The following is a 71,339-nucleotide window of genomic DNA, read 5'->3' on the forward strand; positions in this document are numbered from 1 at the left end:
GTGATAGCATGGGCAGCTCGGAGCTGGGCCTTGCGTCTGTCTTCTTCCTTCTTCAGCAGCTCGGCCTTGGTCTCCACCTCGACCTTCAAAATTTCCACCTCAGAGTGAGCCTTCAGCAGCTCATCCTTCATGGCGGAGGAAGCAGCCTCTAAGGCAGCAGAGAACTCCTCTTTCTCCCTCGCTGCCAGAACTTCCCTCCCATCCAGCTCGGCCTTCACGGCCAGAGCCGATTGAATGGAAGCAACGAACGCCTGAGAAAAGGTACAAATAAGAAGTTAGACCGAGCTACCTGTTAGGTAAATTGAGCAAAAACACCAATCTTACCTCAGCGGCGTAGTCGATGGTCCTCTGCAGAACGGACCCTGGGTCACTTACAAATTTGGACGCCCTCCTTAGGCAGCGCTCCAAACTTGCGGCCGAGATGCGGCACACCTGGTCCCTCACCCCAGAACTTGACGGCTCAACTCTGAACCGTGCCGTCACATAGGACGTCCCGCCCATCCTGGCCTCAGGATCGTCCACCCGATCTGCGAAGCTCACAGGCAAGACCCCACGAGCTCCGACCTCCAAGGGGGAGGTGGTTTTCTTCTTCTTCCTCCTTCGCTTCAGAGGGACTTCCTCCCTCACCTCCTCGCCCAAGGGCGAGACGTCCACCGCCTCGATCTGATCCCTGGGGCGCTTCTCCCTCGAAGGACCCCCAGAAGACTCCAGCTCGATCACTGGGGCTGGATCTTCCGAGGATGGCCCTACCACAGCAGGGGTGGCAGGTTTCAAACTCTGGGCGGCCTCAAGAGCATGGGCTCGGCCCTTGGACTTGCGCTTCACGTTGCTTGCAAATCCGCAAACCATGGCTGTAAAATAAAAACAGGAGTCAACACAAGGTTAGAGGAAAAAGGAGGGAAGCAAGCTCGGTATACCAAGTTCAGAGTTCGGCCTTGAGAATTCAATGGGACGAACTGCGGGGTTGTAATCTAGCAGCCCGGACTCAAGCAGCAGCTTGTCGGTCACCAAGGTTCCGACCTTCCTACCCCTCGGAAAACGCTCCTTGTAATATTTCAGCGTGTCGAAGGAGGCTTGCGTAAGCTCGGGGACTGGTCGGATTGAAACTGCACAAAGATAAAATTTGAGTCAGCCCTGAATAACAAGAAAGAAAGTTATCACAAGAAGTAAGAACTACTTCGTACCTAGGTTCCCAAACCTAGTGGGAACGTCAAAGAAGGAACGACCTGACTCGTCCTTTGCAAGCCATTCCCCATAAGCGTAGAACCACTTCCTCACCCATCCCTTGATGGAGGTCGGCCCCTTAACTATACTGCATGCGCCTTTCCTTGCGCACATATAGAACCGACCAGGCTTCTTAGCTATCCTTTTCACTTCGAAGCACGCGAGAAGCTGGTCTACGTCTAACAGCTCGGCCTCTTCACTATCCCGAGCTCGTAGCCAAAAAAGGATGGCCAAAGCGAAAATGACACCCCACCCATTGGAGGCCACTTGAGCCGGAGCCAGCCCAGTTCGGAAAAGAAACTCTTGGACGAAACGGTGAAGGGGAAGTCTGAGGCCGTACTCAAACATTTTGAAGTAGAGAGTGACCCATCCCTCTGGAGGATTGTCAGCTCTCTCCCCCTCCTCCGGAATCCTAAGGAGGATGTTCTCAGGGATAGCGAACCCCCTACGAAGGGATCCGAGGTAGTGCTCAGGTATCCTAGAAGGGTATTCCAAACCCTGACCCGAGGTGGAGGCATCACTATCCTCCCCGTCATCGGAGAACCTAAAGTTTTCTATCTCCTCGAGCTCGGACTCTAACCTACGAGCTAAATCCTCATCGGATCCTAAGTTGCTGCTAAAAGAGGACGACATGGCAACTACGTTCGAAAGAGAAAGTGAGGGAAGAGACCGACCTACCAAGGGTTCGAGCTACCTTCAGATCGAACTCCAAGAATTCAGGGAACGTGAGGTATGACCTGAAGGATTGGGGGTATTTATAGCTCGTCGGAAAAATTTTCCCACCGTACACGTGTAATCAACGAGCGGCTAGGATCCTTCCTAAGATCCGAAGCGTCGGAATATTTGAATATTCCGACGATAAATCTACCGCGACGGTTATATTTTCCCACGAATAGGAAGTCACCACGCGTCCAAAGCAAGTTGAATGAACTTCTCTGCCAGGTCGAGATCGGGCCAGACAGAGAGGGGGCCAATGTTTGGGGAAGAGAATACCCTAGACACGTGGAGGACCCCTATTGGTGCTCCAAGATGACTCATGAGTCATGCCCAGCTCGGACCGCCGAGATCACCACCACTAGCGTTGACAGATGCTAAGTATGAGGGCCGAGGTGAACCTGGCCGACGTCCGACCTACCGGGAAGCTCGGTAGAGGCCGATGTGAGCTACTGTCAGCGGCGTGATTATCGGGTGTAACCGTCGGTCCCGAGATTACCGGGTGTAACCGACGGTTCCGAGATTACCGGGTGTAACCGTCGCGAGATTAGCGGGACTACCACCCATAAGTAGAGGACCTCACCCCACGATCAGGTACGATGATTTCTGACCTCGAACTAAACTGGGAATCCGACCTATACTGACTTGATCGTCGGAGTGCTCACCTTTTTGTGCAGGTCCGCCCAAGTATTCAGATCGGTCCGGAGGCCGAGTTCGAGCTGCAATCTGAAATACACTGTTGTGCATATCCTTGCATAAACACATATGTTGGTAATATTGAAAAATGGTTGCAAGATCACCAATGCTGACCAATATGACAACTATGTCCACGCAGAAATTCCAGATAGCCAAGCAAATCCTGCTCTCCACAATGTTGTTGTGAAGCACATGCTCCATGGACCTTGCGGGGAAGATAATAAAAAATGTCCTTGCATGATCAAAGAAAAATGTAAGTTTCATTACCCAAGACAGTTTTCTGAAAAAACACTTCAAGGAAATGATGTATACCCAATATATAGGAGGAGAGACAATGGAAACCAGGTATTTATAATTATAGCATTTATTTATAATTTTAAGTTTAATTGTTGATAATATATTGCTTAGGGAAGTAATTAAGTTAGTAAAATTAATATTCAAATAATATATTTCGATTAATATTAAATTTCGAAAAATGTAACGCCCCGCATTACTCAGTTAAGGTTAACCTCTAGCCACGAGTTTTTTTTCTTTTGTTCGTCAATAATTTATTCCGAAGTATTTAAATTGAATTACCTTATTTAATTGGTATGGCGGTGGTGGTGGGTTTTATCCCTTAGTTAAAGAAGTAATTGTTTGTTTTTTTTTTCTTTGTTTTTTTTTAGAAAAAAAATAGAAATTTCAATTCTTTTACCCATGGGCTATTTTCAAAGGATGGGTAAATGGGCTTTTTCTTTGTTTGTTAGAGATAAAACAAAAAGAAAAGACAAAGGAAAGAAAAACAAAAGAAAAAAAAATAAGGGAGCCCTAGCAACCCAATTCTTCCCAAATCGTGAGCCACCGCCCATACTTCTTCTTCCTCTCGTCGCCAGTCACGAGCTCTCCTACCCGATGACCGGCGCGACCCCCTTATCCGGCGGCAATAGCAGACCGTATGACATGGTTCGTGGCAGCGGCGGCGACTTTCGCAACGATAGCAGAGACGCGGGGTGTTTTCCGGCGACGCAACATCACTGTTCGGCTTTCGTGGAGGTCGGCGACCTCGATTGCAACTTCTACACGCCTCACAGCCGCGTAAATATCAGTAGTTAGGTTCTCTTCGTTGCGAAAACGTGTGCAGCAACTTATCTTGCAGCATTAGCACCTACCCTTGATCGTTTGAAATCCGATTGAGGCAAATCCACATTCAGTCGAACTTAACACAAGTTACCCACATCTAACCGAGGTCGATTTCGCGGTAACAGATTTCCTATTTCCCCTTTTAACCAATTTTGATGGCTGGAGAATTCGTTTTGATGGCTGGTTTTTGGTCTTTTGTTGCATAGGTATTGAGTCGACGTGAGGTTAGGAATGTAGCAGTGGGTAAGTAGTACCAGGGGCGTGTGCGTGCGTTGATGTGTGCTGATGGATGTTGTTCCCTCTGTTTTCTTTGTTATAAATGCGTTTCTCTTGCTATTTAATTGTTGAACGCAGTTGTGAGGACGATGCTGCCATGGAATCGTGCCGTTCTTATTTTTTTGTGTTTATTTGGGATATGTACATAGCATGTATCCATGACTGCTGTTTGTAACTATGGAAACTTGCTAATTGTGGTCGGAAGTATTTAAGTTGAGTTAAATACGGTTTATTTGGAACCTTCGATGCATGTACTGGCCTGCGCTGATAATTGTTGAGTTAGGAGACTTGTACGATTTAGTTGAGAATTGTGAGTTACTTTCCTTTTGTATACTGTAAAATATATTGGAAGACAATTTGGGATATGAACGAAAGTGAACCGCTCGTTCGATGAGTTGAAGGGGTTGGTTGTGAATTGTCTGAAGTGGGGAAACATGTTAATAGTTCTATTTTTGTGAACCATCTAAAGTGGTAGAATAGGCTGGCGGTTTTGTTTGTGTAACTTGTTGAAGTGATGGACTTGTGGGTTGTTTCATTTTTTTTTATGTGAATCGCCTGAAGCGATACGACAGGTTGGTGGTTCTATTTGTAGTGTTTAGCGTATTGGACTGTTATGAGATTATTGATGCAGGAGGCATGGCTTGGTAGCAAGCAGGACTCTTGTGAGAGTGTCGAGATTCAATGAGGGAGCGGATAAGTAAGTGGGTCAGAGGGCTGGCACGCCACTAGTTGGGTATCGAGGCTCCAGGTACAAAGGTCGGGGATCGATACCCCAACTTTGGTAGAGATGAGTGTCGAGGCTCTGGGTACCAAGGTCGGGGGTCGGCACGGTGATTTTATTTATGAGTAGTGTTGGGTCTTAATGTGGTGGCGGTCAAGAACCAACATGCCTAGTAGACGTCAAGGTCTTGGGGATAAATGCCAAGGATCGATGCACAGTTCGAGGCCTCAGAACTAAAGGTCAAAGTTGAACGCCAAGCTTCTATGGAGGAGTGTCAGGCCCCTAGGTACAAAAGGGCAAGGGCCGACACGATTCGAAGAGTTGGACTTGAAGGACTAACCAGGTATACACGAGTAGAAATATGTTGGAAGGCTAGAGTCTAGAGGGCTTTGTGGTCGATGTTTCGTGTATTGCTTGCTATTTGGGATCCACGTGAGGATGTTTTCTTCTGATGTTGTTGTGGTTTTGAGCATGCTGTTTGTATATAGTTAGTGAGGGCTACTTATAGGGTATTTTATATACTCACCCCCCTACCTTTATTTGTTCCAGGTGCAAACCGAGTCCTTGGCCATGGTGATGACGAGGGGAGGCTTGACCGTGGGAGGACCACCTAGGCTGTGTCACTCAAGTCTAGGATAGTTGAGAGCGATTCGATTGTCGGGATGTATGGGAATGGGTTGTTGGTCGTAGACTAGTCTTTGTCACTTTTGTCCGTTATTTATTATTACTATTGTTGTTACAAAAAGGGATTACTTTGTTTTCGTTCCAGGTAGACTATAGATGTACTTATTGAGATTATTCATTGTTTTGGTTGTTGGACGAACAACAGGTTTTTTTTTTCTTAACGTATGATACGTTAGCCCACTGAGGGCAGACCTTTTGTTTTGAAAATGGGTTAGTAGTAAGAGCCGTTCCCTTAAATTGTGGTATTTGTTGCGTTATGTTACGCTATTAGGGAGAAGGCTGCACTGGGAGTTTAACGACGTTACCCCATGAGTGTTGTGAAATTTGGGAGCGTTACAGAAAATTTGAAGGTAACGCTAAGGAATAAGACTTTTGATAATCCTGCTCTCTCACTAATATGCATCTAACTCTAAAGCCGCTCGTCCAAACTCTCGACGGAACCCCGACTTCTAGGGTCATGGCCCGAGGCCCCAACTGGTCCCCATTGAGCTTGTCACTGACACCACTGACATCGCCTTCGCCTTGCATTCTGCGTACGCCTTCTCTAGGCATTCTTGTATACATCCTTGGGGTGTGATAAGTGATGCACCATCGTCCCTTATAATCCGTACCTACTTTTGAGATACAACTGTCACATTAATGTAGAAATATGTTCAGGGTTGAAAGTTGTTAAATATTTGTACAAATATATTACAAAGTTACAAAGGACATGATAGGGCTGCAGTTTATATATCGCATGATAGTGATCATAAAAGTATTGATGAAATAAGGGATTACCAAGATGCAAGATGGGTATCTGCACAATAGGCCTTATAGAGAATTTATGATTTTAGATTGAATAAAATATCTCATCCAATGATAAACTTACAACTTCACCTTCCAAATATGCAGTGTGTTTCTTATTGGGAAAATCAGAATTTGAAGAAACTAATTCATTGGGATCATGTCTCTAAGACTATGTTAACAGAGTTCTTTAATACGTGTCACAAATATGAGACTGCCCGTAATTTTTTATACAAAGAATTTCCTAAACATTATGTATGGGATAAGCAACTACGAATGTGGAAGGAAGGGAAAAAATGAGTGGTTATATCACGCATCGTAGGAGCAAATCCAAGAGAATGAGAAAGATATTACTTGCATTTACTACTAAACCATGTTAGGGGGCCGACATCATTTGAGTACTTATTGATTGTAAATGGAAAAAGAATGTCGACGTTTAAAGGGGCTGCACAAGAAAAAGGACTTTTAGAGTCCGACCAAAGTGTGCTAGACTATTTGAATGAAGCAGTATCATTTGAGATGTCGTATTCTTTCCGAAGGCTTTTTGCAACATTATTAGTATACTGTGAACCTGTGGATGTGAGGAAATTATGGGAGGATTATTTTCAAGTATTATCAGAAGATTATAAAAAAGAAAACCTAGAAAATTTGGATTATCAAATGCAGCATACTTTACGAGATATAAAATTATTTTTGGAGTCCATGGGCAAAGAAATTACCATGTATAATTTACCAGAAATCAAAGATAAGTCATATGATGGTAATAGAAAGTATATGAAAGACGTATTGGATGAGCAATCAGTTGAGGTCCCAGATGAAGACATTGAAGTATCATCAAAGATGAATGAATAACAAAAAATTGCATTTGATATACTAATGGATAGAATCAATAATAATAAAAGTGGCGTATTTTTCGTCGATGGGCCAGGAGGAACAGAGAAAACTTTTTTATATCATTCATTGCTAGCAAATGTAAGATCAAGAAACATGATAGCAATTGCAACAGCAACATCAAGTGTTGCTGCTCCGATAATGCCAGGAGAACGAACCGCTCATTCTAGATTTAATATACCACTACAATCAAATGAATAATCTATATGCAATATTTCTAAGCAGAGTAATAGAGCAGAGTTGGTAAGACAAGCAAAACTCATTATTTGGGATGAAGCACCTATGGCAAAAAAGGTAACAATAGAAGCTATTGATAGAACATTTCGAAATATAATGGAAAATTCAAAACCATTTGGTGGAAAGGTTGTTGTCTTTGGAGGGGATTTCCGACAAGTACTTCCTATTATCCCACGGGCAACACGACAACAAACCGTTCATGAAAGTTTAGTAAAGTCATACCTTTGGAAGCAAATGGAAAAATTACCGTTGAAAAAAAATATGCGAGCTCAAAATGACTACCAATTTGCAAAGTATTTATTAAAGATTGGGAATGAAACTGAACCATCAATAGTTGAAGACTATGTTCGCCTACCAAAGGATATTGTCATTATAGATGAAGGTCATGAAGATTCCGTATTAAAATTACTGAATATTATTTATCCTGATCTCCCACAAATTGCAATGTCAGCTGAATATATAACAAATAAAGCGATTCTTTTAACCACAAATGAGTATGTTGATGAGATCAACAATAAAATGATTCGTCTGTTTCTTAGAAACATAGAAGAGTTCATGAGTTTTGATGAGGCAATTGATGACACACATAATTACTATCAAGAAGACTTTCTCAATTCATTATTGCCCAATGGTGTTCCTCCTCACAAATTGATGATAAAAATAAATTGTCCGTTCATACTTTTAAGAAACTTAGACCCATCTAATGGTCTATGTAATGGAACTATAATAGTTTGTTGGAAATTTCAGAAGAACGTCATTTATGCAGAAATCACATCTGGCCAACATGGAGGAAAACAAGTCTTCCTCCCACGTATACCAATGAGCGCGGCAAATGATGAAGGATATCCATTCAATTTCAAAAGAAAACAATTTCCAATTCGACTATGCTTTGCCATGACTATTAATAAGGCTCAAGGACAAATGATTCCCAATGTGGGAATTTATCTTCCTCAACATGTTTTTTCCCATGGACAATTGTATGTCGCACTTTCAAGAGGTATTTCTACAGCAACAACAAAGGTATTGGTGAAATCAGATGATCAATTGACAAAAAATATTGTATATAAAGAAGTTTTGACTTTGTAAGAAAATTTAATAAACTTTCTTTCCCTTTTTTTTCTAATTATTTTTATTTTGTCATTTTTAAATATACAATTATTTGATATAATTAAAGGACAAGATTTTATACCATATGTCACATCTTCATTTCTATCCATAGTTTATCCTCTAATGAAAACTCGAGTTTCAAAAATTAATAATAGTATTGTTCATGCAGGAATTTGCACAACGGTTCTGCACGAATCGAGCTCGAACCCGGTCTCCGGTTCCGACCTGAACACTAGAGTGGACCTGCACAAGGGGGTAAGCACTCTGACGCTCAAGTTAGTATAGATCGGACTCCGTATTTAGTTCGAGGTGAAATTTGATACCTGAGCGTGAAATGAAGCCCTCTACTTATAGGTGATGGATCCGATAGTACACACGACCGGTGGTTATATGTCTTTTCTCATATCGGACATGTCGGGTTCCGAGCAGGTCGGACCCCAGTCAGGTCGAACCTTGGTGCCCATACTTAGCCTTTTATAACGGGCGAATCTGATCTCCTCGGTAGGGCCGAGGTGGACCTAGGCAATCCCTTTTATTCAGTTCCCCCAAAACACTAATGAGGGTCCTCCACGTGTCTTGGGTATGTTTACCCCCAAACATTGGCCCCCTCTCTGTCAGGTTCGATCTCGACCTGACAGAGAAGTTCGTTCGAATCCATTCCGGACACGTGGCGACTTTTCATTTGTAGAGGGAATGTGACCGTTGCGGAAGACGTTTCGATCTGCCAGGTTGTCGGAGCACTCAAGTATTCCGCCGTTGCGTATCTCAAGAAGATCCTAGCCGCTCATTGATTACACGTGTACGGCGCAGAGGTTTTCCCGATTAGCTATAAATAGTCCCGAAACTTCAGGTCAAACCTTACAGTTCCTGAATTTCTAGAGTTCGATCTGAAATCAGCTCGAACCCTTTCTGTAGGTCAGTCACTTTTCCTTGCTCTTATTCTTCTTTCAAACATGGTGGTTTTCTTGTCTTCCCCTTCAAATAGTGATAACTTAGGTAGCGCAGGTCGGACTATAAGTAGTTCTCCCCCCAAACCAAGTGATTCTGGAGAGGTCTTAGCTCATAGGTTAGAGTCCGAGCTAGAAGAAATTGAGAACTTTAGGTTCTCAGATGATGGAGAGGATAGTGATACCTCCACCTCGGGCCAGGGTCTGGAGTACCCTTCTAGGATGCCCGAGCACTATCTTGGACCCCTCCGTAGGAGGTTTAAAATTCCGAATGACATCCTCCTTAGGATTCCGGAGGAATGGAAAAGAGCCGACAATCCTCCAGAGGGATGGGTCACTCTTTACTTAAAAATGTTTGAGTACGGTCTCAGACTTCCTCTCCACCCTTTTGCTCAAGAGTTCCTCAACCGAACTGGTTTGGCGCCGGCACAAGTGGCCCCCAATGGGTGGGGTGTCATTTTTGCCTTAGCCATCCTTTTTTGGTTGCGAGCTCGGGACGAGGATGAGGCCGAGCTGCTAAGCGTTGACCAACTTCTTGGGTGTTTTGAGGCCAAGAGGATAGCTAAAAAACCAGGTCGGTATAGTCAAGGGGCCGACCTCCATCAAAGGATGGGTAGGTAAGTGGTTCTTTGCCTCTGGAGAGTGGCTGGCAAAGGACGAGTCTGGTCGTGCCTTTTTTGATGTTCCCACTAGGTTTGGGAACTTAGGTATGGAGTCTTTCTTGTTTTCTTTCCTTTTAATTTCTTAATTTTCACATCTAACTCAAAACTTTTGTTTGCTTTGTGCAGTGTCGATTAAGCCGATTCCCGAGCTCGCTCAAGCCACCTTCGACACCCTCAAATACTACAAGGATAACTTCCCCAAGGGCAGGAAGATCGGAACCTTGGTCATCGACAAGCTACTCTTGGAGTCGGGGTTACTTGACTACAACCCTCTGGTTCGACCAATTGAAGCTTCCAGGCCGAACTCCGAGCTCGGTAAGCCGTGTTCGATTTCAACTCCAATTTTGTCTTTCCTTCGATCTCTAACTTTATGCTTGTTTATTTTGCAGCAATGGTGTGCGGATTCACTGGAAGTGTGAAGCGCAAGTCCAAGGGTCGTGCTCATGCCCTCAAGACCGTAGTGGGCACCGAACCGGTGACGCCTACGGTGCCGCGGACTGAGGCTCAGGGTAACTCTGGGCCATCCTCTGCAGTCCCCACCCCCGTGATCGAACTAGACTTTTCTGGGGGTCGATCTGAAGAGAAGCGTCCAAGGGAGGAGTCCGAGGCGCTTGATGTATCTCCCCTGAACGAGGTGAGGGGAGAGTCTCCTTTGAGGAGAAGAAGAAAGAAGAAGAAGACTTCCTCCTCCTCGGAGGCTAGGGCTCGTGGGACTCTGCCTACGAGCCATGTTGATCTGGTGGATGACCCCGCAGCTCGGATGGGGGGAACATCCGATGTGAGAATGCGGTTCAGGATGGAGCCAACAAGTTCCGGGGTGAAGGACCAGGTGTCCCGCATCTCGGCCACGTGCTTGGACCGCTACCTAAGGAGAGCATCCAAGTTCGTGAGCGATCTTGGGTCCGTACTGCAGAGGACCATCGACAACGCTGCCGAGGTAAGATCTGCTTTGCATCCACCTTTGTTATTATTTTTCCTCAATTTACAGCTTGATCTAATCATTGTGTTCCTTAACTTTCGCAGGCGTTTGTCACTTCCATCCATTCAGCTATTATAGTCAAGGCCGAACTGGATGGGAGGGAGGCTTTGGCTGCAAAGGAGAGGGAGAACTCCTCTGCTGCCTTATAGGCTGCCACCACGCTGAAGGGCGAGCTGCTAAAGGCCCAAGGCGAGGTGGATGTTTTAAGGGCCGAGGTGGATGCTGACTGGGTGTTTATGCTGAACGCACGCACTAAGCGTGGTAACAATTATATAGATGCAAGCGCACACCTGTCAGAGTAATATAAAATGGATGGAGTATCCAAGTATCGATCCTCAAGGACTTCTAAATAATTTCCAAACTCTGAAGTTTTAAAGAATAGTGAATGTTGAAATGAGTGATTCTTGTAAAATGGGAAGTGGTCACAAATAATGGTTTTGGATTTGGGATTTGAACTTATAATAATAAAACCTAGCCCGATTTACTTCAAGTTAGCCAACAAAGAATCAAGGACATGCTAAGGATAATATGCATTTTACTTTAGAAACTAACGACTACGCTTCTCACTTTACTTATGTCTAAGCAAGTTCAAAGTCCTAAGACATTCCCTAATATGTCTATTATGAGATATATCTTAGTTTAAGGATGGAAATAGTCGCAACCTCGGGTTAAGGTCCTATGTCTAGGCTACTTAAGCGGAACCCTTATGTCTAAGGCGCTCCTCTCCTCGGTTTAACCACTCAACAATGCAAATAAGCAACCTTTTCAGTATTGACTTGTTAAGACTTACAGTGGCCTTCTCTAAATCCTAACTTTTTGGGAAAACATGTTGAGCAATGAATGGAAAGTAAAAACACTACTTCTTAGCAACCCTTTTTAGACATAAAAGGCTAACTATCCATAACCGGGCTAGAGACGGGAATTTAGAAAGACATATTGAAGAAAATACAGCAAGTAAAATGGTTGAATGTGGAATGCATGTGTGAAAAACAAAAGTTAACTAACGGAGAGTTCTTATCGGGATTGAGAGCTTCGCCCTTCTCTTTCAAGCAAGGGAGAGTGTCACGTGCTCTTTCCTCCAAAAACACAACTCTCTTAACTAAAAATAAAGTAAAGGCAAAGAGAGAATAAGCAAAGTGCTAGATTTTTATATATTTGAATAAGTAGAAAATAACTAAGTACAAATGGAAACAAAACAAAGCTCAATAAAAGAATGTAAAGTACTCGGGATTTAAAAACCAAAAGCAACTAATGAAAGCAATTCAAAAGTACTTAGAAAGCAACAAAGAAACACTAAAAAATGATCAAGAGAAGGAAGCAAGGCTTGATGAATTTGGTGGAGAAGTTGCTGGAATTTATAGCTGTGCAGAATTGGTTAGGTAGGTCCTAAAACGATGGTGAATCACCCATTTCCAACTCTTTTGACTGACCAAATCGTGCTCAAACTGATAGTGGAACACTTCTTCTACACGTATGCATCGGTTGGAACCACCAAAACGCATTGGAAGACGCGTTTCATTAAGGGCAAAGTTGGAAGAAAACCTGTTTTTCTGCAGGCTTCCCAGGCGCCTGGCGCCTCTCATGTAGGTTTTTCCGTCTTTTTGCTTCTTTTGATTAATTTGCACTCCCAAATGGTCCTAAAATGTCATAAATACAATATAAGCCAACCACAAACCATAATATATGAATTTTGCATGAATTGGAACTCAAACGATCGAGAAAAATCCGAAACAAAGCTGAAACATTGTAAAAACAGCATCTAAAACCTTCTTTTTACGCATGTAAACAAGCGTAATCAGATGCCAAGGCCGAGCTTTTGAAGAAAGAGGGTGAGAAGCACAAGGTTCACCTCCGAGCAGCCCATGCGATCACCAAGGGGCTGGAGAAGGAGAAATTCCAACTTCTGAAGGAGAAGGACGATCTCGCTCAAGTCCTTGAGGAGAAGGATGCCTCAATTGGGCGCCTCACAACCGAGCTTAAGGACCTGAAGGAGCGCCTTACCAATGGATCTCTGCTGGAGGAGTCGTTCAGGCAACACCCAGACTTCGATGGGTTTGCCAAGGACTTCAGTGACGCCGGCTTCAAGTTCCTGATGAAGGGCATTGCTGCCGACATGCCTCACCTTCAGATCGATCTCAGCGATCTCAAGAAGAAATACTCTGAGAAGTGGGCTTCTGGGCCTAATGGGACTCCTGGCCCCCAATCACTGGTGGACAAGTACGTCAGGGAGCTGGACTCTGACTACTCCGACATGGAGGAAGAGGATGCTCCTAGCCAAGAGCCTAATGAGATCGGCACGACGCAAGAGGAGGTTCCTTCACAACAAGATGGATCTCAGGAAGTTGACCTTCTGGGGTCCTAGGGCGAGCTGTCCTCCCACCTCGGAAGTAGCTGAGGCTCTATTTTCTTCTCCCTTTTGTTATTACTTTTTGTAACTCTTAGGCCAGAGCTGCAAGGTACATAAGTCTTGGCTCTGTCTTTTTAATCAATGAAATTTACATTTCTCCACTTTCACGCATCTAGCTCTAACTTTTCCTTCATTACTTTCCCCTTAAAACTTATAATTTCCATCTCGCACCTTTTAACTTGTAAATTTAAAGGTTTGAGCGTAAGATAGCTCTTTCCACATCGCACCCTTTTACTTAAGGTTTGAATTTGAGAGTTTCTTTAAGTGGTTTTTAATATGTCTCCTCGAACTCGGAAGTCCGAAGATAATATCAATCAATTTGAACTTTGAGTCCATAATTAATATTCACATCGCACCTCGAACCCGTAGGTTTAGAGGATTGAATTTCTTGAACCTTCAACATCGCACCTTTAACTTAAGCGTTCAAAGGATTGAATTTTGGCTCGTAATTGATTTTGACATCGCACCTCGAACCCGTGGGTTCTGAGGATCAAATTTGATCAATTTTTGCCCTTACCTTGCCGATTTTAAGTCTTATGGGAGTCCGTGGCCCCCATTTAATTTTTAATCAAACTCGGAGTTATGAAATTAAATCACTCCATTTATTAAAAGTTCCGCCCCTTGAAAATTTTTACAAGCCCATTTTGGGACTATTTTGACATTTCAAGGGTAATATCGCTTCAAGTGCTCCGCGTTCCATGGATGCGCAAGAACTTTTCCCTCCAGATTGGCCAGCATATAAGTTCCAGGTCAGACTATGCCTTTGACTTCGAACGGTCCCTCCCAACTTGAGTCGAGGGTGCCAACATGGCTCTGAACTTTTCTTAAGACCAAATGTCCAACTTGGAAGCTTCGAGGTCGAACTCGAGCATTGTAATGTCTGGTCATTCTGTTCTGATATTCTGCTAAGCGTAGCTGGGCCATTTCCCTTTTCCCTTCCAATAAGTCCAGGTTAGGGAGTAGCTCTTCCTCGTTCCTTGTTGGCTCGTACTGCTCTACCCTGTCTGTTGGTATCCCGATCTCGACTGGTACAACAGCTTCGGAGCCAAAAGCTAGCGAGAACGGAGTTTTGCCAGTTGACTCTCTTGGGGTGGTTCGATATGACCACAAAACTTCAGGTAGCTCCTCGGCCCACCTTCCCTTTCTGGCATCTAGTCTTAGCTTGAGGCCTCGTTTTATGATTTTGTTAATCGCTTCAACCTGCCCATTTGCTTTTGGATGCGCAGGGGACGAACTGAGGTGGCTTATGCCCAGTTTTCTTCAAAAGTCCTTGAACTTTGCATTGTCAAACTGCTTTTCGTTGTCCGTCACAATAGCATTGGGTATTCCGAAGCAGCATACAATGTTTGCCCATATGAAAGTTGGGACCCTAGACTCTGTGATGTGGGATAGTGGCTCGGCTTCGGCCCACTTGGTGAAGTAGTCCACAGCGACAACGGCGAACTTTGTTTGTCCTTTGCCCAGGGGAAAAGGACCTATGATGTCTACTCCCCATTGCGCAAATGGCCATGGGGCCGAGATGGGGGTGAGCAGTTCGGGAGGTTGATGGATAATGTTTGCGAAACGCTGGCAGTTGTCACAAGCTTTCACAAACTGCTTTGCATCCTGCTCGACAGTGGGCCAATAGTACCCTTGTCGAACCACCTTGGCCAACAGCGACCTGGCGCCAGAGTGGTTTCCACACACCCCTTCATGGATTTCCCTGAGAATGTAAAGGCCTTCTTCAGGAGTCACACATTTAAGCAGAGGCAGGGAGAAGCCACGTCGGTACAACGCTCCTTCCTGAAGTGTGAACCGAGCTGCCCTCCGAGCCATCTTCTTTTGCTCCTTCGGATCTTGCGGTGGACTTCCTTTGATGAACTCCACGATTGGGTCCATCCAAGAGGGTGATGGAGTATCAACCTCTATCACATCTGGCTCCAAGATTGAAGGAGTGTCCAAGATCTCGACCGGGACCGATCTAGCCAGGTCGGTCTCATATGCTGATGCCAATTTGGCTAAGGCATCTGCATTAGAGTTCTCAGATCTTGGAACTTGACTCACCTCGTAAGTCCCGAAATGGGCGAGGTGCGATCTGACCTTGCTTAGATATTTTTCCATCCGGGGGTCCTTCGTTTGGTACTCCTCCTTAATCTGATTTACAACTAGCTGGGAGTCACTAAAGACCTTAATGTGGTTGGCCCCAATCCTTTGGCAACGCGCAGGCCTGCCAGGAGTGCTTCATACTCGGCCTCGTTATTCGACGTCCGAAAGTTGAATCGTAAAGCATACTCGAATCGCTCACCTTCTGGTGCGAGCAAGAGGATTCCTGCCCCGCACCCCCTCTCGTTGGAAGATCCATCAACGTAGATCGTCCACGGGAGGTCGGACTTGGCCAACTGAGGTGGTGGAGTGAGCTCTGCGATAAAATCGGCCACTGCTTGCCCTTTTAACGCAGTTCTGGGCTCGAACTGGATGTCGTACTCGCTCAATTCCAATGCCCACTTCATCAGACGCCCTGATGTTTCAGGCTTACTGAAGATATTGTTCAGGGGCAAGTTTGTAAGTACTATGACAGTGTGTGCTTAGAAGTACGGCCTAAGTCTTCGAGCCGAGGTGACTAATGCGAGGGCTAACTTCTCCATTTGGGGGTATCTGGTCTCGGCTTCAGTCATGGCCTTACTGGTGTAATAAACGGGGCTTTGGCTCGCACCCTCCTGCTTGATCAGTGCCGAGCTGACGGCGCTATCAGATACTGCCAGGTACAAGTGGAGTTTTTCTCCTGGCAATGGTTTTGCGAGTAGAGGTGCCGAGCAGAGATAGTCTTTTAACTGCTCTAGTGCTTGCTCACATTCTACTGTCCATTCGAACGGTCCCTTCTTCCTAAGAACCTTGAAGAAAGGAAGGCACTTGTCCGTTGATCTTGACACAAACCTATTCAGGGCTGCAATCCTGCCATTTAGGCACTAAAGCTGCTTTAGAGTCTTGGGTGCCTCCATCTCGAGCACGGCCTTTATCTTCTCTGGATTGGCCTCGATCCCACGGTTGTTTACCATAAAACCAAGGAATTTCCCCGAAGAGACTCCAAAAGCACACTTGGTCGGATTGAGCTTCATTTGGTACTTGCGCAGTACTCTAAAGGCTTCGGTCAGATCGGAAAGATGCGACTTTGACTGCTTGCTCTTGACAAGCATGTCGTCCACATACACTTCCATATTCCGACCGATCTGCTTGGCGAACATTTTGTTCACCATCCTTTGGTAGGTCGCACCCGCATTCTTTAGGCCAAAAGGCATCACCTTGTAGCAGTACAGACCTTGGTCTGTAATAAACGCGGTATGATCTTGGTCTGGTAAGTGCATTTTAATTTGATTGTATCCGGAGTAGGCATCCATGAAAGTGAGTAGCTCGTGCCCGGCCGTGGCATCCACGAGCTGGTCGATCCTCGGAAGGGGGAAGCAATCTTTTGGGCATGCCTTATTTAGATTTGTAAAGTCCACGCACATCCTCCACTTCCAGTTGGATTTTTTAACTAATACAACGTTAGAGAGCCACTCAGGATACAGAATTTCTCGTATATATTCAGCTTTTAAGAGTTTGTTTACTTCCTCAACAATTACATCACTCCTCTCCCTATTTACAGGTTTTCTTTTTTGCTTTACAGGTCGAAATGATGGGTCTATGTTGAGGCGATGCACCATGATCTTTGGGTCGATGCCAGGCATGTCCTCGTGAGACCATGCGAAGACGTCTGAGTTAGATCTGAGGAAGTTGACCAGTTCTTCCCTGTCAGTGGCCCCCAGCTTGGTTCCTATGCTTACTTGTTTTTCAGGGCTAAGTAAAGGAACAAGCTCGAGCTCTTCTGTTGGCGGGGAGAACTGCCTTTTGCCTTCCTTTGGCAGGTCTGCCTCGGATTCTTGCAGCTTGCCATGACTGGTTTGTTCTTCCAGGGCACATACCGCCGACCCTTTAAGCGCGGATGCATAACATTCTCGTGAGGTCTTTTGCTCACCTCGGACCGTGCTCACTCCATTCGGGGTTGAGTACTTCAAGACTTGATGCAATGTGGAGGGGACGGCTCGAAATGAGTGGATAATGGGTCTCCCGAAAATGGCGTTGTAAGCCAATCTGCCGTCGATCACCACGAACTCGGCCATCTGTGTTACCTGGGTAGCATCTTGTCCGATAGTGACCGGCAGGTCAATGCACCCTTCTGGGGAGACCGATTCTCCAGAGAATCCAACCAAGGGTGTTGGACTTTTCTTCAATTGTGACCCGGTTCATCCCAATGCTAGATATGTTGGGAGGGACAAGATGTTGGCAGATGCGCCTCCATCAATCAGTACTCTTCGGACCAGGACGTGATCAATGAGAGGGGCGATCACGAGCGCATCATTATGGGGCAAATGGACCCCCTCCCCCAAATCGGCATCGCCGAAAGTGATAGAGCAAGTAGGTTTCTGCTCCCTGATGACGCATACCTCGCGCCTAGCCTCGCGAGCTAGCTCCTTCCTCTTGTTTCCGGACTGGCCCCCGCTCGGACCTCCGAAAATAGTGTTGATGACCGCAGGTTGGTCATCCCGGCGAGGCGGCGTTCTTGAACGCTTCCTCTCTTCTTTCTTGAAGTAGCCGTCTTGAATGAGGTCTTCAATCTGGCGCTTCAACTCCCAGCAACTTGACGTATTGTGGCCGTGATCGCGATGAAAATGGCAGTACTTATCTTTGTTGCGCTTTTCTGGGTCTCCTTGGAGCTTCTCAGGTCGCTTGAGGAGCTTTTCCATCCCGCTCTCTTCAATGTTAGTGAATATCTCGGAGATGGGGATGGTGGTTGGAGTATACCGTTCATAAGGTCGGTTCCGGCTGGGGCCGCTCTCCGACCTACGGTACTTTATTCTGCTGGCAGAAGAGGACGATCCCTTATCTCTAGACTTGGAATCAGCCTTCCTCTTCTCTTGGCTCAACTTCTTCTGGTCGATCTGCTTCTCAGGTCGGCCAGTTTTGGTTCGGATGAGCTCTTGCCCATCAATGACCTTCTTCGCCTTTTGCAGGACTTCGGCGAAGGTGGCTGGAGCCTCCTCTCCAAGTTTTATTGTTAAGGTCTCATCGGCCAGGCCGGTGAGGAAGTAGCACATGGCCGAATCATCGGAGCAGTGCGCGACCTTCAGCTGCTCCTCCTGGAACCTTCATATTCTCTCAGCGTCTCACCTTCCTTCTGTCTGATGGTGGCTAGGTGAGTCGCTGTTTTTCTATCGTAATGCCGAGAAGAAAATTGACTAATGAACTCTTTTCTCAGCTGAGAGTAGGTCGAGATCGACCTAGCCGGCAGTCTCCGATACCACAGGCGCGCGCTGCCGGTAAGCGCGATCTGGAAGGCGCGGCATTTAATTGCATCTGTTGCCGCTTGAAAGTCCATGAGGCCTTCGAAGACCTCAACATAATCCTTTGGATCCTTAGACCCATCATAAGGCTTCATCGTGGGAGTTTTGAACTTCGGAGGGATTGGAGCCTCCAAGATGTCCGAGGTGAATGGCGATTCTCCCAAGTCGCCATCGTCGAACGAGCACTCTTTCTTCTCGCACCTGGCCTTAAGCGCCTCGACCTGCTCATCGAACTTGTGCTTCATCAGGTCGAACTCTTCTCTAGTTATCACAGCTTCTGGCGTCAGAGGCTTGTATTTTGACTGAGCCTTTAGGTTCGAGTTCGAGAACTCTCGGGAGTAGGAAGGAGAGTCCTCCGGCTCCCGAGATGCTCTCTTCTTCTTTTCAGTGAGATGCTTTCTCAGATCGTTATCCTGCAAGCTGTAATCCACTCCTTCAACGTTGGGAATGGGCTCGCGGTCGCCAGGTTGGATGGATGGAGCTCCCTTTTCACCAGGTGCGCCCAGGACCCTAGAGGGAGACGCAGTTCTGTTAGCACGCGTTGCCTCGGCGTACATTTCTTCCATTGTACGCAACCGATGGCGCATATCATCCAGCTCGTGCTGGAGAGTAGACAAAGCTTCAGGGTCTGCTGCCTGGCTGACCCTTTGGGAGGTTTTTCTCGTGGTCCCACCTCAGCCTCGGTTGGCCTTTGAGGGTTTCGGGTGAGTAGGGGGTAACTCTTGGTTCGCATGGCGGGCAGATCTGCGCGGCAGATCTCCCTCTTGCCCTGCTCGGACCTGGTCCTCGGCTATTCTTACGTCGAGGTCTCACTGAGTGCCATTATCAGCGTTCACACCCCGCTGTTCTGTCGTATTAGCAGAGTTTGCTGGTTGCACCATCTTTGCGTATGTTTCTTAGATCGGGATGACTTAAATCTTCCCCACATACGGCGCCAAATGTTTATGCAGGAATTTGCACAACGGTTCTGCACGAATCGAGCTCGAACCCGGTCTCCGGTTCCGACCTGAACACTAGAGTGGACCTGCACAAGGGGGTAAGCACTCCGACGCTCAAGTCAGTATAGATCGGACTCCGTATTTAGTTCGAGGTGAGATTTGATACCTGAGCGTGAAATGAAGCCCTCTATTTATAGGTGATGGATCCGACAGTACACACGACCGGCGGTTATATGTCTTTTCTCATATCAGACCTGTCGGGTTCCGAGCAGGTCGGACCCCAATCAGGTCGAACCTTGGTGCCCATACTTAGCCTTTTAAAACGGGCGAATCTGGTCTCCTCGGTAGGGTCGAGGTGGACCTAGGCAATCCATTTTATTCAATTCCCCAAAACACTAATGAGGGTCCTCCACGTGTCTTGGGTATGTTTACCCCCAAACAAGTATGTTGAAAATATAACATAAAAAACAGATATGCACTACGAAATAAATGAAATTAAAAAATAAATTTATTATCACAAAAGATATTTTATGTAAACACACCTACAAATTATTAATATATAACTCTTTTTAGGAAAGAAAAATGTACAACCTTTTATAAAGGTTAAATTGCAGTTGTTACATATACTTTTAACATTCCATCATAATGAATTATTATTTTTAAATAAAAATAATGTGCAACGCACCTGGTGAGTACTAGTATTGTAAAACCCACGAATAGCAACCCTAAAAATTGAATAGTCTAATACCCACTGCCAAAAATCAAAAGACCTGCACCCAGAAGCCTTCGTCCTTCATTACTGCAACCGCCACCGCCTTCTTCATTCGCCACCACCACCGTTGGCATCTTCCTCTATCGCTAGTGGGTTTTGAGTTTCCTCAAGGTTTTATTTTCTTCATCATATATTTGTTTCTTCTTTTCATTTATGTATACAAGTGGTTAGCGATGAAGACACTAACGAAAAAGAATTGAAAATGGAAGATTGTGAGGACTGAGGAGAATGTCCAAGATGGAGATGAGGCTTTAGATTTAGAGGAGGAGGATGATCTTTGACGTTTTTCATTTACTTTTGTTCTTATTTCTTAATGCTGTTTGTTGGGAACTAATAGAATTTGGTTAATTTATGTTTCTTTTTAACATTTTGATGTATTCACTATTTCAGTATTGATCTTTTATAGTTTTGATGCTTTTAAACTATGTTTACTATATAAATTTATGCTCTATATATATAGTTTTTATTTATTTATCAAGGAGTGTCTCGGTTCACTCAGGCCTCGCTTTTGTATCACCTCTCGCCTTAAGGCGATCAATGGACTTGTTGCCTTGAAGTGCATCTTGCGCCTTGTACTTGAAAACATTGAGTGACTCCTCTTTACTTGTTTTAGTTCTTTGGTTGATATTACGTGGTGGATTTATTTTGATTGGTTGATATTGTTTAATGGATTTATTTTGATGTTTGGTTAATTTGTGTTTGGAGAAAGAAGCATTGGGTTTATAGGTGTTTTTTGCACAACACTTATGAATTTCAATATGGTAATGGTTCGTTTGAGCATGATGCTTTTTTTATTTACTGTGAATCTGATATAGCAGTGAGCTACATAATGATGATAATTGTTGCAGCATTGATTCTTGGTGTTTGTTTGGGAGCTCTAGTTTTAGTCCCACGTGACAGTAAGTTTGGTGAATGTATTTCTTTTGTTTCATTAGTCCTCTTATGAATCCAATTCCATACAATCGAATGGATTTGAGCTAACGGTTGTGTTATATTCTGGATGCAGGAAATGTACAAAAGGTCCAATTAAAAGCAAATAAGGTACTTTGGATACATAATTTTTTTCTCTTTGTACTGAAGATTTGAAGACTAGTTGTCTTTAGTTTCAATTTTATAAACGAGCTTCCCTTTAGCTGCCGAGAAGGTGAGACTTCAATGTAATTCAGCTTCTATGGTATAAGAAATTATCATGGCTTGTGCAAGTTTCTTTTTCCAGGCTCTAACTATGGAGAATGTATTCCTTTGCTATTGGATCCTATTGACAATAGGATCTGAGTCTTCAAAAGTACTATTCGACCTTCTCTCAAAGGCAGATGAGTGGGAAAAAAGTCGTAGTCTGGATTGGTTGATTTGCTAGTCTAAGTGTTTTCAATTTTCAATGATGGTTTTCTTTTATTGTCGAATTTCTTGTTACTTGGAGTGATGATGTTTGTGGTTTCAAGTGCTGTGCTGATATTGGTTAGGACTATCAAAAATAGCCATGCACGAGATATTTTTCAGCACTGCTTTCATCACTTCCCCAATTATAAGAGATTTGTTGAAACTACTTTAATTTATGTCCTCATTCATCATACAAATAGAATCATACTCCCACATTTAATACTTAAATGCGTGAAGCACAAGCACCTACAAAATTATCAACTATGTTATGGATTACTGAGATTCTTGGTTTAGCTGATCTGTTAATGCTGTCCAGTTTTGTGATAGGCCTTATTTTTCATTAAATCAAAGATTCAGTGTTAATCTTTCATATTGGCAGGAATATTCTTTTCATTGTATATTATATCCTAAATGTTATTTCTTGCTTTTAGCCATCAAAAGTCTACAGTAAAGCTGAGGTCTCGGTTCATAACAAGAGAACAGATTGTTGGATTATTATCAAGAACAAGGTTTAATCTTCTCTCTTTCTAGTTTGATCTCCAGGCTCTTAACAAAAGTTGGGATTTGCTTGTATATTCTTGCAATTTATAATCTATTTTCAATTTTCTTCGAGCATAGGTGTACGATGTTTCCTCCTATGTAGATGAACATCCGGGGGGAGATGCCATCCTAACACATGCTGGGGACGATGCTACCGAAGGGTTTTACGGGTAAAGTCCTCTCTCATACATTTTTAGGATGCTATAAGCTGTATTGTATCATATATAATTTGTTCTGTCCAAATAATCTTGATTGGATACTCTAGCATTGTTGTCTCTCCGACAAGGACTTGGGCGGGCGAAGTCTCCTTCCTCATAAGGGGAGGGTGTTTGGCCTCTTTAAGCACACTAGAAAACGATTGATCTCTGTTTTGGTTTTGATATTGTGAATGAAACATTGAGATAAGTCATTTAAGACCTATCAACAATCTTTTGAACATGTTAATTTCAACCTCTATATTTTTTGTGCAGACCACAACACGGAACCAGAGTCTTCGACGTGGTTGAAGACTTCTGCATTGGAGATCTGAGGCTGTAGCATCCAAATAACATTTGGCTTTGCACAATAACTTAGAGGATGTGTTTATATTCGAGATCTCGAATTCGAAGTGTCATTTCATGGAGGATATACGCGTATTTGTAACATCTATATACTGTACACACTAGTTTAGATCACATCTCTTTTGAATTTGAACTCTTAGACTTTTCATTTTAGTGTTTGATGTACTGATTGAAAGTGAGAGACTTTACGTAGTAGCCTTGTTTGATGCACTTTTGAACTAAACTCTTGAAGTTTCATTTGCATTGTTTTGGGTAGGGTGTGTTTGGTTAGAAAATAAAATATTCGTTGTATTCTTCAAACAAATTTAAAAATTAAATCTCAATTTGAAATTGAAATTGATTAATGATATTAAGCAATATATTTGCAGACTAAGAATAGTTTAAGAATAGTTATCAGTTAAATATTTAGTTTAAGCTAAAAATAGTATTAACTAATTTATTAACATTTTTGTTATAAATTTTATATAGTTATTATTTTACAATGTTAATAATTCATAGTATATTATATTTTACATGTTTTCATATTAACAAAAACAAAATGGATTTACAACATCAAAGTTTTTATATTTTTTCAATGTATTTTCACGTTAAAAAATTTTAAATTCAAAATTTAAAAATAAAGAAAACATGCAAATATTGTTAGCAGAATTTTCATTATTTAAATCAAAGAATTCAAAAACAACTTCAAATGCTATGTATTCTCTAATTCAGTGAATCTGAAAATAATTAGAAAATAAGAAACATAATATGGATTGCTAACCAAACAAGCTCTAAGTTTGTTTTGTCTGTCTAATTTTGACTTGCATATTGACCTATAAACTTTTTATTAAGATAATGTTTTGATCTCTCTAAGTGTTTTCCATAATTTTGGTTACTTGAGAATGTTAAAAGAGATATGAGACATAAGGATCTCACTCTTGGACAAAGATTGAATCAAACATCTTTTATGGATAGATAAAGTATTGTAGATAGAGACCCAATTATATCAAAAATCTTTCCCATTGATATCCAAGTATACATTTACGCAAGCATTTTAATAATGCCATGGTCGTATTTCAAGAGATGCATTTCAATAAAGACAATAAAAAAAAGGACCCCATTTTGCTATGAAAGATACCCCTTTTGTCTAATTTTTGTTTAAAAAACTACCTTATATTTTCAAAAAGTCTACTTTGCCCATCTAAATTGGGCCCCTCCTCACACCACATTACATCAGCTGTCTTCTCCGTTCCCTCTTTCTAAATTCACAAAGTTAATCTTGTCTCGATGATTTTCGTCTTGGTTTAGAAGCACTGTCCATATCAATCTTTTTTTTTCTTTTTTTGGGTAATAACGAATATAGCCAGGTAATTTCAAAATATGCTAAGGTCAACTAAAATTAGAAAGATTTCTACTCAATTTTTTAGATGCGAAATTACCTTTTTTAAAAATAGTTTTAAAATAAAATATTATTTTTTCTTTTATAGAGAATCCTACCTATATTTTCCACTTCAAATATTTTCCCAAGAAAATATACTAACAAATCTAAGGAGAAAATATTCATTAAATTAAAACGAAAACAAAATTTAAACAAGAAAATCATTATTGATACTAAAAAGACCAAATTTAAACGATAAAATCACTATTGAAAATGATACTAGAAAATCTTAAAGAATATATAATGAACATTAATAAACAAAATGTAATTAGTAATAGAAATGCTAAGACCCTGGAACTAATACAATGAGCAAATACAATTGAATAAATAGGGTGAATAAATTAACAAATGGAGTGAACAGAAGAACAAATACAGTAAACAGAAAAACAAAAACAGTAAATAGAAGAACAAATCATGTGAACAAATATGATAAACAAATAATGTGAAAAATATCATTTGACCATATTTCAAAACTAAATGACAAAACACCTGCTAAATGACAAAACACCTACGATAAATTCTCATCTTTTTTTTTAATTATTTGGGAGCCCAAGGAGTTGGGATTTGTGGCTTGGTAGAGCATGCCCTTTTCATCTCTTTGCCTAATTTTAGGCAATTTGTTGTTTAACTAAACATGGTTCAATCCTTGTGATTAGATGCAGTTGGACAATCAAAGAGGAGAATCTAACTAACTGTCTCAAACATAGAGAATAAATGATTAAGGATTAGTTGAAAGAGTACACCTGAAATAAAAGGTAATTGCTTACTTCGAATGGCAGTTAATCCACTTCTTTCTCATGACAACAAAACTCAACAGACAAATTTGACAAAAAAAAGAAGTAAAAAATTGTCTTATACTCCTTTTTACTCTATAAAACTCTACCATATGCAGAAACTATTCAAAAGTTGCAAATTTGTTCTAATGATTTTTACAAATTTTTCTATAGTTCAATTAAATGCGATCCTTAATTTCCTCCAGAAGTAACAAGAGGGAAATGGATATGTATACAATTTTGTAAATCTAAAAAACCAAACCTGAGAGTGAGACGTAATGGAAGACAAAATTCCAACCTCACATCAGCATCATCTGCCAGTTTCAAGATACCAACGAGGAAAAGCTTGTGTTATCTGTTGTCTGGAACGGTTTTGCCATATTAATACTATTTCCTCAAAATTGTAAACATAAAAATATAACAATAATAATAAATAAATAAATAATGAGTGAATAAAAAATGTGAAAGTGACTGAAAAAGAGTGGCTCATAGACAAATTCAATCGTTAATTTAGAGGCAACTAAACATTAGAGAGAAACATACAAATATTAGCACCCAATCAAGAACTACAAGGAGGGCATATAAAATTATACAGATGAATGAAGAAGGATTTCTCAAGCAAATATTACTGTGCATGGATGTCTGGACTGCTTAAACTATAAAGTCAGCCTATGGTATCGTCAATCATTACGTTAAATTTGTAGAATCTAGAGTTTAAAAAACCCAATATTTCTAAAATTCATACATAGCACAATTCAAATACATACAATACAAACTCAAACTCTCCAATCCTAGGCTACACAGAACTTAAGCTAATTAAACCCTAAGCCAAACAGTCCTTAACTTCCATACTACTAATTTTATGGAATTTCCTAATAAAGTCTGTGATGTTGATATTATTTATTTTTATTTTTTCCCGGGGGGTCTTGAAGACTATATAAAAAGCTAACAGAACTCACATGAATTGACGGTGGAAAGTTCCTTTTTTCTGTGTCTCTCTGTGTACTATAATGGCACAAGTGGAAGAGAGAGGTTGCGCAGATGGAAGAGATGATTACACACAAGATGGAACTGTGAGTCTCAAAGGTGGACCTATTTTAAGATCAAATACTGGGAGATGGAGAGCCTGTTCCTTCATTGTTGGTAATCTTTAACAAAACTTTCCTATTTTGATTCCTATTTTTCTAGCAGCCCTGCACACCTGAAACCTCTTCTTTTAAACACAAGCAAAGAGTTCAGTTTTCAATACAAGTCCTTAGTTCCATATCACAATAACTTCACGAAAAGCATTAACATCTAGAAACTACCTTATTCAGAAACTCATTTCAGGTCTTGTTCTTTAAGTTGTTGGGTGGAGAGAGAAATGGTTAATGTTGTTTTCCCATGTAGCATACGAGGTGTTTGAGAGGATGGCATATTATGGGATTGCAACAAACTTGGTGGTGTATTTGACCGACAAACTTCAGCAAGGCATTGTGACAGCATCCAATAACGTCACCAACTGGATTGGCACCGTGTGGATAACACCCATTATTGGTGCCTACATTGCCGACGCTTATCTAGGCCGCTACTGGACCTTTGTCACTGCTTCTGCAATTTATCTCAGTGTAAGATTCCTTCTATAAATGAATTATAGATTCATGGTATAAATTGGTGTTCTTCGGCACTTAGACTAGACTTACTTGTTAACTTGTGTGATACAGGGAATGGTCCTCCTGACCTTGGCGGTTTCGCTGCCAGCCCTGAAACCACCATCATGCGACAATGAGGGAAATGAAGCTCGCTGTGACAAACAAGCCTCGCCTCTCCAAGTTGGCATTTTCTACTGTGCATTGTACATAATCGCACTTGGAACTGGTGGCACAAAACCCAACATCTCCACAATGGGTGCAGACCAATTTGATGATTTCGAGCCAAAGGAAAGAACTCAAAAGCTCTCTTTTTTCAACTGGTGGATGTTTAGCATTTTCTTTGGCACCCTCTTCTCCACCACCTTTTTGGTCTACATTCAAGACAATGTAGGTTGGAGCCTTGGCTATGGGATTCCAACCATCGGCCTTTCAATTTCTGTGCTGGTCTTTTTGATAGGCACTCCATTCTACAGACACAAACTGCCTTCAGGAAGCCCTTTCAACAGGATAGCTAAGGTGGTTGTTGCTGCTGTCAGGAATCGGAAACTGCCAATTCCTAATGATCCAAAAGAGCTCCATGAGATTAGTTTGGAAGATTATACTAATTCAAAAAAATGTAGGATTGATCACACTCATTCATTAAGGTAATGTCACGCATCTTGCACAAATTACTATCAACCTTTCAAATCATAATTAGAACTCTATTACCTGCAGATTCCTAGACAAAGCAGCTGTTCAGAGTGGGACGAGCCCAGCTTGGACGCTGTGCACTGTTACTCAAGTTGAAGAAACGAAGCAAATGATTAAAATGATCCCCATTCTGGTAGTGACATTCATACCAAATGCAATTGTGTCACAAGTAGGTACGTTATTTGTCAAACAAGGCACCACCCTTGACAGGAGCATGGGCCCCCATTTTGAAATACCTGCAGCAAGTCTCTCAGCCTTTGTGACAATCTTTATGCTGATCAGCATCGTCATCTACGATCGTTTCTTTGTTTCATTTGCTCGGCAATACACCAGGAACCCTAGAGGGATCACATTGCTGCAAAGAATGGGTATTGGACTCGTGTTGCAGATTACTGTGATGGTCGCAGCATGCATTGCTGAAAGAATGAGACTGAAAACCGTCCAAGAAAATCACATTTTTCGCAAAGAAGACCAGGTTCCACTCACGATTTTCGTTCTCCTTCCTCAATTTGCTCTGACAGGAATCGCAGATGCCTTTGCAGAAGTTGCAAAGCTTGAGTTTTTCTATGACCAAGCGCCAGAAGGCATGAAAAGCCTTGGCACCTCGTATTTCACCAGCAGCTTGGGAATTGGACATTTCCTGAGTAGTTTTTTACTGAAAACCGTAGCTGATATAACCCAAAAAACTCATAGCAATTGGGTTTTGGACAATCTAAATGTCTCTCATCTACACTACTATTACGCATTGTTGGCCATCCTGGGCTTCATCAACTTTCTCTTCTTTCTGGTAGCCGCAAAGTTCTATGTTTATAACGCTGATGCTACAGAATCCAAACAGGAACTAACCATGTCATTGCTGACTACAGAAGCTTCATCCTATCAGGTCTCAAAAACCCAACCAACCTGATAATATTCTAGGCATAGGTCAAGTTTAGCATATCATGGTATGCTCCATGGAAATGACAAGAAAGAGCCACCATGAGCTTCACCAAAGCTTATTATCAATGTAACTTTTTGCTATACGACCAAAGAAAACCTAAACGATTGTTATTCACTTGCATTACAAATAAATCACATACAGTCTACTGCTCAAGCAAAGACTTGCCAGGTTTCTATTTGCAGGAAAAGCATATTTTTCTTGTGATACTCATTGAAGTTGGGAAACTACCACAGAGCCTAGGAAACATAGGGTCAACAACTGTTCAGATTAGCTTCAGTTTGTACATGGGCCTACTACACGTATACGATTATATTAGTTATTTAAATACATCACTATGCCTTGAATCAGCACACAAAACAGATTATAATCATTCATGGTTAGCAGCTCACAAAAGGTTGCAAGTTCCCTGCTGCAATGGATTCCACAAGCCATGTATGACCAATGACTTGGGCTCCAACTTTAGCAGCTATTCCCTCTGCCTCATTTAATCTTTGCCAGAGAATTGAAACCTCCTCCCCCACTTTGCATCCTCCAGGAGAATCCAGATTATAAACAACCAGCACCTTTGGCACAGCCTGGTCGTCACAATTTGGTGCTGCTAGTTCTTCATCCTCTAATACGGTACCACCTGCAGCTATGACCAAATCTTCTAGATCCTCCTTGTAAGACAGTGGAAAATCACCAGTAAAATAGAAATTCAAGCCAGTGAAGAGCTTGGGTGCCTGTAGAGATGAAAAATAATCATGTCTTACATCAGCAATTGAAATCATGAGAATAAAATATTTAACCACTAAGCATAAACGTACTGTATCTAGACACGTAATGAAATCATAATGAAACTTCTATTCCATCCCCAAATAAATAAAAAGAAAGTTCAATAACGAAGTCAAATAACACCGTGTTTCCTAGTAGCTGGAATTTATTTATTATAAATATAAAATATGTTCAATTAATTTAGCAACCGATAAAACTGTACTCAACTAATGTAACAGTGGCAATAAGGATTTTCAAAATCATTACTCTCCCTGCATCCAATAAGTTAACTCACTTTGTTTAGAACCCTCAGCCTGCCAGATCTGGGACCATCAATGCACCCATAGTTGTCAAGAGTAATTTCATATGCTTCCTCATTCAAAGGACGCCTTTCTTTCATGCAAGCTTTTACCCCTAAGCCCTCCAAATTTAAAGTTGTCAGAAAATTGAAAAAAAAGAATTATTACTTACTAAGAATAGTTTGGCAATAACAGTACCTTTTGACAAGACTATCAGTTGCTAAGTTCAGAAATTTATGGTCAAAACTAAGGATTAACACGATGTGCTGGAATAATAGCAATGAATTCTTAAGACCAAGAAAAATGAATCCTCCATGTAATAAGCCTCACTCTCATCCAAATAAAACTGAACTTATCGAAACAAAAACCTTGTAAAGGATGTAACAGCACATTCTGATAGGCCTCAGGTGAAGAACATATACTCTAAGTCTAGGAAGAAGGGACATACTAGCATGATATAGGAAAGGAAAAAACCGTTAAAATAGGAGGGACAATTGCATGGGTAAAAAGGGCAGTGTGGGTATTTTGTTTTGGATTACATACACCCTAGGTAGTGAGGTAAGGGAGTATCTTTTTGACTGTTTGGAAGAGATCCAGGAGCTCTCTAGTTCTCTCTTAGCCCCTTGTAATGCCTTCTAAATATCAAGAATAGGGTGTTTCTATCACATTCCTACTCAAAGTCACAAAACAGAATACAGAAAGAAAAAAATTAATAATAATAAAAAAAATCTTATACAAGTGCTGCTCAATAACGAAACACGACTGAAAAGATACTAGAATTGTGACTTACAATCCATCTTCAGAATCCATATTCCATTCAGTATGCCCATGAGAACTTTATAAGTCCGAGTACATGCACCATTATCATCTGTGGACGCAATAACATGAGTCACATCTGGCTTCCAAAATTTGGACACTGTGGCACCAGTCATTTTTGCAAACTTGACCAGAATATTCTGAAAAAGAGAAGATTCCTTTTACTATTGAGATTAAATGAAGATACATTCCTCCTAATAATACATCGTTCTTGCAAATGTTTTTATCTATACTAGTAATTGGTAACTGATAACATAGAACTCTAAAGGGAAATTAATTTTTTTACAATGCATGTCAATAAGGTAAGCAATCAACATGAGTGCAACCTAATCAAACTTACCCTTTCTTCAGCAGACAAAGCTGATCCACAAAATCTCCATTTCTTTACCTCATCTGATGAAGACACCCAACTGCTTGAATCTTGCTGGTTTCTGGAAGAAAACATAATACGTCAAATCCATGGTAACGGGAAGAGAAAATCACTATTTAATGCAACACTTCCAAGAAAATTTTTCATTATGAAACACAAAACGAGGCAAGTATGTTTCCATAACATTACCCCATTTCATAATCCTTTTGTGAGATGCGGGGAAAAGGTCTATTGTTTGGCTTTATATTCCTATTTTCACCCCATGCATTGAAAAGGTGAATGGTCTACTATGCCAAGTCATAAAAAAATAATAATAAAACAAGTTGAGAATTATAAAGCAACCAAAATATAAAAAATAATACTCTACATTTGAAATGGAGAAGCTTGATTTCTGGGCATCTTCCTAGGCTTAGACCTTTCATCTGGAAATCTTACTGACGTATGTGAGGGGCATAGAAGAAGGAAATTATCCTGTAAAATGTAAATGGAAAATGAGAAATAAGCTACTGCTTAAATCTGAAGAACACTGAGGATGAAAACTATGATAATTCTATAAATTCTCAAGTGCAGTGCATTTACCATGTCCCAACGGCACTCCTCTATTTCAAGGGCACAAGGAACATGATAGCTTTTCTGGCAAGATTTCAAATAACAACCCAGGGCTGCTCCTTTTAGCCCACATTTACTACACTTAAGCTTTGAACCCCTTGCTACTTCAGCCTTCAGATTATGAACATTATCACCTTCATAGTATGCTTGTGGTGCCCTGAATTTCACATCAATATCTTATACAACCCGCACAACTTCCAACATATAAGCCATGGCACTATAGCATTGTGCTAAACTGAACAAAAAGACCATCAACAAAAAATTTGCCAAGCGCATGAACAAGTTTCAATCACTAAAATGCAATTCCATTAAAAATAAATAAATTAATTAATTAAAAAAAACTAATGACATCATCAACCATGCAAACTGGCAAATTTGTTGTAAACTGGTTTGTCATTACACCTAAGGCATGTGAGATAGTGCTGGCATACCAATCAACACAAAGTTTGTGAACGTGTATGACATTCGGATGTGTTGCTTCAATCCCAACTACCAAAACGCCATTCATATAATTCAGGATAGATCCAGTATCCTGAAATTATTAGAAAATATATAAGTATAAACACAAAAGTTACAAATAAGACATTATAAACCCATTGTCAATTTTCCACAGCATAATATATAGGGATCAGAAATGACAACAATTACATGAAGTTCTATAATACCTCTGTAACTTTAGAGGTCTGGCAAAATGCACATTTGACATTTCTCACAATGGCACTATCTGCATCAGCAAGAGGCATGTTGCTAGCAATAGTAACTTGAGATTTGTGATTCATTTCAGAATTTGAAGTCTCTGAATTTCCGAACTCGGAAACTGGAGGCTGGTTTCCATTGGTACCACTAAAGCCCAATTGTGACTGATCATAATCCAATTTCTTTTGTCTCTTGAGGTCCCTCAAGTGACCTTCCTCTTCAGAAGCAGAACTTGTACACTTCAACAATTGCAGCTTATTACCATCAACACTTTTTATAGTAGATCTGCTGTCTGAAGCATTTTTAGAGCCCTAAAGAATAGAGCACATGTAAAGCCCAGGATAATACTTATTACAAAGATGAGGGTAATGGCACAATAACCCAAAAACAATAGCCAGTAATTTTAATCACATATACCAATAACAACCAGAGCTATATATATATGTGCATAAAGATTAGTTCGTTCTTAATCCACAGGAACATTTGACCAGAATGACGCTGGTTTACTTTGCAAATCACAGAGTTTCCATCACACTAACCAGTAAGTGCTACAAGTTAGTTACCAGTATCAATGGAAGAAGCTATAGTGAGGGATCACTAACAGTTCAAACAATATAAAGGCATTTCAATGCCATGGTGTATCTACATGATGAAAATGCAACTAGCACTACATGTAAAAAAAAAAAAAAACACCTCACTTCAGATCTAAATATAGTTCACAGCTTATAATGATAATAGATGCTTGTATGGAGTTCTTTTATTTGTAGCAATGGCAATTGAAAATTGACAAATAGAGAAAAAAAGAGGGGGAGGCAGAAATGGGGAGAGTATTAATCTCACATGACCACGGTACTCATCACTACTGTCATCTGACACCTTGCCATCACCAAATGGAGGTGGGCTTCCTGCTGATAACTGGTCTAGCATTCTACAATCTTCATGCCTCACATAACTACCTTTTCTGCCCTCAATGTCAATATTTTCACCTTTGCAATCAGCAGGCATGCTGCACCCCTCGAACTCCTTGCACTTGCTTGCATTATATGGGAGAGACTGATCAAAACGTGATTGCTCCACAGCCACCCCAGCACCTAGGGTAGTTAATTAGACTCTTAGAACAGTTTAAAAGATGCATGATCTTCAAACCCAAGCATCAGATGAAGAGTGAAACAATAACGAAATAAAAAAAAGAATATAAGCCTGTTAAAATTTTACTTCCAAGTTGCAACTGATCTTGCTTTATTCTAAGTCAATAAATCGTTCCTATTTTTCCTGAAATTGTTAGTCCATTTCGAATATGTGAACTGTGATGTTAATAAAAAGTGAGACTAAAAAAAAAAAAAAAAAGTTTCTTTGCCATTTATTGTACCTTCCTTGTCTTCAGAATTGTTATTTATTTATTTCAGTTTTGATTCTCTTCCTTTTTTTCAACAAAAAGGAGAAATTTCAGTAATTTGTACCAGATGAGATTAGTTTAGAGATGTTTGCAGAGAATGTAGCATCCAGACTCCTGTAGATTGCTACCATCTTGTCCATGAAAGGTGCAGGCCTCATGTCTGCAGAGTGGATAATAAGACAAATGCATCACGAATATCAGTTGTCATATTTCACAGGGTACATCAGCAAAATAAGTAAATAAATAAACAGGCAGCCTCTAAATAAAACAAAATCCAACAACTGTCCCATATTCTTATCATTCAAGAAATGAAATATTTAAATAAAGAGACGTGCCTAAATTAGTCATTTTGTTTACAAATATCAGTTATTGAGAAAAGTCGAGATGAAATGGTTGTCTTCGCGGATAGGAAACCACGAATAATTCATGACCTAGCTGCTTTAGAACGCCATTAGATCGGACGGAAATCAAAGTACAATTCAACACGCATCAAGAAACGAATACCAAAGGAATTGCGAATATAAAAAGAAATTCCATCCAAAAAGACCATAAGAAGCCTACGATTAGATGAAACACTACCTAGGTCGACAAATCCTTCTTTGCAGAGAGGGCATACTGATCCAATCTGCGCTGCGAACGGCATGCAAGCCCTGCAACAGGAGTCAAAAATATGTCGATCTTCACAATCAAGCAAACAAGAAAGAAATGGAAATGAGCGAATATGATACGCACTTGCAGAAAAGGTGATTGCAAGGAAGCAGCACTGGTTCGTCGAGGAAGTTTAAGCTGTTATTACATGCAATAGACGACATGAAATCAAATCTTAGCCTGATAAGAAGCAGACAATAGCAGTTAGAAGGAAAAATGAGAGAAACGAAAACAAACCACAGAGGACACTTGAGCTCGAGACCCATTTTCTGGAAATGGAGAACCCAGGGGTTCAAGAATCTGGTAGTGTTAGAGTTAGCACGGCCATTGCTCGAAGATTCCTCCATCCTTGCTTTGCTTCGAGCTATCAAGAGAGAGGAAATGGAAGCAGAGACGGTGGAGAAATGGAAGAAGTTCTAACAAAAACTGCAGAACAGAGCGAAATTTATGAGAACTGGGATTTCTGCAACACTGTTTTGAAGGAGATTAAAGGGCGGCTACACGTGGACGGCATAGATTCATTTTCAGCGGAAATGGAAGCGCGGGTAATCATTTTAGGTGGCGGAACGGTGACGTTTGAAATGCGCGCTCTTTTTTCTTTAGTTGGTCTTTACATTTCAAATTCCCGCCCTCGGCGTATCCCGTTCCCCTCGTCTCGTGATACGATAAAATGGCGCTAGGCGATAATTAGCTACTATGATTTGTAACCGCATATATCGCTAAACTTGTGTTAATTAATAAAATATCAATTACATTTTTCGATGTCAAGTATTGAGATTCAATTGGTTTTTTAGTACAAAATTGGCTGGAAATGAAATAATCCTAATTACTTTTATATTTAATAAAATTTATTGTAGATGTATCTACTTATAATAAGGCATTTGACAATTTTTTAATTTTCTCTTCTAACAAAATCAACATTGACTCTGTTTATGCAAGGATATGCACAACAGTATATTTCCGACTGCAGCTCGAACTCGGAACCCGGACCGATCTGAATACCTGTGGCGGACCTGCACAAAAAGGTGAGCACTCCGACGATCAAGTCAGTACAGGTCGGATTCTTAGTTTAGTTCGAGGTCAGAAATCATCGTACCTGATCGTGGAGTGAGGTCCTCTACTTATGGGTGGTAGTCCCGCCAATCTCGCGACGGTTACACCCAGTAATCTCGGGACCATCGGTTACACCCGGTAATCTCGGGACCCTCGGTTACACCCGATAATCACGTCGCTGACAGCAGCTCACATCGGCCCCTACCGAGCTTCCCGGTAGGTCGGATCTTGGCCAGGTTCACCTCGGCCCTCACACTTAGCGTCCATCAACGCTAACGGCGGTGATCTCGGCAGTCCGAGCTGGGCATGACTCATAAGTCGTCTTGGAGAACCAATAGGAGTCCTCCACGTGTCCAGGGTATTCTTCCCCCAAACATTGGCCCCCTCTCTGTCTGGTCCGATCTCGACCTGGCAGAGAAGTTCATTCGACTTGCTTTGGACGCGTGGCGATTTCCTATTCGTGGAAAATATGACCGTTGCGGTAGATTTATCGTCGGAATATTCAGATATTCCGACGTTTCGGATCTTAGGGAGGATCCTAGCCGCTCGTTGATGACACGTGTACGGTGGGGAAATTTTTCCGACAAGCTATAAATACGCCCAATCCTTCAGGTCATACCTTACGTTCCCTGAATTCTTGGAGTTCGATCTGAAGGTAGCTCGAACCCTTGGTAGGTCGGTCTCTTCCCTCACTTTCTCTTTCCAACGTAGTTGCCATGTCGTCCTCTTTTAGCAGCAACTTAGGATCCGATGAGGATTTGGCTCGTAGGTTAGAGTCCGAGCTCGAGGAGATAGAAAACTTTAGGTTCTCCGATGACGGGGAGGATAGTGATGCCTCCACCTCGGGTCAGGGTTTGGAGTACCCTTCTAGGCTACCCGAGTACTACCTCGGATCCCTTCGTAGGGGATTCGCTATTCCTGAGAACGTCCTCCTTAGGATGCCGGAGGAGGGGGAGAGAGCTGACAATCCTCCGGAGGGATGGGTCACTCTCTACTTCAAAATGTTTGAGTACGGCCTCAGACTTCCCCTTCACCCTTTCGTCCAAGAATTTCTTTTCCGAACAGGGCTGGCTCCGGCTCAAGTGGCCCCCAACGGGTGGGGCGTCATTTTCGCTTTGGCCATCCTTTTTTGGCTACGAGCCCGGGATAGTGAAGAGGCCGAGCTGTTGGACGTAGACCAGCTCCTCGCGTGCTTCGAAGCGAAAAGGATAGCTAAGAAGCCTGGTCGGTTCTATATGTGCGCAAGGAAAGGCGCAGGCGGTATAGTTAAGGGACCGACCTCCATCAAGGGATGGGTGAGGAAGTGGTTCTACGCTTCTGGGGAATGGCTGGCAAAGGACGAGTCAGGTCGTTCCTTCTTTGACGTTCCCACTAGGTTCGGGAACCTAGGTACGGAGTAGTTCTTACTTTTTTGATAACTTCTTTCTTGTTATTCAGGTCTGACTCAAATTTTGTCTTTGTGCAGTTTCGATCCGACCAGTCCCCGAGCTTACGCAAGCCTCCTTCGACACGCTGAAATACTACAAGGAGCGTTTTCCGAGGGGTAGGAAGGTCGGAACCTTGGTGACGGACAAGCTGCTGCTTGAGTCCGGGCTACTAGACTACAACCCCACAGTTCGTCCCATTGAATCCACAAGGCCGAACTCCGAACTTGGTATGCCGAGCTTGCTTCCCTCCTTTTTCCTCTGACCTCGTGCTGACCCCTGTTCTTTATTTTGCAGCCATGGTTTGCGGATTTGCAAGCAACGTGAAGCGCAAGTCCAAGGGCAGAGCCCATGCTCTTGAGGCCGCCCAGAGTTTGAAACCTGCCACTCCCGTTGTAGCAGGACCAGCCTCGGAAGATCCAACCCCAGTGATCGAGCTGGAGTCTTCTGGGGGTCCCTCGAGGGAGAAGCGCCCCAGGGATCAGACCGAGGCGGTGGACGCCTTGCCTTCGGGCGAGGAGGTGAGGGAGGAAGTCCCTCTGAAGCGAAGGAAGAAGAAGAAGAAGACAACCTCCCCCTTGGAGGTCGGAGCTCATGGGGTCTTGCCCGTGAGCTACGCAGATCGGGTGGACGATCCCGAGGCCAGGATGGACGGGACGTCCGACGTGACGACACGGTTCAGAGTGGAGCCGTCAAGTTCTGGGGTGAGAGACCAGGTGTCCCGCATCTCGGCCGCAAGTTTGGACCGCTGTCTAAGGAGGGCGTCCAAATTTGTGAGCGACCCAGGGTCCGTTCTGCAGAGGACCATCGACTACGCTGCTGAGGTAAGACTAGTGTCTCCATTCTTGCTTAATTTACCTAACAGGTAGCTCGGTCTAATTCTCTTCTTTGTACCTTTTCTCAGGCGTTCGTTGCTTCCATTCAATCGGCTCTGGCTGTAAAGGTCGAGCTGGATGGGAGGGAAGTTCTGGCGGCGAGGGAGAAAGAGGAGTTCTCCGCTGCCTTGGAGGCAGCTTCCTCCACCATGAAGGATGAGCTACTGAAAGCTCACTCTGAGGTGGAAACTTTGAAGGCCGAGGTGGAGACCAAGGCCGAGCTGCTGAAGAAGGAAGAGGACAGACGCAAGGCCCAGCTCCGAGCTGCTCATGCCATCACCAGGGGCTTGGAGAAGGAGAAGTTTCAACTCCTCAAGGAGAAGGACGAGATGCTCCAGGCGCTTGAAGCGAAGGAGGAGGAGCTGAAGCGCGCGACTGCCGAGCTGGAGACGGTGAAAGAGCGTCTCAGCAATGGAGTCCTACTGGAGGAATCATTTAGGCAACATCCTGACTTCGACGGATTTGCCAAAGACTTCTCTGACGCGGGCTTCAAGTTTCTCATGAAGGGCATTGCCTCCGACATGCCTGACCTTCAGATCGATCTCAGTGGTCTGAAGAAGAAGTATGCCGAGCAGTGGGCGTCTGGGCCTGGCTGCACCCCTGGCCCCCAAGCGTTGGTGGATAAGTATGTCAGAGATCTTGACTCTGACTACTCCGATCTTGAAGAGGACCAGGTCGGCACCACTCAGGAGGGCGCTCCTCAGGCAGGCTCTTAGGCGATCATCCCTCATGAGGCCTTTCTCTATCATTCTTCTCTTCTCCCTTTTTTTTGTTTGTAAGTGTTAGGGCAGAGCTGCAAGGTCTATAAGCCTTGGCTCTGCTTTTCATTCAATAAAGAGGCTTCTCATTTGTTTTTACTTTGTGGCCTTCATTCCTCGGTTTTTTTTTGTTTTCAAGTTGAAGCCAATGTCACCTCGCGCCTCGTACCTTTGAACTCGGATCACTGTCTAGTATTCAATGCATTGCACCAACTCTGGACTTTTTAACATCACACTTTTAACTTAAAAACGTTAAAAGGCTAAAATCCTAAGTCCATAACTGTTCTTCATATCGCACCTCGTACCCTCAGGTTCAAAGGCTTGATCATTCTGAACTTTCACATCGCCCCCTTGCCTTGAAGGTAGGGTTTGAATTTTAAGTTCACCAACGGTTTTGGCATCGCACCTCGTACCCTTAGGTTTTGGAGGATTGAATTTTAACCGATTGCAGGAATGTGATCGTGTGGGAGTCTGTGGCCCCCATTGAATTTCTGGTCGAACTCGGAATCATGAAATTAAATCATCACGTTTATTCCGATCATAATTCTTTTAAAATAGTCTTTACAGATCCATTGAATACCCTTTTGGCATTTCAAGGATAATAACGCTTCAGGTGCTCCGCGTTCCACGGGTGCGTGAGGACGTCTCCTTTCAGATTGGCCAATACGTACGTCCCAGGTCGGATTATGCCCCTGACCTCAAACGGGCCCTCCCAGGTCGGATCAAGGGCACCCACATGGGTTTGGACCCTCCTTAAGACCAGATGTCCGACCTGAAAGGTCCGAGGTCGAACGCGGGCGTTGTAATGTCTGGCCATTCTGCCCTGATATTCCGCCAGGCGTAGCTGGGTCATTGCTCTTCTTTCTTCCAACAAGTCGAGGTTGAGGAGCAGTTCTTCCGCGTTTGCCGTAGGCTCGTAACGCTCGACTCTGTCAGATGGCATGCCGATCTCAACCGGGACTACAGCTTCGGAGCCGAAGGCCAGGGAGAACGGGGTTTCACCTGTCGACTCCCTTTGGGTGGTCCGGTACGACCATAGAACCTCTGGTAGCTCCTCGGCCCACCTGCCTTTCTTGGAGTCCAGTCTAAGTTTGATACCTCGCTTGATGATCTTGTTGACTGCCTCCACCTGCCCATTTGCTTGCGGATGTGCGGGGGACGAGCTAAGGTGACTTATGCCAAGCTTGCTGCAAAAGTCTTTGAACTTGGCGTTGTCAAACTGCCTCCCATTGTCCGTCACAATAGCCTGCGGTATACCAAAGCGACATATGATATTTGCCCATACGAAGGACGTGACTCTGGATTCCGTTATGTGGGAGAGCGCCTCGGCCTCGGCCCACTTTGTGAAGTAATCCACAGCAACCACAGCAAACTTGGTCTGGCCTTTGCCCAAAGGGAAAGGACCAATGATATCTACCCCCCACTGCGCAAACGGCCACGGGGCCGAGATGGGGGTGAGCAGCTCGGGAGGTTGGTGGATTATGGTTCCGTAGCGTTGGCAATTGTCGCAAGTTCTAACGAATTTCTTGGCGTCCTGGCTGAGGGTCGGTCAATAGTATCCTTGTCGGATCACTTTGGCTGACAGCGACCGGGCGCCTGAGTGATTGCCGTACACTCCTTCGTGGATTTCTCTGAGGACGTACAAGCCCTCTTCAGGGGTTAGGCATCTCAATAAAGGTAGGGAAAAGTCGCGTCGGTACAACACTCCATCTCGGACCACGAACCGAGCTGCTCGCCTTGCCAACTTTCTGCGCTCCTTGGGGTCTTGTGGTGAGTTGCCCCTAATGAAGTCCGCAATCGGGTTCATCCATGAGGACTCTGAATACCTGTGGCAGACCTGCACAAAAAGGTGAGCACTCCGACGATCAAGTCAGTACAGGTCGGATTCTTAGTTTAGTTCGAGGTCAGAAATCATCGTACTTGATCGTGGAGTGAGGTCCTCTACTTATGGGTGGTAGTCCCGCCAATCTCGCGACGGTTACACCCGGTAATCTCGGGACCATCGGTTACACCCGGTAATCTCGGGACCATCGGTTACACCCGGTAATCTCGGGACCCTCGGTTACACCCGATAATCACGCCGCTGACAGCAGCTCACATCGGCCCCTACCGAGCTTCCCGGTAGGTCGGACCTTGGCCAGGTTCACCTCGGCTCTCACACTTAGCGTCCATCAACGCTAACGGCGGTGATCTCGACAGTCCGAGCTGGGCATGACTCATAAGTCGTCTTGGAGAACCAATAGGAGTCCTCCACGTGTCCAGGGTATTCTTCCCCCAAACAGACTCCATATCTAAATTATGTATTATGTTTTTTAATTAATTGGTTTAACATGGCATTTTTTTTAATTATATCATACTTTTTTCATAGAATTTTAAATAACTGTCTTAAAAACATTTATAAGTTTTATATAATAAATAAAATTTATGACATTTAATTATACAGTTATTACATTCAAAAAAAATATTTAACAGTTATTATAACATGATTTTTAATGTTAAAAATTTCCAAAATACTTTTAATTTAAAAAATATAAAAACACAAAATAAATAGTATTAAACTACTCGTGATAATAGAACAAAGACCTAGATATTTGTTAAAGTTTACAAATGCACATGCCAACGAGGTTGAGGATTTATTTAGAAATGTATCAAATTTATTTGGATGGATTATCAAATATGACTATTTTTCAAATAAATAAGAAATAAAAACGATAAATATGAAACAAAAAACAAACCCAAACGTTATGAAATTAGCCCTAATGCAAATTAAAATTTTCAAGCATGTGTAATTAAAATCCACAACATTCCTTAAGTACCTAAAATCACAACAAATCCAAACTAAACCTCAATCTCGTTTCATGCTTCAAGAACTCAATATACTTGTGCGCGATTGAGTTTGTGGAGTCCAAAGAATCGTGAGATTTTATTTATTTATTTTTGTTGTTTTCTAGTTAAAAATTAAAATTCATTTAAATAAGAGAGAAAATTTTAGGTAGTATAGATATGACAATGGTATGGGTGCGAGTGAGGATATTCTCCTCCATTCTCCTGTGAAAATTTTTAATCCCAGTCTCTATAAAAAAACGTAATAAATATATATTAATTATTTAAGAACGGAATCGGAGATGGGATTGAGACATGTCTTTCCTATTTTTGGGTCTTGACTCTACAGAAAATAAGAAAAATTATGGTGGAAAAACTTTAGAGATAAAAACAGATTTCAAAATATAATTTTTAGAGAAAATAAATAGATACAAACATAAATAAAAGTTATTAAAAGTTAGACGAAAAAATAAAAATACATAGAGAGAGATAAATAATAATAAATATTTAAAGTACGAAAAATTTTAAAAAAATAAAATTTGTAGAGAGAAATTTATTTAACTGAATAAAAAATAAAAATACAAAGTGACTAAAAAATTGGAGAAAGAGAAATTTAGAAATAAAAAAATTTTAGAATGATAAATAAATTTTTTAGAGATAAATATGACAAATAAAACAAAAGTTAAAAATTAAAAAAAAAAATCAGATTTGGAAAAACAGAAATCTATTTTTGAAAATTACTTTTTTTTTAATTTACATAACATTGTAAATTGGTTTTTGAAAAAAAAAACCAACACATTGAATTGGTTAGTAAACAAAAACCAAAAACCAAATACCAAATGATTATCAACAGGTCCTGAACGATAATTGAAAAAAATCACACCCAAACTTCTTATTTTAAAAATTAAATCTTACAAAAAAAAATTAGATTTTAACCGTCTCTCCCTTTTTCCTCTCTCATGGTCTAACTGTCTCTCTATGGTTCTCCACTGCCAATTTCAATTTCAATTTTTGAAGGTGTTGTTGGTTTAGGAAGATGAAAGGGCATTGTTTACGACTTTACAGTTTGATTCCGAATTTCAACTTTCAACATCATTACTTCTTCTTCAGCTAGCTGTTCGGATGCCCAGAAAACTGGGAACAAGAATTTAAGATTAAACACAATTTTTTGGTATTAAATTAATTGGGTTCTCAATAATTTATAGAAAGAAATAAAAATTATGCATGGGTTGGCTATCATGAATCTGGATTTTAATTTTATACACAGCCTTGAAACCCACGAAAGGAATTGCTTCTAAAACTTTTTGATAGAAGAGGGACAAGGGAGAACCGTTTAGGATTTTAGTTTTTATAATTAAAAGTTTACTGAAACGTTTATACAAGTTCAAGGGTGAAGTTGCAACAATTAAAAGCGATAATTCCACCTCTACATTTTGACCGTATAATTCTCTCAAACTTGTACTTGTTTTTATTTTTCAAAATCACCCTCCATATGCATGGCACTCCCAATATTTTCTTAATATTATTTAATTAAAACAAAATTCAAACTAAATTTAACTTGAAAAAAATATAACAGAATCTTAAAACAAACCAAAGATATATTAAAAAAAAGACCAACTTTAAATTAAATTTAACTATAAAAAATCTAACAAAATCTTAAAAAAAACATATTATAAAAAATATCGATCTAAAAAAACTTAAAAAAATCTAACAAAATCTTAAACATCATAACAAAATCGACTAAAAACAAAGAAAACCAATTTAACTAATTGTTATTAAACATTTAAATTTTAAACTAAATAAATTTCTTAAAATATTATATCAAATGGTGGTACCTTAGATTATGGTCAAAGGTCTTCAATGTCGTTCCCTGCAATCCAATAGTGTTGAGTCATTGATCTTCAACTCCCAATCACTCACAACTTATTTTTCCTTCACCAACCTGTCGCCACTTTGATCGGTGAAAATTCGTTTTATGCTTATGATATTTAGACTTGTTCTAAGTCTCCACGTAACAATTTCTGAATCATTGTTGTCTGATTTTTCATTAATATTTATGGGGAAGAAACAATAGATTTAATTTAAAAATTTAATGCTTAATTAGTTAAATTAATTTATTTTAAGATTTTGTTTCTAAATAGGTTGTTAGATTTTATTTAAAAATAAAATCTTAAAATAAATTAATTTAACTAATTAAGTTTAAGTTATGTTTAGTTTTAAGTTTTTTTTCTTCCTAAGAAAATATTCGAAGAACGTGGGACGTGGAAGATATATATATTTTAAATGTGAGAGGTGGTTGCCTGCATTTCAGCCGCCTAACATGGTCTAGGTTACAATTTCGTGGCCGATCTAGAAATTATTTTGAGAGGGAACTTCAAGTAAGTAATTACAACATTCTTTTGTAAATATGATCTACAAATTTAGTCTTACAATTTTATAAATTTATATAATATCTATCAGAATTATTGTTTCTTTTTACAACTTTATCGATTTTCTTTTATAATATATCTCCATTTTATATTTTGATCAAATCTTAAAAAATATTAATAAAAATAAAATAAAAAGTTCAAACATAAAATAAAATAATAATGATAATAGTTATACGTACAAAAACGGTTAAAACCTACCAATTTTATATTATAGTCCAAACTTTTAATAAGAGTTGAAACATTACAATTTTCTATTATAGTTCATACTTTTACTAATTATTAGATTTATAATAATGTGAAACAGTCAAATTATAGTATATAAGAGGCAAAGTTCATAAAAATGTATCTTAAACAATAAATCTCCAAATTTTCGACTTCTTTAAATAGTGCAAAATTGAAATATAAAATTATATAAAATAAGAACCACTGAATGTTGAAAATAATGAGTTAGAGAGCGAAAAATACATCAGTACAAGAATTTATACATAAAAAAATATATTACCTATATATAACGGTAATATATAAATTGAAAATAAAAATAAAATTTAAAATTTCATGCAACAATTGAACCATAAATGTCCCACAACTTATATAATATATATATATATATATATATATATATATATTATAAATCTACATCTTTGATTGTAAAAAAAAGACATTTGTATAGAAAATTTGCATTTTTTTAATTTTAAAAATTGATGTAATCTATGATTTATCTCCATTACTATAATTTGTTCTTTTTATAAAACTCACGAAAATCACTTAATTGAAAGAAAAAAATTGAAAAATATCACTAATTGTGAAAAAAGAAATATAAATACAAACTACGGAAAGATCACGAATTTAATAAAAAATAAAAGAAAAAAATTAATCAGATGTGACGCTGCGTTTGAAAACAAAGTATTATTCTTATAAATAGTTTGGTTTAAAGCATATTTTTTTAAATGTTGAAGAAAAAATAATATTGAAAAAAAAATCCTTTTGAATTAACACACGTACATTATACCTAGGCTTCAGCCTAATACTCCATTTACTTTTTAGATAACAAAAAAATTGGCTAAATATGTGTTTTACATATAATATAAGCGAGGGACAGAAATTGAAAAATATCATATAAGCGATGATAATTCATAAATTCCACAAAATTTCAAAGAAACTGGTAAAATGTTTGTTTTTTTTTCTTAATTTGATGATATTTGCTCTCGCATAAATCTTCACTCATTCACGATGTTTATGCAAAGGTCTGCATAAACGATACTTTACGAACCTAGCTCGAACCCGGTCTCCGACTCGACCTGATCACAAGAGTGGACCTGCACAAGAGGGTAAACACTTCGACGCTCAAGTCAGTACAGGTCAGACTCCGTATTTAGCTCAAGGTGAGATTCGATACCTGAGCGTGAAATGAGACCCTCTATTTATAGGTGGGGGATCCGACAGTACTCAGGCGGTTACATGTTTTTTCTCATGTCGGACCTGTCGGGTTCCGAGCAGATCGAACCCCCAATCAGATCGAACTTCGGCATGTATACTTAGTCTTTTCCCAATGGACGAACCCGACCTCTTCGACAGGTTCGAGGCGGAGCTGAGATACTTTTAATTCTTGAACACCAATAATATTATGCAACGTAATTGTAACATTTATTGATGACAATCCAAGAGGCTAACTTAAAAAATATAAACTTAATCAAAAATTTGTAAACAATAGAGAAATTTTTTATCAAACAATTATTTAGCAACAAATTTGTACATTAACTATATATAGACTCGAGCATATATATATATATTTTGTAGCAACTCAAGGACTATTCTATTTATATTTGGAAAATACTTATTGTTTGACAATTAAGAAATAAATGAAAAAAAATAGACTTTTTATAAAAACTAACGGGTTGTCTTTCAACGGCGGTAAGGAAAGATATTCGTCTTGCTTATGCTTGTTTATTGGATTGAATGCACAGTAAATGCTTCTGACTGAACCGCTCTTTGCTTCACCAAAGATGTTGTAATTTTATTCTATGGATTATAGAAGTTAACATTCTTCAGGAAATCAATATTTCGTTAGTGTTTTGGGAAAAGGGAAATGAGGAGTTAAAGAGAACAAAAGCAAAGCGTTCCTCTCCACCAACCTGAAACTTGTTACCAGTCTCGATTGAATGCCAGAACAATAATATATTTTGCGAAATTATTGAATGTTGCCGCCACAATGAATGGGTTCTAAAATTCTACTGGTACATCGTGCGAAGGTGGTGGGCGATCTGTGGTTGGAACAATTTCTCCTTGTGCAGCCGTTTGTGCGTAATCAGATGCGTGTGCCAATCGTAGCTTGATCTTGGCCCTCTTGTCAGAAACCACACAATCATACAGCGTTACTATGTCAAATGGGTAATCTTCTTCTTCAGCCTTCACTCTCTGCAAGTTGTCATCCTCAACCTTGATAATTTCCAAAGCTTCGTCTATTCTGTCTTCACAAATGAGAGCGTCCAAGGCTTTTGCGACGCTGTAAATGTGGGCCTCCGAATCAATCAACCAAGAAATCCTGCTGAATTGCGAGGGTTGAAGAGTCGTTGAGTCCACCACCGTCGGATCCGTCTCACCCGCCTCAACCGCAAGATCTATGCCGTCCACGAGGTGTTTGACAAGATTTGTTTGAGTGGAGATTTCGCCTTTTAGCTGTATCAAATCCTGTTGCATGACTTTTACTTGCTCAAATGTTCTGTACAACAAATACCAAAATTTGTCGATCATTTTGGAATTTCAATGGAGTCAACTATTATAATTCGGATCATATACCTGGAGAAGGAAAGACAGGTAGAAATTATAATTCGGTGAAAATCTCCATTGGATTCAGCCTTAAGTTCCAGGAGTTCGGAACACAGATGATTAATGCCCTGTAATTCAATTCGACCACACAATAACAATAACTTGAGCAGCAGCAAAAAAGGCTGTTCTTCCCTACGAAAAGCAAATTACCTTGGCGGTCATGGATCGAACCTCGGATTCATCGTCCGAGTCATGAAAATGAGCCGGAGAAGACGTGGACGGTGGTTGCATCGGAAAGGGTTTTTCCTGGAAGGAAGCGAGTGAGACAATCCAAACTTCACTCCAATAAAAACATGCCTCCATTGCAAAGCTTTGGTTTCTTCGATTACCTGTGGCGGTTGCTTTCGCCAATTCTTGTTTCGAAGGCGGAGATATCATGTGTACTGTAACCTGTTTTTCTTTTTCTTTTTTGGTCGGCCCTGGAGTTAAACCAATCAACATCGTATTCTCCGACCTCGGAAGCCTCACCGCTGCTTCCTCCATCGGCAATTCCCTTTCTCAATATTTCATATCGAAAGGAAAGTCTTTATCCAATTTATTTTACATTCCAGTCCTTATAGAATATGCTTTTTCATAATCTACCCACTTCATTTATGTAAATTTTGTCTTCATTTTTTTCGGGTTAAAAAACAAGATTTAATTCATGAAATTTAGTCTATGATAATTGATTTTTTTTTCTTTTACTTTTAAATCTGTAACAATTTAGTACGTTTGTAATGATTTAGTCTCTATGGTAAAAAATATTATATTGATAAACTAATGAAAAACCAAATATAAATATTTTTAATTTTGATGAGGTTTTTACAATATGGACTAAATTATTACAAATGTTAAACTATAAAGGTTAAAATATTATATATTAAAGTACATGGACTAAATTCTACTCCCAATTTAAAATGTTACATGACTTAAATGGTTATAACCTAAAGTTTATATGAACTAAATCGTTATTTTAATAAAGTATCGGGATCAAAAATATTTTTTAAATTTTGCATCCCAAGAGAAGCTAGAAGAAACTATGATCATTTTAGATTATTACTAAAAAACACGTGTGGCAGCACGTGAAATTTTATAGTTTTTATTTAATGTTTAAGATATAAAAATTAATTAAATAGCTAAAATTTTTAATATGATTTGACTTTTTTTATCTCACAATGCCTCACCAAGTTTTTTTTTTTTTTTGTATTTTCCATGTTCATCTCGTAAAATTGACGTCTTAATAATTCTCATCACCCACTAATACTGTGACTAAAAATATTATTATTCAATTACTTAAATATTTTTCCTAAAAAAAACACATATTCATAGATTTTTCATTTTTTTCCTCCTAAACATAACAATGCATAAAAGAAAATAAAGCTTTATTTTGATTTATTATTTGAGTAATTGAAAAGGAAAATGACCAAAAAAAAAGGTAAATATGTCATCTCTTAAACTTTTTGAATAAATTACTTATATATTATAGGTAATCAATCGAGTATTCTTTAAAATAACAATTATTGACATTGCACTGGAAAAAAAACTAAAAGCCGAATGTTCGATCAAAAAATTTAACTAAATATAAGAAAACACAAAACATTGATTAAAGGAGAAAAACATGCCGAAAGAGAAAAAAAAGCTCAAGTTTTGATGAAGAAAAAGTTTGGAGAAAGAGTAAGAAAAAAAACTTTTTATGTAGTCGTGGAAAATAAAAAGTTACGAAACTTTTCAAATTCTTGATTGATTATAATTAAAATAAATTATAACTTTTTAATCAACTCATAAAAACAAAGAGACAGAACTATATATATTCTAACTCTTTATATTCTAACATTTGAGAGGGAGAGTTTTTTAGAGAGAAATTTAATTCGAGAAAAGTGGAATTTATAAGGATGAAGATGAGATATTTTGAAAGAAATGAAAAAAAAGGGGGATATAGGAGAGAAAGTCAAAGAAAGAAGAGAGAGAAACTTTTACGTTGAAGGACAAAATTATCCCCAAAATAAATATGAAAATGTTTAAATTAAAAAGACAAAATAGAGAGAAAAATTTTTGGGAAATTGAAGTGGATGGCTAAATTTTGCCACCCGTTTTTAAAAATGTATATTAGTTTTAAATTTTGCACAAATGATTAAAGGGTATTTTAGGAGTTTTAAAAAAGAACGTAATTTTCCAACAATACCCTTTTCTATGTCTTTTGGCTGTTTGTTATATTCAACTACGTAACAAACTTTGTTTTGAATTTGAATTCAAAATTATTTTCCTACATTCAAGGGATTTCAAGTTAATTATTTTAATTACTTTGTTTTGTATTTTAGTTAATTTAAACGATTTGTGTACACGATTCATCTCCCATCTCATCATTCTACAATTGTTCTACTGTATCTTCTTAATGTATATATACATATTTGCATCAATTGGTATATATACCTAACCATTAACGAGTGTATGCTGTCACAAGTTTGTTTTCCTATTTCTTTATCATTTAATAAATCATCTACAACAAAAATAAATTAAAAAATTGAAGACTAACAACCCATAAATCAAAATGATTAGGAAAATAGGTGATGCCTCCTAAATTTGTAGCCTTTAGGCGTGTATCGTCATCAGATTCAGTTTCTTAAACTTCTTTTGACGACGAGCTATTTTTCTTATGTTCATCGGTGGATTCATTATTCACTATTTCATTCTCTTCATTAGACTTTGTATTGTCCTTTAAAACATTAGAAAATTTATCAAAATTAAAAGGTCAATAAATGTATATACCAATTAAAGAAAAATCAAAATTAGAATTCAATACACGTATATATCACCGTGAAACTCAATTATGTCATGTATATACCAATTCAAGAATTAACAAAATACGAAAGTCAATACATGTATATACAACTATACAACTCAAATATCATAAGTAGAATGTCAATACATATATATACCAATATTTACCTCGCTAACACGTTCTTCCTCAACTGTCTTGAGACCCCTTCATTTTCCTGAAATATACGAGTTCAGTTGACTCATTGAATCTAATTTGTAAATATTACTGTAAAAATTAACAAACAAGAAATATATAAACTACTGCATCTATACATCTTTTTCACTTTCTAAGTTGATTTGACACGATTCCTTTGAACGTTATGTTATACTAGTAGCTTTTAATCATTGTTGAGATGTTCTTCCTCTACCTTTTATCATATCTATAGATTCTACTTAGAATTTAAGCTATATAAACATTGTAAGTCTGTTGCAGTTGTAGATATATACTTCTCAGATCTAGTTATAAACAAAAGACACATGTCGGTCCCACACTTGTATTTTTTTAAATACCCTAAAATATATGAAAACCAAAAATATCATTTTAAATACCCCTAAAATACGCAAAATCTGAACACAGCACGCTATCATCGAATAAAAACATGTACACACTACAAATTCTACAATGTTCCGCATACTTAACAAATCACATTGTAACGCCCCGAGTTTTCAGGTTATGTTTATTTTAAGATTTAAATTGAGAATTTGGATTCTTCCTCTAAGTTGATAATTTAGGACCCGTTTGATAACCATTTCATTTTTTATTTTTAGTTTTTTAAAAACAGGGTTATTTGATAACCAATTCAATTTTCTATTTTTTGTTTCTCAACAACCATTTTGAAATTCTATATAAATTTCAAAAAAGAAAAACTAGTTTTCAAAAATTATATTTTGAATCTTGTTTTTATCTCTAAATTTGTTTGCACTATCGTTTTTCTCTTTCTTTCTAATTTCTTTTTTTTTCTTTAATATATCTTTTCCTTTTGACTTTACTTTTTTTTTTTTCAAAAATTTTTCTCTTTTTGCCTTTTAACTTTTATTTCACTAATTTTTTTTACTAAATTTTTTTTATTATCTCTCTAAAATTTCTTCCAAAAGTTTATTTACATCTCTCTAAACTTGTATTTTCACGTCTCTACATTTGAGATGACAAAAATTTCCGCAGGGTCGGACCCCAAAAATAGGAGATGCATGTCTTGACCCTGTCATCGATGTCATTTTTTAAATAATTTATCTATATTTATTAAACTTTTTTTATACTGAAATTCTAAAAATAATTAAAAACAATTATAAAACCGATAATTTTTCTAGAGAACATCTCTCAAACCGAAGAACGAGGTGGAGACGGGGATTAAAATTTTCACGAGCACGAGAATGTGGGAGAGCATCTTCACTCGTACCCACACCATTGTCATCTCTACTCTACATAGAATTTTTTCTTTTTAATATGTATTTTCAATTTTCTAACTTTTTAAAAATAGAAAACTAAAAATGGTTACCAAACATGTTTGGTTTTCTATTTTTTAAATACAAAAATGGTTATCAAACATATGATTTTTGTTTTTAAAAACAAAAAACCAAAAATAAAAAAGTAAGAACAAGACAAAACAAAAACCAAAAACATAAATTGTTATCAAATAGACCCTTAAATTTTTGGATTTTCTAATTTGGAGTTCTAATTTTAGGTAAATTAGAATTTAAGTATAATTCCGTTAGTTAAGATAAATTAAGTTTTCAAATTCTGGAAATAGATTTTTAATTAAATTTTAATCCAAAGTTTTGGAGATTTAATTATCTCTTTTAGATTTTATTATTGGGGTTTAAATTTAAGTTAATCTATCTTTTAGTACTTTCCCAAACTTTTTTTAAAGTGGGTTTCCTTTAACAAAAAGATTAGGAAAATTCCTCTTAATTATACAGATATTAGTCTCTTTTTGGGTTTATTCACTTTTATTCTTTTTGGTAAAAGGAAAATAAATGAAAACAAAAAGGGGGAAAGAAAAGGAAAAAAAACCCCTAGGTTATCATCTCTTTCCCTTCCTCCACCCTCTTAACCCCCCCCCCCCCCCCCCCCCCCAACGTCTTCTTGGCTTCAAGCAGACCCACGCACGACGATTTGCTATTGCACTCACAACAAACCTTTGCAATGTCCGTGCCCTTCAATGAACCACGGTAGTGCAGCTTCTTTCCGACGTCAATAAGTAGCAGCAGTGGCAGCGATTGGCGTGCGACTGCAGCGGCGGTTTGTGGCAATTTCCAACGGTCCAGCTGTGTTTCGCAGTGGTTCATGGTGAGGTTCCGACGGTCCTACAACCTTTCGCGGCGGCTCTGGCATCCTACAGTAGATCTCGTTGCGAATTTGTAGCAGTAATGCATTTCCCAACAGTTGCTTCAGGTTTATGCACTAGATCCGACGACTCCGAGCTAGATCTTTAGCGTCTCCTCCCTCCCGGTGACATTTGATGTTGACCCACTCTTGTTCGAAGCCATCCGTGGTTGTTTGTGGATCCATTTGGCATCCATTCGGTAAGGGCTGCTTATTGGGTACCGTGGTTGTACTCCATGCATGTTGTTTGTGCGTGACGCTTTAGGTAAGGCCTGCTTATTGGGTACCGTGGTTGTACTCATCCCGTTGTACTCATCCCTTCTTTTTCACTCTAGATTTTGTAGGTAACACACAGAAATGGTGGTGGCGAGGAGGAGACTTGATCGAAAAAGACCATTAGCTTCGTGGCTTAGTTTTTTAATATGATAGTTGTAGTTGTTTCTTTTTAGTTTGGATTTATTTTTGGTTAATAGGTTGGTTTGTTTGGACTCGTCATTATAGGATTGTTTAAGTGGATAATTTGTTATTCTTTTGAAAACTCAAGTTACGTTTACTTATTTGAGTTGTGGTATTGAAGCCTTTAAAGTTAATAAAGTTTACTTTTATTAAATTGTTGGGCAAAATTGTTTAAAAAAAAAATTTGTTGGGCAAAATGTAGATATTTTTCTTTGTTGGTGTTGAGCTGAATAAGAGGTTTTAGTAACTTGCCTTACTTGGACTGTTTGAAATTTTGGGGCATTACACACGTGGCCACCCAGAAGGTCCTCAGTGTTGTGGGCATGCTTGTCCAGGGTGTGTTACCCATGGCCGCATGTCCAAACCATCGTCACCACTCGCTTTCCTTTCATGTCTTTGAAGCTTTCTAGTGTAATTTTCTTGTATCGGGTTTTTGAGGTTGTAGGTGGAATTTGGCCGAGCGGCTTTGGAACTAGGTGTGTATTAGTAAGATATGTAAGCACGCCAAATTTCAAGCCAATCGGAGTTCACACGGGCCCTGTAGGCCACCGAGTGACTCCTCGCCACTTAGGATGTCTACAATGCTTGTTTTAAAGATGTTTTCAACTGCCACCTGCCACACCAAAAATGCCTTATAATGTACCTTAGGGGGGACCAAGTAGTCATCAAACCTCCCCCCGACCAAGTGTTGTATACTTTCTTACAATCAAAGCTTTCTTGCATCCAATGTCTACAATGCTTGTTTTAAAGATGTTTTCAACTGTTTTTCTCTCTCACGTTTTCTAAAACCAATTTTCTCCTAAAACGTGAGCGGAGGCTAGACCCACGACCGAGATTGTCCGCAACTTACAGTTTTTCCTGGCTGACTTGCTCGTTTGAACTAGAGCAAGTGCCGCACAATCACTCGAGCTGCTTTGAAAAGGTGCGATTGTGACACTCAGCATGCTTTTCATATAAGAAAAGTAGAAAAAAAAGGCGGCACCCTCACAATAAGACTACATATTTTTTTTTAGCAAGAAATAACACACCACAGTTAGTTCTCAACAATCAAATCAGCAAATACCCAATTACATAAATTCATTCACCCAGATTCACCAAAAACATCACTTCATAGCTAGAGCAACAACTAAATTATTACAAGCAACATCGAACGACACTCCACAACTAATTTCAACATTTATACATATGAAATAACATATTGAAGTAAGGAAAAATCAAGATAAAGCTTCAATTTGCATCAACAATGAATACACCCGCCCCTGGTACTACTTAAAAACTTCCAACGCTCTTAATTCTTGCGTTAATTCAACACCTAGGCATTCAAATTAAAAAAAAAAAAACGGCATGTTAAAAACCCTTTTTCAGTCATAAAAGTCGATTCTAAGGGGGTTTGAAGTGTTCGTTACCATGAAACTGACTTCGTATGGGTGTGGGAAACTTATATTTAACTCGAACAAGTGTGGGTAACGTAGATCAGGCTCCAAACGGGTGTGGGTAAGCGCTAAACGCCACAGAAATTCTGCTATCTGCGTTTTGCAGTAGGGGAGACATGTCGAATCTACTATTGACGTTGCAATTAAGACACAAGCCACAAAATCTGGGCTGCCACGGGTCGTGGGTTACCACCTAACAGCCGAGCTGCTGCAAAACTGATACAGAACCGCTGCCCTGCCTTTATTGCAGACCTGTGGCGGCTTGGAAGATAAAAGATGAAGAAAAGATTGGGGGGATGTAGGCGGCAACACGTGAGGAGGAAGGAGAAGAATTGAGTTTAAGGGTTTTTTTTTTTTTTGTCCAATCTTTCCTCTTAATTTGTTTTAAATCCAAAAACTCAATTCCTAATTTTAAAAGAAGGCCCAACTAAAATATAACTAATGGCCCAAAACAAAAGTCCAAAATACACCTCTGTAATTAAAATAAAACTCATAGAAAAGCTACGACGACCAAGGAAAAAAATAAAGTAGAACAAATGAAATAATTCAACTCAGGATAAAATCTCAAGACTCGAGATTAAACTGACCTGAGTAACGCGGGACATTACATATACAAACTCATTGCATAGGATACCCACACTCTCATGACTTCATATGAACGATTTGGATTAAGTCGTTTGTAACTATTACAAAATGGTTCATATCCATAGTGTTACCAAGAGAAGGTACCCAACCTTACCCATATACTATTGACCCTTTAGGTTAGTACTAGAATATCATCCACCTGTATATCGAATATATATTGTATATTAATTATATAATGTATATCAAATATATATCAAATATATACCCTGTATATTAAATGTATACTGTATATCAGTTATATAATGTTCCAGTTACATGACATAACCTCGGATGTTAGTTTATTGGATTTGGGTTAATGCAATTCTAAAATGAACTTCAACAATTGTTTTATTGAATAAATATTTGTTTTTCATTTACAAATCATGAGTTTATGGCATAAAATCTAATAGTCAAATTCATATTTTTTATCCCTTATTTTGTTCTCTGTTCTAGCTCATCCTACCCCAGCATCTGCCGTGGGCTGTGTTTATCACTTGGAGTCGTTTATTGTATTTGTTTTATGTTTAATAGTTTACGGTTTTCAACACAACCTATTGTTATTTTATTCTTGCAATTTTTGGTATCCTTGATGATATGAAACCCTAGAAAATTGTAGATAAAAAACATTATTCTTCAACACTCTTACTTCGTTGGCGAAGAGCTTGAAGTTTCTGTGCACAATCTCTCAAGTGGTGTGGGGGTATGAACCGCTTCCTCATAAGCTCCTTCAATTCCAACAATGATTCCACTCGACCTTCTTGTGGTCTCATTCTCCTAGAACACACCTTATCTCACTAAGTCTGTGCATAACTCTTAAAATGCGTAATAGAGATAGTTACCTTTTTCTTTTCTGTGAGGTTGTTGCCATAAAATATATGCTCAGCTTCTTGTTCCCATACTAAATAATCTTCCAGGTTGGAAGTGGCATGGATATCGGAAAATTAAACCTTAATGTTTCTAAAGCTCCGATCTCCATGGTTGTCTTCTCTCCTCCCTTGTTGCCTCTATTTTGGAAACCTCCTTTTCCTCCCACTCTTCAGCTGATGTGATCATAATTGACCCAATGCTCCAATATGCCACCTACACTAACAATGAAGAGAGGCTTGAAGAAAGATCCACAAAACGAAGGAAACTCCATTGGACCCATCAACAAATTTTGACCATATTAAAGGCCAATGAAGAACCTACTAAGGTCAAGAGGAAGCATGGAAGGAAGAGAAGCCAAGTGAGTGTTCCCCCATCAAGGACAAGCTCATCAAGAGGCCACCCGCATGCATTCACAGCCAGGCGCACGCCACCGCGCGTGTGCCCTTGCCGTGCACACCATTATGCTGTGTAAACCTCTCAGCGTGCCTCTGTCGCGCTCGTTCCTATCCTGTTAACCTCACAACGCATGCCCCCTACGCGCGTTGTCTACCATGTGCGCCCCACTTGCCACCCACACCTGTACTAGTGCTAATGCACGTCCCGCCTACCGCCCTCGCAAGTGCGCTCAGTCGCCCACACCGCACGTCCCTTGCCTTGTCCACATGCATGCCAGCCCTACCGTGCGCCCCTCACCCGCTAGCGCCCATGTGTATCCCTCTGTCGCCCACGCCTGCGCGCCATTGCCCTGTCCATGTGCGCGCACGCAACAGCCCTCATGGGCACCCCCACCACTTGATGCCGCCACCCCTTTGACGCCAACAAGAGTTGTTTCCCACCCACTCTTGGAGCAATTTAGGAATCTATTTTCCTAATTTACTCCAAGAGCATTTGAGGAAGGAGTTTGATTTTATTTTATTTAATTTTTCAATTTTTGGCATGGATAGGAATTTATCAATTTTATTCTTTATTTTAATTTTGTTATTTTCCTTGTAAAGGCCATGGGCCTTAGCCTATAAATAGGCGTGTACCCTTCATGTTTTAGACACCTTTGAACATTTGATTGAATAGAAAATTGAGAGTTTTCTCACCCTTTGCCGTGTGCAAACCCTCCAAAAAATATTGTTTTCCTTTGTGTTGTTGAACTTAGAAATCCATACTTTTACTCTCGAAGTATGCTTGGTTGGTTGGTCACCAAACTCGTGGAGTGTTTGCGGCTTTGAGCATAGTGAGCATTCTGTTTGCTCAAGGTAATCGACTGTAAAGGTAATCCGTCTAATTCTTAACCTTTCGGGTTGAAACCATCTATACGATTGGATTCAAGTGGCTTGTGGCTTGAGTAGTCCAATACGATGGGTTGTCGCATATCATCGATGTTGTCCAATTTTAGGTGTTGCAACCTCCAGCTCCTCGTCTTCATCTCATTGCCCTAAGTCTTCTTCTTCCTCCAAAACCTTTTCAGGCCGCCTTCTTCCTTGAGGTCTATCCCTAGCTTGAAGTCTTTGCTCCATCTTATAAAACCTCTCATTGATCATGGTCTCCACATTTTGCATGACTCTCACAAAGAGTTGTTCTTGTGGTTCCATCCCTTCTACATCTCCATTATTAGGTTTATCTCATAAGTTTGACATCGCTGCAAAAGAGAAAACAATTAAAAGAAAAGTGGACCTCACAATTCACTCTCTCACGTGTTTCACTCAATTAATGTGGTTCGCTCATGTTTACGCTCAATAGGATGCTCTCTCAGAAGGATGCAATCTCTCTCAAGTATAGATTGATGATCCAGGAGTTTGCAACGGAGAAGCTAAGGAAGCAAACAAGTAACAATTCAAATAGGAATGATTTTAAAGTGTCAAACTCAAGTAAGAAACAAGTAGAATCCACAAAATAAGAAAACTAAGAATCAAGAACCTAATATTCAAGATCGAACAAACTAGAATAAGGAACAATGAAAATAAGATATATGGAATTAAGAATCAAAGACTCAAAATCTAAAGAATTATGCAAGATGAAAAAAAAAAGCAAACAACAAGACAAAAATATTAAAACAAAATTAACCAGGAAACAATGAAAATTTAAGATGCAACAAAATGCACAATTTCTCCCCAAACCCAAAATAAATTGACAATTATTCTTCTGCATTCTTTTCTTAAACTTTCTATATAAATTCTAGCCGTTTGAAATCTATAAAAATTTAGCTACTTATATTAACATGCTTGCTTTAAGCTAATGTATAATAGAATTCAACAATTATAAAATGAACTGCTTGCTTCAATTAATGTTGAGCTACCTGCTTCTGTTAATGTTGAGGTACCTACTTCAATTTACCTAACCTTTTTTTTAAACCAGTATCACTGACTTCGATCTTTTGTTTTTTTTTTCTTCACAATTTTACTTCTTTCGATTCCTTCTACCGCCCAGCAGTAGTTTTTTCTTTTCTTTTTTTTACTCACTTCCTCTAATATAAATTTCCTGCTCCGATTCGAATTCCAGTTACAACCTTTTTTTTTTCAATTACTTCTTCTCTGATTTGGATGCTACTGATCACAACTTTTTTTCCCTCTCGCTTCACCGTCGCTTTAAACCTATGATTTCTTCTTTTTTTTTTCTTCCTTCCAAATCGACAACCCTATAATTTTTGTAAGCTAACAGCAGCAACAACAATATATATATATATATGAAATCGTAGGATCAAATTTACCAAGATCAGAAATCAACAACTATATTATAAAACTCAAATCCTAATATGGCACTAAACTGAATGAAAAGAAAGCAATAACATAGAAATCAAAGACACAGATATACGCAATATAGAGCCTAAGCTCTGATACCAAATGATATGAAACTCTAGAAAATTGTAGATAAAAAACCCTCCCACTCAAGGAGGACCCCTAACTATCAACTTCTAAAACCCCGATATCAAATAGCACAATCCCAAAGAAAGATTAGATTAAGGATTACCTTGATGATCAAAGACAAAGAGGTAAGGAGAACTGGTTCTCTACTTAAGGTTGAACACTCCACGAGAAGGTTGATCAAACCTAGCTTGAACGTTCCAGGTTTGCAACCTAGATCAAGTTGCAAATTGATGAACCCTTAGTCATTACACTAAAACACTCAAATTCATTGTGTAACCTGATTGTTCTGTTCACAAGATTAAATCCCTAATCTCAAAGGAGACTAAAAAACTATATTACCCTCAATTAAAGTGACATAGTTAATTAAAAAAACACCTAAAATTAATAAATTCAATGCCACATCATTGGCTAAAAATATAAAGGCCTAAAACAAGATATATAACAAATTTTAAATAATTAACTTTGTTAATACAAAGTTTCTTCATCTTCTTATCGTATCTTCATTTGGCACAATGAATAAAGTTTTTTTTCCATCTTTATCCTCTTAATGTCCATTAGTGGAGCTCACTACTCTTTGAATGTGAGAATCAAATGCTAGTTGTAACTGTTTGGCCCTTGAACAAGTGATTGGTCCTGGCGACAAGGCTAAAGCATCTTGGTTCATATCACTTGAACATAAGCTTGAAATTCTACACTAAGTCCATGTGGACCCGACCTCGTTCATACTGCAACTGACGAATACAGTGACACTTGCACTTGCATTCACATTGGTTGTGGACACACCACAACGACCTACCAATACATGGTGAACATGTTCGCCAAGCAGATTGGTTAGAAGATGGAGGTTTATGTCGACGACATGTTGGTGAAAAGCAAACAGTCCAGTTCGTACATTGCCAACCAAATGGAAGCCTTTGAGGTTCTGCGTCAATATCAGATGAAGGTAACCCAAAAAAATCACTTTTGGCGTAGTATTGTGTAAGTTCCTCGGCTTTATGGTCAGTCAACAGATAATTGAGGCTAACTCATACAAAATTCGACCCGTGTTTGAGATGGAACCACCAAAGAATGTGAAGCAGCTTCAATGCCTTAATGTTCAGGTCGTTGTGTTGAATCGATTCGTCTCTCGGCCAACCGATAAATGCCACCCCTTCTTCAAAATCTTAAGGAAGAAAGAGCGGTTTGAGTCGACTGTAAAATGTCAAGAGGCATTCAACTAGCTGAAGCAGTACCTCGACTCGGCTCTCCTCCTAGCAAAGCCAATGCTAAGAGACAAACTTTTCATTTACCTTGTCATCTTAGAAAAGGCCGTCAGTTCGGCCCTTATTAAAAAGGATGAAGGTCGCCAGAACCCTGTCTAATATATAAGCAAGTTAATGATGGACACTAAGATGAGGTACCAATGCATTGAGAAGCTTGCTCTTGCCTTAATAACCTTGGCACGTCAGCTGCTACCTTACTTCCAGGCCCATCATGTCATGGTGCTGACCAACTTCCCTTCGAGGTAAAATTTCCACAAGCCTGAAACATTTGGAAGACTCATGAAGTGGGCCTTAGAGCTTAGTGAATATGACATTGGCTTCAAGCCCTCGACTGCCCTAAAGGGTTAAGTAGTAACTAATTTCATCGCCGAGCTGACCCCCAGACAGGGGGTCGATGCCCGAGACTAATGGATGTTGTACGTTGATGGCTCTTCAATTGAAAAGAGCTACAAGTCAGGGATGTTCCTCCTCAACCTTGGAGAGTTGCAGTTCGAGTATGCCCTGAGGAAATCTGTAGTTTGATTCGTTCATAGGGGAGCATAGGTACAAGAGAACAGCTTCTGATCACTGTGTTTTTGTTAAGAAATTCACTGATGATAATTTTATTATTTTCCTACTATATATGGATGATATGCTAATTGTTGGTGCTAATAGCAAAAAGATTAGCGAACTCAAAAAGGAGTTGAATAAATCTTTTGCCATGAGGGTTTGAGACCAACGAAATAGATTCCTGGCAGGAGGAGTTCATGTGATAGAAAAACTAAAAAGTTGTGGTTATCATAGGAAAAATATATTGAGAAGGTACATGAGAGGTTCCGTATGGACAAAGCAAAGCCTGTAGGTGCTCCGCTTGACAATCACTTCAAGCTTAGTTCCAAATAAAGCCCTTTAAATGAAAAAGAGAAGTAAGACATGAGTATCGTTCCATAGTCATCGGCCATTAGAAGCTTGATGTATGCAATAGTTTGTACCAAACCATATATAGCTCATGCAATTGGTGTTGTCAGTCGATTTCTCTCCAATTCAGATAGAGAACATTGGAAAGCAGTGAAATGGATTTTTAGATATCTCAGAGGTAGTTCCAGAGTATTTTACAATTTGAGAATAAAAAACTATGCTAAATGAGTTTATAGATGCAAATATGGCCGATGATTAGAGATGGCAAACAACCCATGGGACCGGATCCTTGTGGGTACCCGGCCCTTGGGTCGGGGACGGGGGAAGGTCTCCTCGCGCCGTTTAATATTTTATTCATTTTATATTTTTATATATAATAATATTAATATATATTAATTTTTATAAATACTTTTATTTTTATTTTTTTTAAGAAAAGTCCAACCCAAGAGCCATTTTGCCACTTTTTCTTCCCATCTTTAATCAAAAAAAAAAAAATATATATATGTTTATAGCAGGGACGTGTTCCCAATGGGGAACTCATCGCCGACCCCAAAATTTCAAGGACAGGGGTGGGGATGGGGGAGAAAATCCTCAATGGGATGGTGATGGCGATGACTCTGTCCCCAGTCTCGCCCCACCCCATTGCCATCCCTACCGGTGATATTGATTCTAGAAAATCCACTTCGAGGTATCTAATTACTTTTGTAAAGGGAGCTGTATCATGACAATCCAAGTTACAGAAGTGTGTTGCTCTTCAACTACATAAGCTGATTTTATAGCGGCAACTGAAGCTTGCAAAGAAATGCTTTGGATGAAGAAATTTTTGCAATAGTTTGGCATTAAACAAGAGATATATGTGTTATACAGCGATAGTCAAGGCTTTCATCTAAGCAAGAATCCAATTTTCCACTCGAAGTCCATGTATATTGATGTCAGGTATCACTAGATTCGAGACATGTTGAATACAAAGTTGTTAGAGATCGAAAAGATACACACAAATGACAATGACTCAGATATGATGACAAAAACCTTACTAGATATGTGTTATACTGTGATAGTCAAAGTGCTTTCATCTAAACAAGAATCCAACTTTCCACTCAAAGTTCCATGTACATTGATGTCAGGTATCACTGGATTCGAGACATGTTGAATGGAAAGTCGTTAAAGATCAAAAAGATACACACAAATGATAATGGCTCAGATATGATGACAAAGACCTTACTCAGAGGAAAGCACGAAGCATGCTGACAGATAGCGGGTATGGTGTACCCTTCTGCGTAGTCAGTAGGGGGAGTTTGTTAGGTCCCGACTGTATAAGGGCCATTTAGTTTTAGCCCATAAGTATTTTATTATGGATAAGTATGAATAATATATATATATATATATATATATATATATTATTTTATTCCAAATAACAAAAGCTTGTTGGGCAAGCTTTAGTTCTTCAATTTTCGTGCATGGGTCTCAACTGAAGAAATGGATGGAAAAACATGGCGCAATGAGTGAACTTCCATTGTTGGAGAAATTCGTGGGAAGAGAGAGAAGTTTCTAGCAAAGTGTTTGCACTCTGTGGAGTAATTAGGTCGGGTTTATTGTTTTCTTGGGCAACTTGTGCAAAATAAGTGTTGGATCGATATGACAACCCTAGGGGGGTGAATAGGGTTTAATTAACAAAATGTTAACTTTTTAATAAATTGGACGAATTTAAACAAAAATAATACACTTTTTTAGATATGCAATTTTAACAAGGTAAGATAAAATAAATTCTAAAGCAAACAAGAGAAATTTAAAGCAAACAATAAAATTCTAAAATTCCAAGACAGTTGTGCCAAACAAGAAAGTTACCGTTGTAACTTTTTTTTTTAACCATTCCTTTTCTTTTCCTTTTCTATGTATATATATTAATTGTCCACATCATCTTCTCGGGCATTTTTCCTTTCTTGTTTCAATCGTAACTTCTCCGTCTGAGCTCCGATTTGGATGATCCAATAGTTGTTGGAATCGTTGTAACTAGCTCTACGCTGTGGACACTTTAAAAATACTAAAAATATCAATAAATAAAATTGAGTTTGTTATCATCAAAACATTAATTAATTAATTAATTAAATTTGAGATTAAGTACCAAAGAGCCAACAATCTCTCCCTTTTTTATGGTGACAAACTTCCAAAGCATTTAACAATTATCACATTAAATCCAAAATATCATACTTAAAAATTATTCAAAGATTCATTTCTCCCCCTCAATTGATACATCCCTGGATTAAAAAACCAATAAATCAAGAAACAATTTTAGAGCTAATTTTTCTTAAACTTCTCCCTCTTTGGAATCATCAAAAAGAACAAAACAAAATAATTAATAACATAAAAATCTCCTCCTAAATATATGAATACAATCTTGCATAAATGCTCCCCCTATCAATATGCATTTAAAAAAATAACAAATACAAAATCAAGATGCATCACAATGAATAATATCAAGTTCAAGCATAATTTTGCAAAAACATTCTTCATTTAAACGCTTGGTAAAAATATCCGCTAATTGATTATTTGAGCTCACAAATTCAAGAGTAATATGACCATTTTGCACATGCTCTCTTATAAAGTGATGCCTAATATCAATATGCTTAGTTCTAGAATGATGTATAGGATTTTTAGTCAAATTTATGACACTTGTATTATCACAAAATATAGACATATTTTCAAACTTTAATCCAAAGTCACAAAGAGTTTTTTTCATCCAAAGAATTTGAGCACGACAACTAGCAGCCGCAATATATTCCACTTCGGTAGTGGACAAAGCAACCAAATTTTGCTTTTTACTAAACCAAGAAACTAAGGAACTACCAATAAATTGACAAGTCCAACTAGTACTCTTTCGGTCAAGTAAACTACCTGCAAAATCCGCATCAGAATATCCTGCCAAATTAAATTCAACATTTCTAGGATACCACAAACCTAAATCAATAGTTCCAAGGAAATATTTAAATATTCTTTTAACGGCATGCCCATGAGATTCTTTAGGACAAGATTGAAATCTAGCACAAACACATACACTAAACATTATATAGGGTCTACTAGCGGTTAAATAAAATAAAGAGCCAATCATACCTCGATAAGTTTTTACATCCACACATTTACCTTTCTCATCCTTGTCAAGCTTAATGGATGTGCTCATAGGAGTTTTGACAATTTTACCTTCATTGAATTTGAAACTTTTGAGCAAATCCCTTGTGTATTTCTCTTGACTTATGAAGATATAATCCTTGAGTTGTTTGATTTGGAGTCCAAGGAAGAAGCTAAGTTCTCCTATCATACTAATCTCAAACTCATTATGCATACATTTAGAAAATTCTTCACACATGGAAGGATTAGTAGAACAAAAAATAATATCATTCACATATATTTGCACTAAAAACATATCATTTTCTTTAGACTTAATAAAGAGAGTAGTATTAATTTTACCCATTTTAAAACCATTTCAAAAAGAAAATTACTAAATCTATCATACCAAGTTCTTGGAGCTTGTTTTAAACCATAAAGAGCCCTTTTCAACTTAAAAACATGATTTAGAAAATCAAAACTTTCAAATCCCGGAGTTGTTCCACATAAACTTCTTCCATTATATAACCATTTAAAAAAGCACTTTTCACATCCATTTGATACAAAATAAAATTCTTATAAGAAGCAAAAGCAAGTAACATTCTAATAGCTTCTAATCTAGCAACGGGTACAAAGTTTCCTCATAATCTATTCTTTCTTCTTGACAATAACCTTGAGCTATAAGTGTAGCTTTACTTCTAATGATATTTCAATTCTCATCCATTTTATTTCTAAAGACCTATTTAGTCCCAATTATAGAAGCATTAGAAGGCCTAGGGACTAATTCCCAAACTTTGTTTCTTTCAAATTGATTTAATTCTTCTTGCATAGCTAAAATCCAAAATTCGTCACTTTCGGCATCTTTAAAACTTTTTGGTTCAATTTGAGAAATAAAAGCAATGTTATTAAACATATTAAGAGAGGAACGAGTTTTCACATGTTTTTCGGGATCACCAAGAATTAAATCCTTAGGATGGGATGGAACATACTTCCACTCCTTAGGCATGGATGAAAAACTGTCCACCTTATTTTCGTTCATGCTCACTTCTTGCTTACTTGAAGCAATCTTTTTGCTTTTGTTACTAACAAGTAAATCTTCAAAATTTCTTTCTAAAGAATCACTACAAAAAGAATCATTAGAAATAACATTGCAAGATTCATCAAATACCACATGCATAGATTTCTCAACTACCAAAATTCTTTTATTAAAAACTCTATAAGCTTTACTAGTAGAGGAATAACCAAGGAAAATACCAACATCCGTCTTATAATCAAATTTCCCAAGCTTTTCTTTGTTATTCAAAATAAAACATTTGCAACAAAAAACTTTGAAATACCCAATATTTAGAATTTTGTGATGCCAAAGTTCATAAGGAGTTTTATCTAAAGAATGTCAAATTAAAACTCTATTTAAAACATAACAAGCGGTGTTAACGGCTTCCACCCAAAAGTATGAAGGTAAATCATACTCATGCAATATTGACCTAGCAAATCCTTGCAAAGTACGATTTTTCCTTTCAAACACACCGTTTTGTTGAGGAGTTCTTGGAGCGGAGAAATTATGAGAAAATCCATTTTCTTCACAAAATTTTTTAAAAGCATTACTATCAAATTCTCCTCCATGGTCACTCCAATTTTAGAAATAAAAAATCCTTTTTCATTTTGAACTCTTTTGTCAAAACTAGAAAAAATTTTCAAAGCATCATCCTTATGTTTTAGCATCAAAACCCAAGTAAATCTTGAAAAATCATCATCTATCACAAAGTCAAAATAGTTCTCTCCAAAACTAGCAATTCTAGAAGGGCCAAATAAGTCAATGTGTAATAGTTGTAAAGATCTTGTAGTAGATATCATATTTTTAGATTTGAAAGAAGATTTAGTTTGCTTACCCATTTGACAAGCATCACAAACTTTATCCTTTTCAAATTTAAATTTGGGAAGACCTCTAACCAAAGAATTCTTGGAAATATTTGAAATTAAGTGAATGCTAGAATGTCCTAGTTTTCTATGCCATAACCAAGAATCATCATGCATGACCGATAAACATTTGTCACTAATTGGGCAGTCATTCAAATCTATAGTATACACATTATCATCTCTATTTCCAACAAATAAAACTTTTCTATCACTAGCATTTTCAATGATGCAATTCTTTTTTATCAAACACAACTCTAAATCCTTTATCACACAATTGACTAATACTAAGTAAATCATGCTTTAAACCATCAACCAAAAGTACATTTTCAATCGAAATAGAAGATTCATTACCTATACTACCCTTACCTATTGTTTTACCTTTCTTGTTATCACCAAAGGTTACAAAACCTCCATCCCTTTTGGAGAAAGTGACAAACTTGGATTGGTCTCCCGTCATGTGCCTCGAGCAACCACTATCGAAGTACCACTTGTTTTTCTTGGAAGCTTTCAAACAAACCTACAAACATAAAAATTTAAATTTGATCTTTTAGTACCCATACTTGTTTGGGTCCTAGAAGGTTCGCATTAACAAACTTAGGGATCCATTTCATTTTTGAATTTTCATTGAAAGCATAAGATTTAGACAAGTAACAAGAATATGATTTATGTCCATACTTGCCACATGAAAAGTAAACAACATTGTGCAATGAATTATCTTTTACAACACATTTATGCATCCTACTTTTCTTGGTGAAATTCTTTCTTGGAGCATTGTAAAACTTTGCCCTTTGAGAGAAATTTCTTTTAGGAGAAGTAGTTTGAGCATATTTTAATTTAAAGCACTTGGATCTTATATGACCTTCAACACCACAATAATGACATATAGGCACAAAGTTAATTTTAGCAAGTTTAGATACAACTTTAGGAGCAACAAGCTTAGGCATATTATGAGATGCTTTAACAAAAATGGTTTTAGAATTTGAGGGAGTAGAGCATTCCTCAATATAGTCTAAACCTCTTTTATCACCATAAAAGCTTACCTACTTCAATTATCTTGTCCAATCTTTGAGCACCTATTGTTAACTTTTTAATAGAATCTTTTGCCTTATCAAGTTCCATTAAAACATTTGATTCATTTTTTTAAGTAATTTAATCAAATTATCTCTTGCACAACCATCATACTCAAGAAATCTAATTTTATCAAGTAAGGCATCTTTCTCATCACAATAAAGAACATTCTTATCACAAGAGACATTCACAACATCATGGTCATTCTTCTTGAAGCAAGCAATGTCATCAAGTAAAGACTTATTTTTACTAACTAAGACATTGTATTTCTTTTTAAGCATAACATATTTAGAACCAAATTTTTCTAAATTATTTTGCATATTCTCAAAAGCTTCAAACAACTCATCATAAGAAAGCGGGTCAAAATTTACCTCATCATCTTGTTCATCCTCGTTATCATTATGAACCATGAAGTAAAAGTTGACCACTTCTTCATTCTTACTTTCACTTCCACTTTCATCACTATCATCCCAAGTAGCCTTCATTGCTTTCTTCTTGGATTTCTTGAATGATTTAAGAAGAGGACAATCGGTTCTAATATGACCTGGTTTTTTGCATTTATAACAAATTACCTCATTCTTTTTGCTCTTTTCACCTTTTTACTTGGTTGGAGAAATGCTTCTTGAATTTTTTCTTCCTCTTGATGAAATTTTTATACTTACGTGAGAGATAGGCCACATCATCTTCATCAAGGGCATTCTTACCTTCGGAGTCAACTTCCAAGGTGATGGCCTTTAATGCTATGCTCTTCTTTTCCTTTTTCTTCTCATCCTTCTTGTTTTTCTTGATCTTTATCTCATGCGTCATCAACGAACTAATGAGTTCGTCCATGGAGAAAGTCTTGAGATCCTTTGCCTCTTGAATGGCGCTGACTTTAGGCTCACATTGTTTAGGCAAGGACCATAAGAGCTTTTTTACATTCTCAAGATTTGAGTATTCTTTTCCAAGTCCTTCTAAAACATTAACAATGTTGGTAAATCTAATAAACTTATCAGAAATGGCTTCATTATCATCAATTTTAAACATTTCATATTGATGAACTAACATGTCAATCTTTGTTTCTTTTACTTGACTAGTTCCTTCATGAGTAATTTCTAATTTATCCCATATATCCTTAGCGGTTTTACAAATAGACACCCTATTATACTCAACTTCATTCAAAGCACAAAACAAGCAATTAATAGATTTAGAATTTAAAGAACATGCTTTCTTTTCATTTATAGACAATTCTTCTTTAGGCTTTACAACTCTAACACCATCAACATCTTTTGTTGGAATTTTAAATCCTTCTTCAATAATATCCCATAAATCATAGTCGATAGAAAGCAAGAAAAATTTCATTCTATTTTTCCAATAACTATAATTAGTACCATTAAAGAAAGGAGGCTTAGTAATAGATTGACTATCAATAAAATGGATGAAACCGAAAGTTGCCATAGCTAAAAAACAATTAAGTTTGTTAAAGAATAACGATCTTGCTCTGATACCAATTGTACTTAATCATAGGTCAACCCCGACCTATGTCACCATACAATGACACCTATCAGAGTAGCAGGCAACCATCTCCACCGGTTCACCCACACTAATGAGCGGAGAGTCCTATTTCGGTGACACAATCACAAGCGAGAGTTCTCATTGGTGCTATGCCCACATTAACAGTATGGGACAACTCGCTCTGATACCAATTGTTGGATTGATATGGCAACCCTGGGGGGGTGAATAGGGTTTAATTAACAAAATGTAAACTTTTTAATAAATGAGCCCAATTTAAACAAAAATAATATACTTTTTGAGATATGTAATTTTAACAAGGTAAGATAAAATAAATTCTAAGGCAAACAAGAGAAATTTAAAGGAAACAATAAATTTCTAAAATTAATTGCAAAAATAAATAAGAGAGAGGGTTAGAGAAACCGGGAATTTTTATAGTGGTTCGGCATAACTGTCCTACTCCACTTCCCAAGCACCTCTTGGGTTGTAAATTGAAATTCTGACTCTTTCCACGGTAGGAGTCAAATCGGTACACTGTCCTTCATAAAAGCAAAGACGATCATCTCCACGGTGTGGATCACACCATTACAATAAGTTAGAAATTTTGAAACACACACTTACAAACTCTCAGGTAGAGTAAATGTACAAATTTGAGCTTACAAAAATTCAATCATCACAACAAGTTTAATTTTAAATGGAGGAGAGAAAATGGTAAAAAAATCAAATTTAATTGAAGGGTTGAGATAATTTTAAAAAAAAAATTAAGAAATATATATATATATATATATATATATATATATATATATATATATATATATATATATATGACACACCATTTGTATTATATAATCTGTGTGTGTGTGTGTCGCTTGTCAATCTACGAATTGTCCATGCCATCTTCTCGGGTATTTTTCCTTTCTTGTTTCGATCGTAACTTCTCCGTCTGAACTCCGATTTGGATTATCCAATAGTCGTTGAAATCATTGTAACGAGATCTACACTGTGGGCACTTTAAAATACTAAAAAGGTCAATAAATAAAATTAAGTTTGTTATCATCAAAACATTAATTAATTAATTAATTAATTAATTAAAATTAATTAATTTGAGATTAAGGGCCAAAAAGCCAACAATGAGTATTTCGAGTATCGATCCACATGGACTAATGAAGTCTTTTTTAAATAAATGATGTTGATTGACAACTTTGCAATTGAATTTAAGGTAACAAATATCACGAATTGTGTTGGTTTTGATGTTTAAAAACTGAATGCAATAAACCCAGCATAATTACTTCAAATTAATTAAAAATACACAAAAAATTTTTAACTAGGCGTCAGGTGCCTCTCGGGATTTTTCGTCAGTTTTGCTTCGCAATCCTCTTATGTCTAAGTGATATTGAAGATATAAATTTATTCCAAATATGTCTATTAGAAAAGTGAATTTACTTTAATAAAAACCAACCGTAACCATGGGTCGAGGTCCTATGTCTAGGCTACTTGAATGAAATCCTTATGTCTAAAGCCTTTCTATCCAAAGTTAAATCATTTAACTTGTGGAAATATGTCCGCCTTTTCAGAATTGATGTTTTGTTAAAACATTAACTGGTCAAATTAGTTCTTAACTTTAAAAACAACCTTTAATGATAAAAGAAGAGAAAAACACCTTTTGCCTTGCCGGAATTTTAAAAGCTTTTACTAATTATCTATAACTGGGCTTGGGAAAGAAAATTTAGCGCATAATTTAAAAGGAAAAAACAGAATTGAATGATGTTGTAAATAGAAGACATGATTAAAAGAATAATAGAATAAGAACAAATTAAAAATGGGGGAGTTGTAACCTAAATGACCCTTACTCATTCTCTTTCAAGATTTGGAGAGCAATACTTGGTCGATTCCACAAGATTGTGTGATTACAAACTTCGTAAGGAGAGAGAATTGAGATAAAGATTAATGAATTTGCTTAAATTAATTTAAATGAAGTTCAAAACTTACAACTGAAAAGTAATAAGCTGAAAACTAAGCATAAACTTGAAATAAACTAAGTTTTAAAATAACAAATAACTAAAGAACTAAAGAAAAATGAAATAGGTTGAGAGCACAGGAGTAAAAAGCTGAATTTGATTACTTTGGATCATGAATGAAGTGAAGGAAAATGCTCTATTTATAGGAAGCTCCAAAGTGATTAGGGAGTTCAGCTTTTCGTGAAGAATTATCCTTAAGAACTTATTTAACTTAATTTGTTAATTGAATTATATTGATCTCTTTCCTTGCATGGATGACATGTGGAGGAGCTAGGAGAATATGTCAAACACACTAAAATGATCATTAAGGTAATCTCGGTATTGGACGAGACATCTAGCACCTAGCTCTGTAATTTCCTACACAAAATCGTAATTTTTGTTATAAATCAACTCTACATGTTATAAAAATGTCATATATGCATGTATAACTCAAGATAATTCTGAATGAAAGGTTTTGGACACTAAACTAAGCTAAAAATACGGTTTCTGAGTATAAAATAATGCAAAATAGCACCTAACTAACTTCTTTTTACCCTTGCAAACAAGGGAAATTAGACCTATCTTTGCTTGCTTTTGTTTCCATCTTTGGTAGATGAAGGATATTTTGTATACAGGTTGTTAGCCAGGCTCTCGTCTGCTGTATTTTGCTATATCTTCTAGTTGCAACTAGGGAAGTAACTTTGTGTAATTATATTTAATAGTGGATGTTTTTTTTCGGAGCTATCCTGTGTGTTTTCCCCTTACATTAAGGGGCCGTTTGGTTCAAGGTTTCAAAAAGATGTCTGGGATTAAGATACCTGAGAATAAGATGATTGGGAAACAAAGATAACTGTGTTTGGTTGTATATATGTCCGAGATTAAGATTTCTAAAAATAAAGTATATATATGTTTATTTTGTGTGATTACTCTAGTAATATGTATTTTATGTCATTGTAAACATTGATTAATGACCAATAAAATTTAAAGCAAAAAATAAATAATATAAATTAAATTATTTTATATTAGCATTCTAAATTTTAAATTAACAATTTAGCTATATTGATAATTTAGCACAATACTCAATTGAATAATTAATATTAAATGTTATTTAACCAAAATCCAATATATACATATTTAGCAAAATGATATATTTGTATAAAACTTTAAAATCATAAAAAATAACTCCCAATAATTAATTTACATTAATTAATTTATCTTTATTAAGTTAAAATAACATTTTAAGCACTTATGTTTTAATTTAAGTTTCACTCTTTAATAAATATATTATAAATAATATATCTAAATTTATGTTGTTGATTTTATTTAGCAATCAATTTAAATAATTATAATTTTATGTGTTTAACAAAATTAATAATTTTCATCTTATTAACTGCATCAATTAATTACATTTTTTTTATAAAAAATTAAGTATACACTTTAATAAATTAATTTATTACGATAGAATAATTAATTTAGTACATTATAGGTAAAATTTTAATGTCGTTTTATTAATTATAAATTTAATTTAAATATTTTAACTAATTTTAATTAATTAATTTGAATAAAATAAAGTAAATAATTACATTAAAAAATTATTTAAAAGAAGAGAGATAAGAGTCTGGCACAAAACTCATGCACAAACCCATGAATCTGGGAGGGAAAAGAAAGCCCACGTCCATGGGAATAACGGATGCCTGGGGATAAGCTATTCCCAGGAATAGATTTCAAATCTGTGTAACAAACAAGGGCTTTATTTGCTCATGCCCATTCTCACCCAGAAAATCCCCCAACCAAACGGCCCCTAAGGGGTTTTCCACGTAAATCTTGATGTCTCTATTTTTTTTATTGTGTGCTTGTGATTTTATCTCTTGCAGAAAGTTACACTGACTAAACATTAAAAAAAAATCCCAACAATAAGAGAACAACATTAATGAGACTATTGTTTGTTTATTGCATCTTTCCCGCTTAAGAGCCAAGGACCTGAAAGTAAACCATCATTTATTTCTACTTAGTGAATTTGCAGTCTTTTTTGAA

General features: G+C 38.4%; 4 protein-coding genes and 2 long non-coding RNA genes across 13 annotated transcripts; 3 read left to right on the forward strand and 3 right to left on the reverse strand.

The window, feature by feature from the left end:
• The first annotated feature begins 3,446 nt into the window (after window positions 1-3,446).
• Window positions 3,447-5,595, forward strand: LOC148210860 (uncharacterized). 2 transcript variants are annotated; one of them, XR_015791811.1, is made up of 3 exons: window positions 3,447-3,871; window positions 3,960-5,093; window positions 5,300-5,595. It is a non-coding gene; the product is annotated as an uncharacterized LOC148210860 (long non-coding RNA). The 2 variants fall into 2 exon arrangements; XR_015791812.1 differs by having other exon boundaries at window positions 3,960-3,996.
• Window positions 5,596-20,454: 14,859 nt separating this feature from the next.
• Window positions 20,455-23,231, forward strand: LOC111023487 (cytochrome B5-like protein). 4 transcript variants are annotated; one of them, XM_022300941.2, is made up of 6 exons: window positions 20,455-20,603; window positions 21,333-21,413; window positions 21,521-21,555; window positions 22,326-22,403; window positions 22,513-22,604; window positions 22,905-23,231. In XM_022300941.2, coding segments are annotated over exons 1-6 (354 nt in total). In that variant the 5' UTR covers window positions 20,455-20,602; the 3' UTR covers window positions 22,972-23,231. The 4 variants fall into 4 exon arrangements, with proteins under 4 accessions (XP_022156633.1, XP_022156636.1, XP_022156634.1 ...); XM_022300944.2 differs by having other exon boundaries at window positions 20,459-20,625; window positions 21,330-21,413; XM_022300942.2 differs by having other exon boundaries at window positions 20,461-20,625.
• Window positions 23,232-24,742: 1,511 nt separating this feature from the next.
• On the reverse strand, window positions 24,743-27,663 carry LOC148210861 (uncharacterized). 3 transcript variants are annotated; one of them, XR_015791723.1, is made up of 5 exons: window positions 27,524-27,663; window positions 26,867-27,371; window positions 26,492-26,774; window positions 26,144-26,394; window positions 24,744-25,546 (listed from the first exon to the last, which is right to left on the reverse strand). It is a non-coding gene; the product is annotated as an uncharacterized LOC148210861 (long non-coding RNA). The 3 variants fall into 3 exon arrangements; XR_015791722.1 differs by having other exon boundaries at window positions 26,144-26,397; XR_015791721.1 differs by having other exon boundaries at window positions 24,743-25,546; window positions 26,144-26,774.
• LOC111023483 (protein NRT1/ PTR FAMILY 5.2) lies at window positions 26,195-28,525 on the forward strand. Its single transcript, XM_022300932.2, has 4 exons — window positions 26,195-26,327; window positions 26,574-26,791; window positions 26,888-27,459; window positions 27,530-28,525. The coding sequence occupies exons 1-4, from the start codon at window positions 26,195-26,197 to the stop codon at window positions 28,410-28,412; spliced, it is 1,806 nt and encodes a 601-aa protein (XP_022156624.1). The 3' UTR covers window positions 28,413-28,525.
• A 12-nt stretch (window positions 28,526-28,537) lies between these two features.
• Window positions 28,538-34,489, reverse strand: BARD1 (breast cancer associated RING 1). Its single transcript, XM_022300931.2, has 13 exons — window positions 34,270-34,489; window positions 34,117-34,170; window positions 33,964-34,034; window positions 33,449-33,544; window positions 32,829-33,079; window positions 31,958-32,299; window positions 31,724-31,824; window positions 31,263-31,449; window positions 31,051-31,154; window positions 30,654-30,744; window positions 30,288-30,453; window positions 29,494-29,612; window positions 28,538-29,167 (listed from the first exon to the last, which is right to left on the reverse strand). The coding sequence occupies exons 1-13, from the start codon at window positions 34,377-34,379 to the stop codon at window positions 28,823-28,825; spliced, it is 2,037 nt and encodes a 678-aa protein (XP_022156623.1). The 5' UTR covers window positions 34,380-34,489; the 3' UTR covers window positions 28,538-28,822.
• A 10,893-nt stretch (window positions 34,490-45,382) lies between these two features.
• LOC111023490 (exocyst complex component EXO84B-like) lies at window positions 45,383-46,722 on the reverse strand. Of its 2 annotated transcripts, XM_022300949.2 has the most exons (4): window positions 46,550-46,690; window positions 46,371-46,466; window positions 46,191-46,288; window positions 45,383-46,113 (listed from the first exon to the last, which is right to left on the reverse strand). In XM_022300949.2, exons 2-4 carry the CDS (start codon window positions 46,449-46,451, stop codon window positions 45,615-45,617), a joined length of 678 nt encoding a protein of 225 aa, XP_022156641.1. In that variant the 5' UTR covers window positions 46,452-46,466; window positions 46,550-46,690; the 3' UTR covers window positions 45,383-45,614. The 2 variants fall into 2 exon arrangements, with proteins under 2 accessions (XP_022156641.1, XP_022156640.2); XM_022300948.2 differs by having other exon boundaries at window positions 46,371-46,722.
• Between the last annotated feature and the right edge of the window lie 24,617 nt (window positions 46,723-71,339).

This window comes from Momordica charantia (genome assembly GCF_013281855.1).
Source record: "Momordica charantia cultivar OHB3-1 chromosome 6 unlocalized genomic scaffold, Mcharantia_2.0 BLBB01000006.1, whole genome shotgun sequence".
Classification (NCBI taxonomy): Eukaryota; Viridiplantae; Streptophyta; class Magnoliopsida; order Cucurbitales; family Cucurbitaceae; genus Momordica; species Momordica charantia.

Bases quoted from the DNA above. Each gene is read 5' to 3' on its own strand.
- LOC111023487 (XM_022300941.2), top strand. The intron at 21,414-21,520 runs GTAAGTTTGGTG...TTCTGGATGCAG, and splicing joins AGTTTTAGTCCCACGTGACA to GAAATGTACAAAAGGTCCAA. The intron at 21,556-22,325 runs GTACTTTGGATA...TCTTGCTTTTAG, and splicing joins TCCAATTAAAAGCAAATAAG to CCATCAAAAGTCTACAGTAA.
- LOC111023483 (XM_022300932.2), top strand. From the start codon at position 26,195: ATGGCACAAGTGGAAGAGAGAGGTTGCGCAGATGGAAGAGATGATTAC. The intron at 26,328-26,573 runs GTAATCTTTAAC...TTTCCCATGTAG, and splicing joins AGCCTGTTCCTTCATTGTTG to CATACGAGGTGTTTGAGAGG. The intron at 27,460-27,529 runs GTAATGTCACGC...TATTACCTGCAG, and splicing joins GATCACACTCATTCATTAAG to ATTCCTAGACAAAGCAGCTG.
- LOC111023490 (XM_022300948.2), bottom strand. From the start codon at position 46,703: ATGGAGGAAGCAGCGGTGAGGCTTCCGAGGTCGGAGAATACGATGTTG. The intron at 46,289-46,370 runs GTAATTTGCTTT...ATTGAATTACAG, and splicing joins TTCGATCCATGACCGCCAAG to GGCATTAATCATCTGTGTTC. The intron at 46,114-46,190 runs GTATATGATCCG...TTTGTTGTACAG, and splicing joins ACCTGTCTTTCCTTCTCCAG to AACATTTGAGCAAGTAAAAG.
- BARD1 (XM_022300931.2), bottom strand. From the start codon at position 34,379: ATGGAGGAATCTTCGAGCAATGGCCGTGCTAACTCTAACACTACCAGA. The intron at 31,450-31,723 runs GTATGCCAGCAC...TGTGAAATTCAG, and splicing joins CACAAACTTTGTGTTGATTG to GGCACCACAAGCATACTATG. The intron at 29,613-30,287 runs GTAAGTCACAAT...TGGAGGGCTTAG, and splicing joins ATGGATTCTGAAGATGGATT to GGGTAAAAGCTTGCATGAAA.